At 48.6% G+C, this 70,732-nt stretch overlaps 1 protein-coding gene across 3 annotated transcripts; it reads left to right on the top strand.

Annotated features, from left to right (window-relative positions):
* Window positions 1-23,894: 23,894 nt before the first annotated feature.
* On the top strand, window positions 23,895-56,668 carry RGS8 (regulator of G protein signaling 8). 3 transcript variants are annotated; one of them, XM_037145655.2, is made up of 7 exons: window positions 23,895-23,996; window positions 35,330-35,443; window positions 36,544-36,617; window positions 40,934-41,035; window positions 41,867-41,931; window positions 54,885-55,051; window positions 56,271-56,668. In XM_037145655.2, the coding sequence occupies exons 2-7, from the start codon at window positions 35,438-35,440 to the stop codon at window positions 56,451-56,453; spliced, it is 597 nt and encodes a 198-aa protein (XP_037001550.1). In that variant the 5' UTR covers window positions 23,895-23,996; window positions 35,330-35,437; the 3' UTR covers window positions 56,454-56,668. The 3 variants fall into 3 exon arrangements, with proteins under 3 accessions (XP_037001550.1, XP_037001549.1, XP_037001551.1); XM_037145654.2 differs by lacking the exon at window positions 23,895-23,996 and adding an exon at window positions 33,337-33,523; XM_037145656.2 differs by lacking the exons at window positions 23,895-23,996; window positions 35,330-35,443 and adding an exon at window positions 38,441-38,569 and having other exon boundaries at window positions 36,127-36,617.
* The last annotated feature ends 14,064 nt before the right edge of the window (window positions 56,669-70,732 follow it).

Below are 70,732 nucleotides of genomic sequence, written 5' to 3'. Positions count from 1 at the left end.
CTTAAACAAAAGCTGAAAATAGTATTAAATCTATATAAAAAATTTAAGCTGCAAAAATTACTAACCGGTATGTTAATGCAGCTTTATTGGGGTTTGACTTATGGGGTAAGGAAGGACATTATATCCTTTTATAATGCTTGGCTTTCGGAAGGCATTTACATTTACATTGCACATTTTCACAGAATAAAGAGTCATTATGTGATGGAAGAAGTTACGAAATGTAAATCAGAAGCAGTTGTGCTCTGCTGTCTTTGGAGAAAGGTTGCGAGTTTTAAATAAAAATGGAAGTCTTCCCCCTTTTGCCATAATCATGGTTAGCGACGCAAGTAGAAGGGGGCAGGCTGGATGGAAGTGTCCAGAAGTGTTGTGCCCCGATGGGGGAGAAATCAGCCGGGACCTCGCTAGCCCAGCCTGTGGCTGTTCATTTCAAGGGACTCTCAGGTGAAGAGACAGGAAGTCACACACCAGCTAACATCTCTACCACCCAAGCGGACAAAAACATCCTAGGGGGAAAACCATTTCTCATACAATCAGCCATTTTATTTGACGTTTACTGTTCAGGTATTACATGAAACTTGAATTTAAAAGATCAGCCAGAAAGCCTTATAAAAGAAGCAATAGTGGCTGTATTACCCCATTTCCTCTGGCCAGAGACCACCACGTCTGACTCTCAGCCTGGTGTTCTGGGTCATTACTATCTATTCCTAAATAGGACACTTGTCCTGCTAATTTTTGATTATTTGAGGACATATCTAGTGAGTACTGCCTATGAAAAAAGCAGTATTGCACTATTCCCGTCTTTTTCTCCTTCTTATTTTTCATGTAGTTACTGTTCGTTTTTCTGTTGGTTTCTGTTGTTGAATCTTGAAAGAATATCCTTAAATCTTTTCTGGTTTCATCAACTTTAGACATTGCCTCCCGATTCCCTGCCATGTCAAGTGATGATTTTAATACACTTGCCCTTATTGTGCTTTTGCTTCCTCTTTTTTAGCTCTATTAAGTTTTGCCTCTTGAATTTCATTGATATTTTCATATTGCTCAGTGTTTATCCCAAAGCCAGACTTCTTTTACCTGTGCAAGCTAAAGAGGGTCTCCATTCTTCAGTGTCTAAAGAGTTCATATGGAAATAATTTGGATCATATTATTTATATAATTAAATATCCTGTTTCATTATGTTCTCTGAGGCTGTGATAAGCATTTTCCCATATCTTTATTATTTAAACTATGACCAATCATGCCTATAGATTATTCTAAGATATTAGAGACACATCAAACCTTGGCCTTGGTATTTCGCCAGAAGATCCTACTCAGATTGGCTTAGTCTTTGAAGCCCTGATCAGTGAATGCCTCAATGTAATTTCTGACACCTCTGAACTCTAGAACAGTGATTGTGTAAGAATTTATTTGCCATCATAAAATATCAGCGTAACAGTATCGGTACAATGAACCCATATCCTTTGAAATTGTTGTTAACATGGGGGTATTGGGTTACTGGAATATTCAAATGTAGGTGAGTTTTATTCTAGATGTAACTTGAAGTAAAAAAATCTCTTTATGTGCTTTAGTCATTTAAATCTCACAGTCAAGTGAAGTATAAACACATATTTATTTCTGCCAGAGTAAAATTCTGCAATATAATTAATATGATTGTGAGAGCTATCACTTCATATATAAAAATAATTACTATGAACTTTCAGACAATTAGGGAAAGAATGTTGATTAATACATATAATAAGAGAATACATTAGCAATATTATGTTAGGAAAAAGCTATGCTTTTCTGAACCTACAAATTCTTATAACATTAAATTAGTTATTATCAAGGCAGAGAAATACAGATGGTAGCTGTAATCCTTGTTGAATTTTTCAGTGTTTTAAAATTCGTAACATTAAACAAAATAGCCTACAAGAACTGTATTTAGTTTTTAGTTATTAAATTCCACTTAGGTCATGAATCTTTCAAGAAAAGGTTCTATTTGAAAATTCTTCACATTTTATGTGAATGAATAAAAAGCGGAATGCCAGCTCTTCTCCCTTGAGATGTCGTGAAGAGAAAAACTCCACATCAGGAAAACCAAAACTGATCATGAACTGTCTTCAATCCAGACATACTATTAATAGCTAATACTCAAATTGCACTGTTCTTTATGCCCCCTCTGTATGAGCTCGTTTCATTCTCCCAATAATCCCATAAGATATGGTTATAATTAGCTCATTCTACAGATGGAGAAGCTAAGTAAAGCACAGAGAGATTCAGTCATTGGCCCAAGGTTACACAGCTAGGCAGTGGTACATCAGGATTTGAACTCAGGCAATCTGACTGGAAGCCATGCTCTAAGCAAGGTATCATCTCTTAAATGAGATATACCTGGAAAATGATCCCTCATGGTATTATCTCTCAAATGAGATAACCCATGCTTAGATGGGTTCCTGGAATGTGATCATTAATGTCTAATAAAAGTTAACTCTTATCATCCATTGCCGAAATGGGATGAGGAATGCTGGAATGAGAGAGGGAGGAGCTAATGGGTTCTCCCCTTCTTGCTGAACAAGCCCCTGGAGTGAGGTACATGGACCCAAGAAGCCAAGAAGCCAGCTTCAGCCAGGAAGGTCCATGATAGCGAGAGCCCCTATCCAAAGTCTGGTGCCTGGCTATAGGGCTGCTCGGGGGCCATGGACCTGCTGCAATGCCCTATGGCTGGGTTCCACCACCAATTTCCTTCTTACTTTGTGAAAGCGACTGTGAGGACAGTGGCAACATTCCAGTTTCTTTAACGTGAGGGCGCATTACTTTTCCTGGGGAGGACTGTGGTAGAATGGAAATTCCGTGGAGTAACGTTCGTTAAAACACTGGGCTGGGGTGGGGTGCAGCCTAGATCCAGCTCTACCCCTAGGGTTACCTAGCATTGCTTTGAGGGTGCCTGTGAGCATTTTACAGAGAAAGCTTAGTGAAACCCAAAGCCTTTTCATTGAAAACAAAGGTTCGGAAACCTAAGGGTTTTTCTGGGATTATTAGCATTACATAGGCACCCATGAAATTCCTTCCTAGGGGCAATCAGTACCTGTTTACTGCAATTAATTAAGAGCTGCAAACTGCAAGCTTCCGACAAGCCACTGAGGAGGAGCTCTGGGCCCAGATATTAAAGATCCAGAGCAAAGTCGAGCCTTGCTAACGGCAGTGGTGGAGGCTGAGACAGCTGTGTTACCTGTGCCTAAACGTTCATAATTTATTAACTGTCTTCTCTGCAGGACAACCTTTAAAATGGTGCAAATGCTAGTTACTCATGAATTGTTAAGGTCAATGTTTGTTACTCTCATGGGGTTATACTTTATCGATTTGTAAAGTTCAGCTAATGTGTCTTTTGTTCGCCTGTGACTAGGGAAATCCTGGCTGATTGATTACCTTAACCTCAGGCACCATGGTGTGGCTGAGCCTGCTGGAATTCTAGACGTAGAATCTAGTAGAAAATATAATATTCCTAGAATACCAAGAATACCAGCCTTAGAAAGTTAACCCTATAAAATGGTGGCACATATCACCAAGTTTTGGTTTTCGGCTCTTCCTCCCATTCCTTGGGTTCTAGGGGTCCTATGGATACCCAGAACTTCTTACTGCACCTCCTGTAATAAGGTGGCCCTTGGATCTCAGTCCTGTTACTCATCCTGATCCCATCATTGTATCACCCTCTTGTGTGTTCTTTCTCAGGGCCCTGCTGGGTGACCAGCTGGTGCAGCTCCTTCTGAAACCATGGAAAGGTTCAAACGCTCTGCTTGGTCTAAGAGGTGCCTTTGCAAGTGTGATCGGTTAAGGTGAGGTCATACTAGAATAAAATGAGTCCTAAATCTGGTGACTGGTGTCCTTATAAGTGGAAGAGAAGATACACAGAGGCAGGCTGGAAGCCATGTGACGCTGGAGTCGGAGATGGGAGAGATGCAGCTGTAATCTCAGAAACACTTGGATCGTTGGGAGGCACCAGAAATTAGGAAGATGGAGCGTGGCCCTGCCAGCACCTTGATTTTGGGCTTCTAACCCCCAGCACCCCGAGAGAATACCTTTCAGTGGTTTTAGCCTACCTAGTTTGTGATAATTCGTCACAGTAGCCCTAGGAAACTAATACAGGGCAATTAGGGAGCTAGAAAATAGATGGCAGATATAGTTATGTAATCAAGTTACTCGTATACTATATTCATTGACTTTTCAATGAATGCATTGACTTTTTCAAGGGCAGAAAACAACACGTTCCTTGGGGCCATTTTTGGTTTTTGCAATGTTGCAAAATTTTATCTGGAACTACCTTCTTCATCAGAACAAGAGGGATCAAATATATTAAGACACGACCCACTGAGGGGCATAAAGCGTGCAACTCTGTACTCGGAACCTGTGGTGCTGTGGTAGGTTCGTGCCCTGCAACATGGCAGTTCTGAAATGTTTGCTTTTGCCTGTTGCCATCGAGGACAGGAAGAGTGTTTCATAATTATGGGGACTGTGTTAGGGAGTGTACATATGGACTCGATTAACGAAACAAAATTCTACGCTAAGAACTTGCATGCATGTGTTTGGAAGAGCTTTCCACCCACTAGCTTCCAACCCTGTCAACGTCGAACCTCCCTCCTCTACTACCCATGTGCTCCAGGGTCGCTCACTTTAGGTCGGAATTTGAAGTCCGGTCCTGTGCCTTTGTGTTGTGAAGCTCAGCGGCCAGCCCAGTGGGTGACAGGAGCGCTCCTGCAGCCCATTCCTACACCCAGATGGCTAGAAACAACTTTGTACGTGTGAGATGACTAAGAGACACTCAGAAAAGCTCAGGCTAAGTGTGTACCTGGCTTGATGTCCCATTTAGCTGATCCTTAGAATGCCCTTTCCCTGGGAAAGAATCACTCTATTTTCTTTGGCATTTTTTTGCCTCTAGAATGTTATAAGCATAGGGCTGCCAGGTGGCCATTTCTATCTCTCTATGAAGAAATCCTGCCAGAGAATGAAGCATATCCAAGAAAAGTAGAATTACACTAAGTGTTTCATGACAGAGAGAGATGCATTTCTGATGACGTCCCTAAATTCACTTGTGACTGTAACCAAATTTAGTTGTTCTGTGACATGAGCCAAGACATTCTCCCTTCCCTGTTTTGGCTTCACTAAACTTGGATCATGTGTCTTTTTCTGCCTTTTTCACTGCTGCGCCCTTAACTCCTAGACCTTGGCACGTGGTGGGCACTAAATAAATACTTCTTGAATGAATGAATGAGTTGGGCTTCTGTCACTTTAAGCCAAAGAAAGCCTTGCTAAATCGAAAGAATTAAAAAAATTAATTATAATCCAGGTAGAATTTAAGTGCTGCCGACTCAGTGTTAGAGGCAGGTTATCGATGAGCATAAAGTTTCAAATGCAGAGGGTGGGTGGTCTGGATACATTAGAAGCAAAGGCTAGAGGAAGGCATGCACTGGGCATGCTCAGAACACATGAGTGCAGTGGTCCTCTTGGGTAGTGAGTTCCTGATGTGGGGGTTGGGGAGGATGCTGAGAAGGCAGGGTTAGCCCATGTCAGGGTATGATCAGATGAAGAACTTGGAAGTTATTTTGTAGCTAGTGGGGAATCAAAGGGTGACTTCTGAGCAGAGAAGTGAGATATCATCCCTTCCACGGATAGTTTCATTAACAGAAAACCCAAAGCTTTCGCCTAAAAGGATATACTTTCACATAAAAAGAATTTGAGATCATCAAGCAGGTTAGTAAAACTTTTTCGTGAAAGAACTTGCAGCAGTTCTTTCAAATCACGCCATGCAGACTGCTCTTTTACGGCTAAGTCATTTTCCTATGATAATTTAGGGTTAAATTCAGTCATTCCTCAAAAAGCTATTTGCAACTTTTGGTACTCCGAAACTAGAAAATATGAAGGCCCATGGGGAGATAAAGGAAACAAAAACAAAAAAAGCAAAGCAAAAGCTTGTTTTATCATGTGGAAAAAATTTTAAATGACGACAAAAGTATTTCAGCTTTCGGCAATGATAAAAATGATCAGATGATTTAAAAGAGAAACATCTGAAGAAGCAGAAATTACATAAACAGCTCAAAAACCAATTGTGCTTAGTTTGATTAGAGCTGATCTAAAGCAGTGGTGCTAATCTTGTCCCCCTTTCCAATAACTGGGGTAAAGACAAGCGTTTGGTCAGTCTTCCCATGCAGTGTGATGGGGAAGAGGTGATAAAGTTTTCTTTGCTGACTTAAATAGGTGCATGGGAATAACTGTCTTCTTTGCAGATGCTGTTTGTTATGTATGTGACACCTGGGGCTCTTACTGCCCCTTTGAAACTAGGAGGGATATGTCTTCTAAGGAGGGCAGCGCAGAAAGGTAGAAACTACTAGCGTCTTTGCTGACGCTACTGAGCAGCTGAATTAACCCATCTCCAGACTTCCTCTAATGTGCTCTGTGGAAATGATCGATACTTAAGCCACTTTCAGTAGGGTTTTCTTATTTGCAGTTAAAAGCAGACTCACTGATATTCCCACCCAAGAGTTTTCTCTTGTGTCAATCAATGCTCTTGGGAATGTAGAAAGGTTACGGTGCACTGAAAAATGTGGGTTTCACCCCAGTAATTACTTATTTTCATTTTCTCTAAATTATTTATATTGACTTTGTTTTGCTGGTGATGGAGAAGCAAAGCATCACTTCTTCTTCCCTTTAGACTCTGAGTGAGCCGAGATGTCAAACACCTGGATGATGAGATGCTCACTCATATGTGTCCAATGATCTGGATGTTTGGTTTTGAAAATGAGACATTTGAGACACAGAGCAACGCTTCCCCTTTCCAGCTGTATATTGGCATTATAGAGACACCACTATTACGCAAAACCAGGAAGAAAGGATTTACATAAGAAATAGGATCTCCCAACAGCATCCCTGGCCAGCTGTCCTGCCTATATATAGCAAGTAACTCATTTTTTTCAATCACTTGAAAAATAGGATATCTGCCATGTGCAATCATGGTGTTCTGGGGTTGCCATTATGATCTCATATACATTAAATATTACTTGATAGACTTAAAGACAGCTTTGCCTTCTGGGAGCACACAGTGTAGTGGCAAGCAGGAGCTGACGGACGTGGTAGAGATTGGAAAGATGTTAGTGGGGGAGTGAGAAAGGGAGCTTCTTGCCATTCACTCATCCAACACACATTCGCAGTAGGGACCAGTTGTGGTCCCTATTCTTGCGGAGCTTAGAGTCTAAAGAGAAAGGCGTGAATGTATGAATGCACAAATAAGCACCCAGTTATAAAAGCCGATTCTGTGATGAAAAGGGAGTACCGTGACACAGGAAGAGTAACTGGGGCGACGTGGTTTACTTCGGTGGGGGAGGGTCAGGTAAGGTCTGTCTGGGGATGTGACATTTCAACTGAGACCTGAAGGGTGAGCATGATTAGGTTTGGGGATGAGGCGAAGGGACGCTTAGAAAAGCCCTCTTACAGGCTGCAGCACTAGAGTCAAATTTCAGGAGTCAGAGGGGTGTGGTGAAAATGTCACTATGTGCACGCAGAGAAGACAGACTGCGAGGAATGCAGGGGACCCCTGGCAACGTGGGTTCGAACTGCGTGGGTCCACTGGCATGGAAACTGTTTCAGTAAATATTATAAATGTCTTCTCTTCCTTATGATTTTCTTAATCACGCTTTCTTTTCTCTAGCTTACCAGAATGCCGTGTATAACACATATGATGTACTAAATATGTGTTAATGGTCTATTTGAATTCTTGGTAAGGCTTCCTGTCAACAATAGGCTATCAGTTAAGTTTGGGGAGGAGTCAAAAGTTATACCTGGGTTTTCAACTGGATGGGGGGTCGGTGCCCCTAACCCCTATGTCGTTCAAGGGTCAATTGTACAGCAAAACGAGAACAGGATAGGATCTCTGAGTAATGGGATTATGGATACTTTTTCTCGTTTCTGTTTTTCTTTCTTTACTGTGTTTTCTCTACACCTTTGTAATAAAATAGTTTACTTTAAAAGGTATTCATAAAAGGAAAGAGCATTTTCGAACAGGCAATGATGAGGTCGAGTTGGGGCGGGGGTGTGGTCAGGAGAGGTGGGGCGACCTGGAATATTTAAATGACTGCTAGTTACTCACAGCTGGTCACAGCTGCAGTGCATGCAGTGGGGCGGGGAGAGCGGGCCACAGCGGGCCACAGCGGGCCACAGCGGGGAGACAGAGAGGTGGGCAGGAGGCCAGGTCGGGTGGGACCACCAGGTCAGGAAGAGTTTCAAGTCCATCCTGCAGTCAGAGGAGCAGGGCGGTCAGATCTGTTTTTAGACAGGCCCCCTGGGTGACGGTGGGGGATATTTGGGGCACCGCAGTTATCAAGATGAGCAGTGGGGGCGGGGGCGGGGCAAGGAACCTTTTATTTTTTAAAGCAACACGTTCAGTGGAGTGACCTCAGGTTTATTCTCTGCTGTTCTCCATGACTTGTGAATTTGCCGATTCTCCTTCTTTCTTTCTTTTGAGATTTAATTTTTTTATTTTTAGAGAAAGGGTATGGGGGAGAAGAAAGAGAGGGAGAGAAATGTCAATGTGTTTGCATGTCCCCCCTTCTGGAGACCTGGCCTGCAACCCAGGCTTGTGCCCTGACTGGGAACCGGTGACCCTTTGGTTCGCAGGACTGCACCCAATCCACTGAGCCACACCAGCCAGGGCTGAATTTGGCAGTGCTTGTCTGGATAGACCAATGTGGCTGAGTTGACTGATTCAAGAATTAGCTTCAAGTGATTAATCTGACTGGCCTAATATTAAATAACTGGGTGGGTGAAATTCTTTGTATCTCAGCGTACTACACCCCAGTCTGTTTTAACCATGGTCTTCACCATGCGTCCTGCATGGATCCTAAGAGGACAAGACCACCTGTCCTCTTTCGACCTCAGTGAGAGATCAGAGGGGCTGTCTGTGGAATGATTGATCGATTTCCTCAGACACGAGCACGGCTGAAATATAAACTATCATTATTGTTTGCTCTGACACCAACTTTCTGTGCAGGTTTTAATTTTGTCTGTGCTTTTCAAACCACATTTGAGGTCTCCATGGCTACAAAAGAAGAACAGAAGGAAAAAATGCTTCTGTGTTGGAATATGCTAAATGGTGTTGTTTATTATAAAATGTGGATATTTTAAAGGATGGCCACATTTTAAAAAGGTATAAAAGCTGTTCAGATGGTGTTCCAAGCCAAGGACATTTTTCTGTTCTAGCCATGGGTGACATGGGAACATACTGAAAAGATGTATCAATAAGGACTCTAGAGGCAGGCCAAAAAGGTAGCCGGATCTCCTGGTAGAATTCAGATACAACTTGGTAATCGTTTACTAGGGCAGAGTCTGGGCTCTCTGCAGCCTGAGTCATGAGGTCAAGTGTTGACCATGGCTTAACATCCAAGTAGCTGTATAAGTTTACATTCTGCACTCCTGAGTGAAACCTTCAAGAAAAGCTATAGCATATTCATGGGTCCTTCATGGGTGTATGAATTCGTGATTGGAACATAGTGACAAGTAAGCACCTTTTACTAGAGGCAATAAGTGTATTTGAGGCTTTGCACTTGGATTTATTTCCAGCTGTACCACTTACTATCTGTATGACCTTGGACAAGCCCCTCAATACCCCAGACTTAAATTTCCTCGTCTGTTAAAGGGGAGTAACAAAGCCCACCCAGCAGGCTTGTTGTAGGGGAATAAATAAGATAACATGTATAAGGTGGCTGGCATTTAATAAGCTCTTTAATTTAGCTGTTACCTTTACTGGTGTTATGATATGTAGTCTTCGACTGCAGGGAGCTACGTGCGCAGCTACACGAGAATTTCGATTACTGAACGTCACACAGATGGTGGTGGAAACGAAGGAGGAAAAGGAGGATTGACCTGTGGGAAGCTCGAGTTAGGGTTTCCTGGTGCTCAAGCAGCTGGGTCCCCAGGCCCTGGGCAGTGCTGGAGGTTTTGGGAACTTAACCAACACGGGGCCACCACCTTCCTGGTGTCTGTGCAGGGGCCAAGTGCTGTGCAGACGGAGGTTAGGGCGATGCCAGGCTGCGGGCACGTCACTTAGTGAGATGATCCCACAGCTCAAGGCGGGGCCAGTGCTGGCAGACCCCTGTCCACCAAGTAGCTGTGTTGATATCTGTCACTGGTGTATGTCCCCAGCCACTTCCCAGTCCTCCTTTCCTCCCTCCTGGGTCTTGTCCTAGTCAGGTGTTCTGCTTCCAGTCAGGTACCCAGACAGTGTCCTATTTTGGTCCTCAGTCTAAGGAGAGCAAACCTCTGCAAAGGTAAAGTACTTGCTGACAAGGTGGGACCCGTGTCACTTCAAAGAGGACTCTCAGAAACTGGAAGAATGACATTTTTTTAATGGCAGAATAATAAGCAATAGGTGTATGTATAGGGTCGGACAAAGGGTCTCTGCCTGGCATTTGTGATCGAAATATATATATTATGATGCAGTGATCACGCTTTCTGCTCAGAAGAAGGCTTTGCCAAAAACGGTGTATGAGTGGAGCTGATTCACCCCCATGGGGCGCCCCGAAGGCCTTGTCCACATCGGTACCCCAAGTCTCTGGGTTTCTCTGGACCCCGCGTTTCCTGGCACCTGAGCGTGCAGTTTTTTGTCTTGAGTCCGGGAGCTGTCTTGATGGCTGGGTTGTCCAGAATTGAATTCTTTTATTTGCAACCAAGCAAGAGCTGTCGGTGTTTCACATTTATGTGACCAAAGACCCTAAGGGACAGGTGATTTTTATTATCCCTATTCTAAAGATGAGGCTCTGAAGCAAAAAAAAAAAAGTTGAGTTTGCCTGACTTCACCAACTAAGTCAGGGGCAGTGGTGAGATTTGAAAAAAACTGTTTGACAATAGTTTGTAACTAGGTGTCTTTCTCTTAAAGACCTGGCACAGGCAGCTTGTCAGAACTTTACGTCCCAGCGAGATGGGGGCGTGCCTCTGAGATGCAGCGCTGTCCAGTGGCATTGTCCCAGGGCGTCACCTGGTCTGTGCTCGTCAGCCTTTGGCCCTCTGGGGTCACTTGCAGTTCACAGTGAGCTCAGGAAACTCAGTTCCTGGGTTCTGAAGACAATTAGGTGTGAGGGGCCACATTGATGTGCAGACCACACTTAGAGAGAGAAAGGTCACCGTCTTCAGCGGGCTCTGGGGGGTTTGAGCCCAAGTCGGAAGAGTGTGTGTGTGTGTGTGTGTGTGTGTGTGTGTGTGAGTGTGAGTGTGAGTATACTTCACAGATCAGATTCTTGAGTCTTTTTCCTCCTAAGTACTTATGCCTGTCCTTTGGTGAATGAACTAGGTGATGGTCGAAATGATGAAACCCTAAGTTTTCCCACCAAGGAATAAAACTGGGAAAGAAAGAGAAAGGTAGACAATGTCCTGGAAAGGATAAAAATCCTTATATACACATAGAAGTGCGTCTGCAGAAGTAAGGGGAAAATCAGAACAAAGAAGAGCTAGTAAAACCAAAGAAAGGAAGAGAAGGTGTGTGAAAAGCGAGCACAGGCACTCCAGGTAGGCCACTCTTTCTAGTCAAAGATAGCTATCCTGCGTGGCGACTCTTCCCCTCCCGCCTCTTTGCCTGCCCGGGGCTGCTGTGCGTCAGTGAGCAGATGTTGGGAGTAGCGGTGCCTCCTTGGATGTTCAGAGGTCACCACCTCAGGCCTGTGGTCAGAGAGAAAGTAGTTTCCTGCTGACACCGGCTCTGGAACAGAGGGTGAGAACTGGTGGTAGCTCACAGACCTGTTCCCCACTGAGGTTCAAACTTTCCCCCCAGACTTCACAGCCTGTGGTTCTTAGCAAGGTCCGAGGGCCTCAGTGCAGAATAACACGATCAGCCCCTGCCTGGAGCCGGCCGGGTGGCTGGAGCAATGGAGTCGGGCTAAGACACACAGAGCTAAAATTATCCTGCCCTTATTTCTGCAGCTGAAAGACACATACTGTGAGAGCCATGGGTATTATGCTGTCAGGCCACTGATGGCTTCAAACCCCTGTCTGAGCCATAATTTCCTCTCAGGGTGGGAGCGCAGGGTGGACAGTCGCCCTAAGCCAGGTGTGTCTGTCTCCCCTTCACGCCTCCCCTTGAAGGACACCATAGAGCCCAGGCCAGGGTCTCCTTTCCACTACAACCTGGGGGCCAGAATGGGCATGAATTCTTTTGTCCGGTCCCATTGTTCAGGAAAAGGCCGGAGGGGAACACACAGAGAGGCAAGCGGACCATTCATGGCCGTTTCCGCCCCAGCCAGCTCTCCTGCCCCAGGGTGGCTGCTGCTGAGCCTATTGGCGAAGCATTTGGAATCAGACTGCCTTGGCTGAATTCCAGCTGCACTGCCTATAAGCCATGTGTCCTGGGTTAACCTCGCTAAGCCTCGGTTTTATCATCAGACAGAGATAAATTCACCTCGCGGGTGGTTGGGATGGTCAAAAGCTTAGCGTCACACTGGCATATAGAAGGCATTTAATACATGTTATTTATTGATAATGATGAAGACTAGATAGTTGTCTTAGGTGCTTCTGCCCTTGGGATTTTCTTTGCCACAGCATGGAAATCATCTGATCCTATAATAGGGGTTATTAGGATGATACTTTTGGTGAGGCGGGGGTGGGAGGGAGGGGAGGATAGGAAAAGGGGGAAGGATGACTTGACAAGTATTAAAATAAAATTCTTTTTAAAAATATATATTTATTTATTTTTAGAGAGAGGAAGGGAGGGAGAAACACATGGATCGGATACCTTTCATATGAGCCCTGAGCGGGGACTGAACCTGCAATCCAGGTACATGCCCTGACTGGGAATAGAACTAGTGACCTTTTGCTTTGCAGGATGACACCCAACCAACTGATCCACCCTGGTCAGGGATAAAAATCAAATTCTTGACGCTCTGGGCACACCCTGTCTGGCTTCAGACTTGGGTTTAGACTCATAAGTTCAAAGCCAAGCTCAAAAGACCAGCGTTCTTAGAAAGTTGGCTGAACCCACAGTTGATTTGGTGTTCTGAGTGGGCAGGAGGCCACGGACGAGCTCTGAGCTAAGCAGAACAGAAAAGGTTCCTTTGCCTCTTCGGCCTCCTCTGTTCCAGCCCCTTTTACAGTAGTTGCATCTCTATGGTGTGTGGGGTCTTCATGATCTCTTTGTGTTCGGATCAATACCTGGTTTTAGAAAAAGATCTGAATGAACCACATTCACACAGAGAGGTAAATCACTGACAGCTCTCCAGGGGAATTTGGACTTTGATATAAATTACACATTTCTACATTCCTTTTAAGAGTGCAGAGGCGTTCTGGGGGCACCTGGTCTCCCTGCGTAGGAGGTTAGTTCTCTCCTCCGCAGCTCAGCTCATGCAGGTGGTCTCACAAGCACCAGCTGGATCACTAGCATCAGAGCCAAGTCGTGGCCCTGATCTACAAGGTATATTTCTGAGAAGTTTCTCAGCGATAGTGGGGAACCGACCGAATCCCATTTCCTTCCTCCCCGACTTTCTCCTAATGTACTTCAGTTACAGGAGAAGCTGTTCAAGGATGTAGCTACTTTTCCCTTGCTGAGTCAAGGGAACGAGAGGCATTATTTGCTTGTACACAATGCAGATTTTTACTCTTTCGTGAGTATTGATTCAGTGAATGTTGTGGGGTCATTTTTTTTTCAGGCTTTCTGCTTCATGCTAACCCACATCATTGCTTTTTGTTCTGGATGGAATAGCATTTTTTTTTAAACTGTGATACCGGGTAAGAGTATATATAACGTATGTGTCCTTTCACCTAAGAATACCCATCCTTACAATGTGTAAAAAACGTCGTTTGACCCCTGAAACCGAGCCCATCGATTTCAGAGGTCACTGGCAGTTTAGGAGGCCAGAACTCTGGTCTGTACCCGGCTCACACATGCACAAACTAGTACACGTGTTGGGAGAGCCTCTGACCATGGTGCAGAGAATGGCCGTGCTGGCCCATGGGGAGCCTGGCCAGAGATGCCTGTGAGAACTCCTCATTCATCCCTAACACGGAGCAACCCTCTGTCCCAGCAATATATCAAGGACGTCTCGGGTTCGAGATAGTCTCCCAGGAGTGGGGTGCTGACGGTGAGTCTGGGAGTCACACCCAGCAAGGGACACACACACAATTACCAGTTCTTCTGGTCATAATGGAAATGGCAGGGAGAGAGTGAGCAGGGACTGGTTTTGTGGGGGAACCTGCCCTGTGAGGGATAGTGGAACACAGATGCCAGACACAGGGGTAGGAACAGAAAGGCAGGCTGGGACAGGCTTGCCTGGGAATGATTTAACCGAGGACAATGTGCGACACTCTCCATGTGCTTCCTCAGTGATTAAGTCATCAGTACATTCAGACGTGTAGTCCCAAGAGGGAACCTGTCCAATCCATTATCTTGAACGCTCGTGCACCCTGGGAGATGATTCTCCTGCTACCATATACAGGGCGAGAATGTTGTATTTTATAGAAGCAGAGAAACACAGAACATTGTGCTATGGTTACTGGGTGAATCACTATGTATCTGAGTCCTATAAGATCAAAGGCCTCCCAGGCCCAGTGGATGTTTGGGTTAAAAACAATGCTATTTAGGCTCATATTAAAAGCGATCCCGAAATCTCAACTGTGTATAGATGAAGCCTTTGTATTTTCTTCCTAAAAAGGTGGCAAATTTCTCCAGGGCAGACACTGTACCTCATTCACGCTTCCCATTTCCTGAAAACTCAGTGCTGTTTTCTACCATTTCTAGCTGTTCAGTGGCTGGTTTGCCTCCTACAAACTGTTGTCTCAAGCCAGCTTCTGTCGACACTCAGCCCACTCCATGAGCTCCTCCCTGACTTCCCGGGCAAGGGGTGCCGAGAAACTGCAAACAAAATATAATTAGGAAGGTAAATCTACTTTGAAAAAATGCCCACATATAAACAAAGAATCATGCAGAATCATCGGTGGTTATTATCCACAGCCCCGTGCTGGCCCAATTTTTATAGATAATCAGGTTATAGTTGATACTGGTTCTCTCTTTCTACTTTATCTTTTAAAATTAAAAATTTTTAAATCTATTTATTTTCAGAGAGAGAGGAAAGGAAGGAGGACGAGAGGGAGAGAAACATCGATGTGAGAGATGTTTCTTGCATGCCTCTTGCATGTGCCCCAACCGGGGACCAAACCTGCAACCCAGACATGTGCCCTGATTGAGTACCAATCTGGTGACCCTTCGCTTTGTGGAACCGCCAACCAACTGAGCCACACCAGCCACGGCATTTTCTCTCAATTAAAAAAATTTTTCAATTACAGTTTACATTCAAAATTATTTTGTGTTAGTTTCGGGTGTGCAGTGTACAGGTTAGAGAATTATACATTCTACAAAGCATCCTTCCCTGCAGTATTTCCAGCACTCACTTTGCACCGTGCATAGTCATTACGATGTTATTGACCATATTCCCTATGCTGTACTTTACATCCCTGTGATGATTTTGTAACTACCAATCTGTACTTCTCAACCAGTTCCCCAACCCCAGGTTGGAAAGGAGGGAAGAGGTGGGAGGGTGCTGTGAGCATGAATTAGGAGAAATAAGGAGGAGAATCAGGAGAAATAAAACCCCGGGAGTTGTGGTGAGCTGAAGACAAAAAAGGGTAAGGGGGATAGCGTTTTTCTTAGCTGAAGTCCATGCGAATTTACCTGTAGGCCACTCCTCCACAAGCTCTAATCCTATTTGCTTTCTCCTCGGGGTTTAGGGGTGGGGTGTGAGTCATAGGACCCGAGAGAGACTAGAGCACCTACTCACCTTCTCCTCTGGAGAGGACCCCAATTTCCCTGCCCCTGGGGAACAGTTCTGGTTTACAGCTTTCTCTACCGCATGCAAGAGCACCTCGCATGGAAATTTGGGTTGCAGGAGAAGGTGCCCCTCCCCCTTCGGAGGGCAGCAGCGAGGAGCTTGTAGAGGTCGAAGCCTGGAGGGTAGGCTATGGAATCTGCCAAATGTAGGTCAGGGCTCTGATCTGAAACTGTATACTCAGCCTGGACCATGTGGAATCTGTCTGTCTTGCCCAGCATTGCAGAGTGCACTGGACGTAAAAGGTACTCAAACGAATGGGTGAGGGCATGAATGAATTCAATGGGAACAAAGTTCTCCTGCCCTTTTGTTGTGGGGTGCACATTCCAGTGGCCCCTTGCACTTTCCTTTCGAGGAGGTGACTTACTGGCCCTTGTACTTGCAGTGAGGGCACTGTGACCTAAGTATGACAGGCAGGTACCCATTTGGTGTAAATCAAGGGACAAAATTTTTACCCTCATAATACCAGGTCATTGTCTGGTGAGCCATGCCCTGGAGCTGGTCTGAAATTCCCCTCATTAGTATCATTAAAGGGTTAAACAACCAAGTCGAAGAACTGGATTTCTTTAGTAAGTCCCAGGCAATGTAAATATTTCACTAAGGTTTGGACCTTTAAGCCTCTCCCAGGGTAGCTGTGTGATCCTTTCCTGGCCCTTATATGAGATATAAGGCAAATGCTTTAAGGGACGCAGACTCTCCCGCAGTGACGGAGCAAAGGTCCGAGGATGGTAGGCAGCTCCGGATTTCAGCCCTGGGCAAGGTGCCTCTGCCTATTTGGATAGAGGGCGCTGCTTCCCAATGTCACCCAAGCCCTGCCCCGCCCCAGCTGGAAGTCAAGGTCCTTTGTAAGTAGCGTACAAGTGCTCCAGGCTGCTGGATAAGACCTATGCTTCTCAAGAGTAACCTTAAGGACAGCTCTGTGACCTTAGCCCCTCCCAGGAGCAGCTGCTCTCCCTGATGCCAGCACTGTGGGTACCTCCTTTCGGGTCCATTTTGAGGAGCAAAAGGTCACATTTGTTTCAGAGGAAGATTGGACATGAACACGGCCCAGGAGCAGTGGCAACTCTGATCTGCTTTTTTCTCTGAGTCTGACATCTTGCTGCCAGGCGACAGGTCCTAGAATGTTGCTGTTACGACGTCACAATTCCCCCCAAAGAAATCCAATGGTTGTCTATTGTTCATCAGCTGAAACTACTAAAACTCCCACTGTTCCACTCTGTGTCCCTAATTTCACATATTTGCCTCACTGGGACAGAGGGAAAGAGGAGGCCCAAATGTCACCTTGGACACATCCAACAGGTTTGCAAGAAAACATGGGAAACACGTTGGGGAAATTTACGTGACAATTTTAAAATAATGAGTCACAATACATGTAATTATTTAATCAAATTGAGAAGCTTGGAAAGAATACTTGACTGGGCTTGGAAACACTGGAATATGGAAACACTGGAATATGGAATAAACACTGGAATATTGTGAGAGTTCTGCCGTATCCCTCACAATAAATTATTAACTAATTTACTTTCCTCTGAGTACCTTTCAGTTTCCTCAAAGGCACTCAGCCCTCTGGATGGGTGAAGCGATCAAATTAGAGGATTACGGAAGAGTCCTTTCAGATATTAATATTTAAATTCAGAGCACTTTCAAATACAAAATTTCACCAGTTAACAAAAATTTGAGATTGCATTAATTTTGAAGCAAAGTGCTATTTCAGGGGTTTTTTTTTTGGTACTTAATAAAACGAGAAATCTAATTAAAACTGTTCAGTCTTCCTGAGATGCCTATGACCTCCAGCAATGCTGTTTCACGCAGGCTGTGGAAATTACACGTGGGAGACCCAGCCTGCATGTTCTGCAGCCTAAAGGGAGCCTGGGGTCTCCGCTGCACCATCACGGAGGACTGGTACTTCCTGCCTCTTGAAAGAGAAGCCAAGAAGAGTGATGCTCTGGTTACATTTTCGTGGAGGGAGGCGAAGGGGTCAGAGACCTGTGCACTCATTAAAGTCCACAGGGACGAAGTAACCCAATCAGCTGTAGAGTGTATGTGGGAGCTGTTTGGGGGGGTCAGGTTGGGGTGAATGGTTACACTTGCTTTCTCCCATTTTTCAGGGCAAATGGCTTCAGCTGCTGCCCAGAAACAGCCAGGTCATCAAAGCCTTTGAGAATAGCTTTGAAAATATGTCAGCCAATCACTGGGCAGAACCAGCCTCACAGCCGAGGGGACTGCCCCCTCCCCTCGCTGGAGCAGAGCATCGGGAAGCACAGATGGAGGCCTTTCTCCCCTTGACTGGCTCCCTGGGCACAATGTGCGCTCAGGACTCAGACGCTGAGACCGAGGCAGACACTTCCTGTGTTTTTGCCCTTGGCCCAAAGCCCCAGAAGCAGTCTTGCCAGCCCTACTGCGGTCTCCTCTGTGGTGTGTGAGGGGCCAGATCTCTCCCAGGGCAGGCACCCCCTCGGGGGTTTGCTCCCCCGTTAAATTTGCCTCTGGGTCTTCTCCTGTGTCATTAATCAAGCCGCTGAACCGCGACGGCACTGCTGGAGCACGTTCCTTTCCGTCCCCAGGGATCCCTCCCTGCAGCTCCCAGACCTTTTGGCCCCTGGAATAGAGACATCCGGCCTTCCCGGACTAGGAAGGCCCTGACGCTGCAGTGCTTTGCAGGCCACTTGAGAGACTTTCGCTGCGTCCCCGTTGCAGTCCCCAGGGTTCTGTGAGTCCCCTCGGATTTCTAAGGTGCCTGCAGCAACAAAGCTGACTTTGAGGAGCCTCCCACAGGGATCTGTATGGGGGTTTCCCAGGCCACAGCCATCTGACATGTGTCTCTCCTGTTTCGTAAAATATTTTCCACTTTCCCTGCAATGTGCGCCTATTCCCAGAGGCTGAGAGTTGGGGAAAGTCTCAGGCCTGCTTTTCCTGGCCCCCTGTCCGGGAAACCTGGGTCTCCACGCTAACCTTGGCTCTTTGGGTCCTGGGAGGGGAAGTGGTGTGCAGAAGTCCACCACTTCCCTGAACTCCACCCCCTGCCACACTCGCTGCAAAAGCCCCTGCTTCGAAATTCGGACCTTGCCGAGAAACACCCTTTCAGCCCTAGATATCTGCAGTCCCTGATGGAATGAATAAAGGGAAGGAGGGCTGGTCTCTATCCTGCCGAGAAAGCCCTCTGGCCTGGGGACAGAGGAGCAGCAGGAGGAGAGGCTGCTTTTAATATAAAAATTGAATAAGAATGTGCAAATGATAACTCCTTCTATGCAATAACCTGTCTTCTGCCTTAAGCTCTTCAGAATCATAAAAAAATAGTCTGTTCGTGGAAATAAATAGTACTCTGTCTCTCGGGGCTCTTAGGCGTTCTGGATATATGGAACTCCATGTTCATTACGGAGATGTGTGCACGGCCGTTCTGAGCCCTCTTGTTCTCGTTTCTGCAGGAAGTTCTGTGCTTCTGAAGCCGGCATTATGTCCGAGTTAAACAAAATAACGATAAGCATCTGACTCCAGCTGGGACGACTCTGCCCTTTTCCTATTCAGGACCAGTGAAATTTTGAACACTGAGAAATGAGTTTGCTCAGTAGCAAGTCTACCCTCACCTATATAATGCTGCTGCGTTTTTTTGCCCACAAAAAAAAAAAAAAAAAAAAAAAGGAAAGTCTTGGGGAAAGGTATGCATGACTTTAATCTTGGGAGAAAAATAATTATGCATCAGGGAGGGATGTAGGTTTATTCCAAGACTTTACGGGGATTATTTTGGGGCTTTTCAGAGAGAAGGAATTACTGTAAGTGGACAAGTGTCAGATTATTTATTTTACAAATATGAGAACTAAGTCATAGCAGGCTTAAGTCACTTGCCTAACATCACACAGTTTTTAATGGTGGAGCTGGGATCCAAACCAGCAGTTCTGGTTCCAAGCCTGTCCTCTTGAGTCTTATGATGGACACAAGAAAACAACCACCACAACAAAAATAAAAAAGACGAATGAACAAATGACCGAACCACACCAGCTCCTCACAGAAGGGCTGTCGAACCGACCAGTTTGTAGATTTTGCATGACTTCTCGTTTCTTCCTTCGCTCATTTTATTTTTTCTCCATCGTCTGGTCCAGAGGGCAGCAGGAGAAGGAGGAGAAAGGCAGCTCAACTCCCTTCACTTTCCATCACCATCCTTCAAGCACAGAAAACCGTTTTCCTGTGCCATCCTCCACAGGGATCACCTCTAATTCCTTGAATCGGTCATTATCACATGAAAGGCTTTGGAAACCCTACCAGTTCTCATGACCCCACTTTTCAGATTGAACCACTTTAGAAAGTACTCAGCTGGCATTTTGGCGAGGAAGAGTATGGCCCATGACAGCGTTTTCTTAGTTCTGAGAATCCATCAGTTGTGCGATTGTATTAAAAACAGCTTTGTTTTTTGAGGGGCACTGAAGGATGGGGGCCGATCACCTTACTGCATTACAGGTACATGCTGATTGGAAGACATCTTGGCTGCAGACATGCTAAAATGTGAGAAAAAAATGTGCTGTAAAATTAAAAATATAGCATTTTATTTGTCTTTCAACAAGGAATGAGCCTTGTTAAGGTAGCATTCTGTAAGGGTTTATCTTTCATGGTCTGCGCTCTCTGGGTATCAGAATTTTGATTACAGTTGTCAGCTGGAGTTCAGCCTGGTTCGGATATCTATTTTTAACAATAGCTGAAGGGTTGCCTTTTTTTTTCCCAAGACAAGAGAAGGATTACTTAAGAATAAGGGAACTGACTCAGGGAAGGAGTCTGAGCTTTTGTTGTCCGGAAAAGGCTGGCTTTAGGTGTGGCCTTGAATGGAGATCCTCACCCCGAACAGAAGGGTTGGAACCGTCACAAGGCCAAGCCAGGGTTGACAGGGTTGACACCACCGGGGCATGTGGAGAGATTCAAACTAGAAATACATCTAGACTTAAGGGCTTAAAATACAATAGGTTGCTTCTAGGTCTGGAGCAACAGCAGTCAAAAACCAAAACCTTAGAGGGTCCTTGTTGAGAGAGACTGGGATATTTACAGGTTCCCTTCATAAGTAACTGGTGAATTCTTAAATTGGATGAGTTTTGACAGGAAGACAGAGACAGAGGAGGAAGAATGAAAACTAAAGAAACGCAAATTGTTTTGTTTCTAGCAATGGTATCCTTAGTACTGTGCCTGGCTCCTCGGAGGTGCTAAATAAATATAAGTTGATTAGAGTCCTAAATTGTCTCATTTATTCTTTCAACAAATTTACACCGAACACTATACATGGGTGTAGATGCTATTAAGGAGGTAAACATGGGTGCCCAGTTCTGTGGAATTCCATGTCTGCTGGACATAGAGTGTGTATAAACAAACTGCTGGGTAAACCTTCATCTAAGCAGTTGAATGTATACATCCCCCCGTGGCGTGTTCCGCTCTACCTCCCATCCCTGCATCTAAATACTGGGTGTGGACTAGGTAATGCTCTTCTGTTCAGGCAGGAACTTCCTCATTCTTTCATTTGCTTCTGAATTGATCGTTTCTGGACCACTTTAGTCGGAAGTTGGAAGTCTGCCAAGGTCATTGCAGTCATCACCCACTTCAGCTTCTCTGAGGCGCTTGACTCTTCCTTTTCAAAAGCTCATCTCCCTGGCTGCCGTGGCAGCTCGTTCTTCTGGCTTTCCTGCTCTCACTCTGCTCCTCTTTCTCGGCTCTTCCTTTACAAGTAGTCACTTCTCGGGGTTCTGCCCTCAGCCCCTCTCTTCCTGCAATCTTTGGGTACTTCCTCTCCTCTGGTCTCTTACCCAAGCAGAGAGCTTCCAGCTTCCCACCCCTTGGGTAAGATCGAATGCTATCTCTTCATCTTTTGCCCCGGGATATCAACAGTGCTCAATTAATCCCAAACCAGACACACCTTAGTGTTTCTTTCATCCGCTCATACCTGCTACACCTCCTAGGTCCCCTAGCCTTTGAAGCCAGTTGCCAAAGGTGAGATTACAGAGTCATTCTCAACTTCTTCCCATCTTTCCTTGTTCTGAGCTCCTCCCCACCCATCCCTCACATCGAATCAAGCCCAGCTGACTGGGCCTTCCTTAGTCTCCATCCTTTGTTCTTCCTTCTCAAGTTTGTTGCCTCACTTTGGCCCTCACCCTCTCTCACCTAGGGACTTACAATAACCTTGATTGCCTTTACTTTTCTCCAATACTTGTCTTCTCTTCTCAAAACACAGATCTGATCACAGAAATAACTTGACCGACACTCCTTCATTTAAAGTTTCTCACCACCTGGTCACAAGGTACCCCTATGTTATCTCCTCCACTATGACCCTGGGCTTTCTGCTCCGGTCTCCCTGGAAAAGCACTCACTGTTTCAGACTCTGTGCCTCTGCTGGGGCTGTTTCGCAGCCTTGAATCTGCTTTCCTCTAACTCCACTTGTCAAAACCCACAGGTAACCTGCAACGGGCAGGTCAGCAGGGGCCGCCTCAGAAAGGACGTCCCTGAGTACTTAGGTGGACTGACTCTCCACTCTCCCCAGCATTTCTAGGACATTCTTTGAGTCCTTAGGTCATGTATGCATTCATTAGAGTCACTTGTGTAAGCTGCTTCTTTTCTGGATCCCCCGAGACATGACAAAGGCGTCTCAGGCATCCTTGTGCCTGAGATGCTTCCCACAGCACACGGTGGGCTCCAAAGACTGTTTGCTGAATGGATCTGATGTTGTTGAACTGGTGCAGTGTTTCTGCACAGCCGCGGCATGGTGATCGCAAACCTCTCCAGAGTCAGCATCCCAAGCGGAGCAGCAAGTCCCCAAGGGGTCACCTGGGTCAGCACTGGCAACGCCTCAGGAGACAGGCCTGAAGGCAGAGCACCAGCTTGTTGTGGGAAAGGACAATTCCCTAGAAATCTGTCGCAATCTGCTTCCCTGTCCCTCTGCATCCTGTCCCCTCCCTCCCTCCCAAGAAGGCCCTTGTTTGAGATCTCTTTTCCCTTCATTAGCTGTGCTTGTTGAGTGTTCCCCAGCTGTGGCTTCCTTTGGTCTTTGCCAGCTTCCACTGTTTGTTTATTTATTTCTCTTGTCAGCCTCTTTCCCTGGCTGTGGTTGTAAACAGAGCCCATGACAGTCGGCTCCGAGGCCCGTGCAGTGAACCTGCCCTGCCGCATGTGGCTGGCAGGTCGCGGAGACTCTGGACTCCAATGTCAAGTTTACCCCTCACACCCGAAAGCTGCCCCAAACACGGGCCCAAGCTCCTGACCACCCAAATGGAAATTTACAGAGAGAAGACACACTCTCTTCATCCCCTCCCGGCCCCCTCTTCCTCCCACGACCCCCCGGCCCCTGATCTCAGGTGGGCAGATGGCAGAGGGGGTACTCAGGCTTGCCCACAGTAGACTGACAAGTAACACTAAACATTTTGTGCCTTATACTTTTTCACACCTAATTTTTTCTCCTGTTTGAGAAAGTTGGAACTGTGCTTGATCTAAATTACCTACCCATTCCAAATTTCTGAGTCTGAGGGGCCTTGCTTGTTGGTTATAGAAGGAGAGAGACAGCTTGGAAGGCAGGCCAGAAGGATGTGACTTTGTCCCTTCCCTTCCCTACACCACCTCATAAAGCAGGTGCTTCCAGCCAGGCCTGTGTTTGAGCCAAAGCATCATTCTCTCCCTGCTGCCCCTCACCCCCCCCCCCCCCCCGTGCCAATGACCTGCTTCATCTCCTTCCCCACTGTGCTGGGGGGGGGGAGATCTCCTCTCTCCCCCACCTCCACCCTCTGTCACCCTTCTCCACCCTGCCACTCTCGGAATTCTCCAGAGTGGCTGTCCCTTCATCCCCTCAGTAAGGGACCTGTCAGCAGAAGAGCCACACAGGCAGTGCCATCCTGCTGGAGTCCAGGGTCTTCCCCGGACTCTGCCTGGCAGTGCGCATCATCTGTCACAGGGCCCCCTCCCCTCCCGCCGCCTCCCCTCCTCCTTCCCTGCTGCTCACTCTTTTCCCGTTCATGAGATGCAAAGCCTGAGAGAGCCAGCGGAGCTGAGCAGTGGGTTGCAGCCGCTCTGCTAGAGGCGCCAGGCGGCGTGGCCGTCCCTCCACCAGCCTCTCCCTCCAGGAGGTGGCTGACTGTCACTCCTGGCTTCACCGAGCCATGCCCAGCTGGGGCCCGCACCAGCCACACCTTCCCAGCTGTACTGCCTACCGCCAGACAGGTAAGCTCCTTCCAATGAGGCCTGAGTGGAGTGGCCTGAACTGGCTGTTCTGAGCCAGAGTCCTGCTGGGAGGTACAGCACACCTCAGGGCAGGAGAGGCACTGTCCTTCTGTCCTGGCTTTCATTTATTCTCTAACAGAGCTCTTCGGAGCGGGGCAGGCAGCACTCTTGCCAGGAGCAGGGGTGCGGAAATATGTTCATTCTTCCCTCTTCCTGGGGGCTGACTGCCCATGTCCCTTTCGGTTCTCCCTCCTCCATGACCCCAATGCTCCCGGTCCCCTGACCCATGCTTTCTGGTCCAAAGGGATGCTGTTTCTCCCCTCAGGGCATCTCCAGGGGCTCTGCAGATAGCTCGGGCTGATGGCTGGACCGTGACGCTGTCTCTGAGTTTCTTTCACATCTTGTTCTTTCTGCTGTTTTAAGCAGGTCGCCTGCATGGCTGTCTGACCACACATCTTCATGGTTTCCAGTCAGCGTGCAGGTCTCCGGTGTGGCCAGTGACTAACATTGGTGACACTTTTCGATGCAGAAGGACTCACGACCACAGTGGCATTAAAACACACTGGAGGTCACTAATTTCTTTTCCCCCCAGCTTTATTGAGGTATAATTAGGAAAACTGTAATATGCTTAAAACGTGCAATGTGGTGACTCAATATATGCATACAGGGTGAGAAGACTCCCACCATGCCATTAACTAAGGCTTCCATTGGCAGGCCACTAAATCTTTTAAACAATTTTTTCCCAAATTTTTATCATAACAAACAATGCCGATATAACATCATAGTGAAAATTTTACTCCCATTCTGGATGGATTCCTTAGACATATTTTTAGACCTGGACTTGCTGGGACCGGGATTTTTTAAATCGATGTCATTGACATATAACATTATATTAGTTTCAGGTGTTTAGCATAAAAACGTGATATAGGACTATATTGCAAAAATGGTCAGCGTGATAAGTGTAGTTAGCACTCATCATCACGCATAGCTGTACATTTTGGCGGGGAGGTCACCCCTTCCTAAGCAGTGATTTGAGGGCCCCATTGTCACCTACAGGAGGTAAGGAGTCTCCAGCATGAGCTGTGAAGACAGAGGCTTCTGGGGGTCGAGGGGGAGGGCAGCCCTACTCTGCATCAGGGCCTCTTGGCCTCAGTCCATTGTTCCACCGCAGTCCAGAAAGCCGGCTTTCAGGGCCTCGGAGGTCCTGATCTTGGGGTGCTTTCGGTCTAATGAAATGAGAAAGAGAGCCTCCCCAGTCTGCATCTTGGGTTATTTTTGGATTATTTGTTTCTGTGGATTAGGAAAACTGGAGGGTCTCCTTGGAAGACGGAGGAGGTGCTGCAAGGCAGGGGAGTGAGGTAACCGTTATCACGAGATCAGACGCGTGCTTGGGCAAAGTTCAGAGCTCTAAACGTGCGACCGCTACTGGGCCAAGTGACAGCCCCACGGGCCCTCAGTCAGTCTGGCAAACTCGTGCCCATTAGCCATTTGCTGTCTGCCCATCCTGAGAGCAGGTTTGCTGGGAGAGGGTCAGTGGGTGGGGTGAGTGGGGTTAAAGTGTGCAGTGTGGTCCGCAGCCCACTGTGGCCAGGCAAGCGTAAACTGCTCCGGGGCCCAGGTCCTTTTGGCATCAAAAGAAAACAAAACAAAACAGTTTCACACAGCGCCTAACACAATGAGGAATCTGAAAGCTTCCTGCTAATGAAGCCACAGTCTCTCTCCCGTGAGTCAGTGAACTCTGACCCGAACAATAGGGTGCTCCGCCACAATGCCAAGGTGCAAAGGCCAGGGACTCCCAGCGGACTGGTGAGAGCGTGGATGTGGGTCTCAGTGATGAGTCAGCAGCAGCAACTGAATACGCTGAGTTAGATGGTGTTGGAAAAGTCCTGGTGGTTCTGGGTTCCAGTCTCCCCAGGGTCACTAATTGAATAACCCTGGGCCCTCCACTCAGGACTAATGAACAATGTCGGTTTTGTAATCCGTGAAATGGGCGCGCTACAAGTGGCCAGCTTACCTCCAGTGGTTTTTGTGAGGATCGGTTGAAAGGAATGCCGATAGCTCCCAGGTACCAAGATGTGCCGGGCCCTTGCCAGGTACATTTCTTATATTATGCTGGTTAATCCTCCCAACTTCCTGGAACCAACTGAGGCCCAAGGAGGTAAAGAAACTTGGTCAAGTTCAGCACTTTATAGGTAGTGACTGCGCCATACACATGTCAGTCTTGTGTAAAATGACTGCATGGCTTAGAATTTTCCTTTTGTCCCCCAGACTCTCTGTTTTGTGCTTTCTTAGGTTCTCTTTGTCCACACACCTGCATCTGCAGTGGTACAGGAAATGCTGCTTGCTTCCCCCTCTTTGCTTTGGGGACTAGGATATTCCTCATTGTCCAAGAAGCACTAGCTCTCTCAGGAGCATGCTGTTTGGAATTTCCACGGAAGCTTTTGAATTTTTCAATAAAAGGTTCCAGAATGAAGAGGGTCTCCGAAAAGCTGAATGGCTTAAGGCAGATTCCTAGCAGGGCTTTGTCTCCTAAGGAAAAGTGTCAGAATTTGCTCAGCATCTTTGTGCATGAGAGTGCACCCACACAGCCCGGGGCCCTCCTCCCGCCCCCACCCTAGGCATTCATGTGCACCCAGCGGAGCCCGACAGCAAGGTGTCTCTCCTTTCCCAGAGGGCTGGGTGAGGGGAGGAGCAGATCGCGGTGGGAGAGCTGCCCCTTGGAGGCCAGGTCTTCACTCCACTATTTCCTGCCTCTGTTGCCATAGCCTGGCTCATCGCTGGGTCCCAGGGCTGTAGACTTTCCCTTTTTGCATGACTCTAGGTGGCTGGTTAGAATGGAGCAGGAAGGGAGGACATAAAAGCCATGGCTGAAGTGATTAAAAATGGAAGGTTAGAAAGAGCTTATTGTATATTAGGGTGGGGGGCTGGTGTGCAGAAGCTGCCCCCTGCCCACAGCTGTAGACCCTGGTGGTTAATGGGAAAGCCTTTGTTCCCGCCTGCGAAGGGGAAGATGTTGATAAGCAGCGCCCTGGCTCTGTGAGATAGGAGGACAGAGCCCACTGTGGCAGGCTTGCCCTTGTATCGCAGCCCCAGTGCTTCCAAAACCAGGTCTCACTGCCTCTCTGTCTCTGACCCCGCTGTCCCTTCCTCCGCAGCCTCCCCCATTTGTTGTTGGGCCTCTGCCTTCTATGGCTCTGTTGCAAAAATGTGACTTCATGTTTTTATAAGGCCGAATAATTCAATACAGTCCATGTTGGCTTATACCTCTCAGTGAGTTCCTACAGTAATACAAGAAGTTGGCCTTGCCTTAGTAATTCGGATTTCAGAGATAAGAAAGCCAGGTCTCATGCCAAGGTGGACCAGCCATAAAGGGCAGCTTGAACCCTGGTCACCTGACCGTGGAGCCTGGGCTGCGTCTATGGCTCCATGCTGCCTCTCTGGTCAGCATCCTGCACCAAACCTGGTCTCACTCACCTACCTGCTGACTAATTCAGTTAAGTTCAACAAGCTATTGTTGAGCATCTTCTTGGTGCTAGGTACTGTGCTAAATGTTGGAAATGGGGAAATGAAAATGATGTCTTTTATTTATGTGTGTACATAGGTAATATAATATACCTATGCCAGGTACATTGTTTGGCACATTGGAGATACTTAAATGCTGGTTGAATGAATGAATGAATGAATGAATATACTTTCTTACCCTTGATGAACTTCAAGCCTGGTTAGGGGAAGAGAGCTGCAGGCGCCTTATCATGCCAGGCAGAGGGGTAGAGAAGTATGTCAGGGAGCACTGGGCACTTATAGAACCCGGGTGTGCAGGGGTGCTGAAGTGCAGCTTGAAGGATGACTGGGCACAAGGAATGGCAGAAATGAGCTGCAGAAGCATGGAGCCCTTGATGTGTGTTAGGGATTGCCAACAACATGGCATTATAGGAGCATGAAACACAAACCAGGGGAGTGGCGGATAACGCGCAAGGTGGGCAGGACCCAGGTATTGGGGAATTTATGTCCCAGGATTTTTGCTAAAGCTCAGACTTTATCCATAGGCCAAGGGGGCTGATAGCTTGGGACAGAAGGGAACATAGTCACATTTGTGATTTAAGCAGGTGATTATGGCTGCAAAATGGAGCTGAATTTAAGGAGATAGGCTGGATCACATTGACTAAAGATCACAAAGATATGAGCCAGGGACCATGAACAAGGGCATGAATGAGAACAGTGGTAATGAGAATGGAGAGAAGACAGATGTGAAAACTCCGAAGGACACTTAATCAATAGGACCTGGTAATTGGTTGACTATAGAAGAGTAGAGAAAAGGAGTCATCTTTAATTACTCCCCTACTTCTTCTGGCTTGAGTTACTCAGTGAATGGTGGTACCAGAAACCGAGACCAGGAATTCTAGAGGAAGCTGAGATTTGTATTTGTGTGTGTGTGTGTGTGTGGGGGGGGGCAGTCAATATAATAGGTCAGGACAAGGAGGGGATATGATGTGGTCAATTTTCAGGTATATTGCATTTGTCACACCTGTGGGGTATCTGAGGGGTATCCTCAGCCACCATGGGCTATAAGAATCTATGGGGTTGGGAGAGGGGTCAGAATTAGAGGAAAATATTTAGAAATGGTTAGTATACTCGGGTACTTAGGACTATTGCCCAAGGAGCATTAAGGAGAGAAGAGCAGGAAACCAAGGCTAGAGAGAGGCAGAATACCAGCATCTATGGGGCGGACAGAGGAGGAGGGGCCAGTGGAAGAAGCTGAAGGGGAGGGCAATTGGGACCATATAAGGCCAAGGGGGTCAAGGGTGTAGAGATGCCAGAAAGGAATGGTCATCCCGGCAAATGCTGTGAAGAGGTCCATGAGGACAAGGACCATTCAGCCATTGGACCTCACAATATGGAGGTCACTGTTTCAAGTGTGGGAGAGGGATGGAAGCCAAACTGTGAAGGAATGAGGAGGGGCTAGGAAGTGGGAACATGAATTCTTCTAGGTGGCTTTGCTGACAAAGGGAGGATACCCAAAGGACATGTTTGTAATGAGTTGTTTTTGTTTGTAGGTATCAAACCACATGGGAGAAGAGAATAAAGACAGAGGAAAGAGTACCTGGGCATGTTGCTTAGTTGGTTAGAGCGTTATCCCAATATGCCAAGGTTGTAGGTACAGTCCTCGGTCAAGGCACATACAATGATCGACCAATGAATGCATAAAAAAGCGGAACAACAAATCAGTGTTTCTCTCTTTCTCCCTCTCTCCCCCCTCCTTTTCTCTCTCTCTCTCTCTCTTCCAAATCAATAGTAAAAAAATTTTTTTAAAGAGGGGAAATTTGATAAAGCAGAGGAAGTAGGAAAGGATGGGTTCAGGGACACAGGAGAAAGGATTCACTTGGAGGCGACATATCTGAGAAGGAAGGAAGGACGTGTGCACACGTGGATGGGTTTGTATGGGGCTAAGACAAGGAAACAGGGAGCAGTATTTCATACCCGAGACCTCAGTTATCTTGGTGAACCAGGAGATCGGGCTGTGGGTGTGGGAAGGATGGTGTGTGCTCCACCAGCCCTGTCTTGCTCTACAACCTGGCTTCTTGCCCATGAGGTGCCTTCAGAGAAGCCAGCTGGCCATTTGGGAGCTGATTTGTAGAACCGAGTTCACTGTTTAAGGCTAAGGTCACAATAGGAATGAAGAGGGTTCTGCAGGTAAGCAGACAGGTCACCAGCTGTATCATCATCCCAGGCTGACTTACTGCCCTGGGTTCTGGGTGTGTAGATGGGCAGCTCACCTGTGGGGAAAAAAGGATGTCTCTGGCTTCTGCTCTGCAAGCTCTGGGCGTGAGTCCTGGCTGTGGCTTTATGAAATGTGACCTTGGGCAAAGTCCTTAAAGTTTAGTTTCTCCAGGTGATATCTAAGAGTCATACCCGCTCTAAACTTCTGTGAATGTTAGCACCTGCTCCCTCAGAGTCAAATAAGAGGTTATTCATGGGGAAGGCAACTTAACCATGGAAAATACATAGAAAATTGATTCTCATTCAGGGTGCCCCCTTCTCCTACATGTCAGTACCCTTGTGCTAATATTTTACACTTTGTCTGCTCATCTTACTGAAGCACGTAATGTTACACTATTTAAACATTTTTATACACAATTTTAAATATACGCAAGAGACTAGAACAGTGATCTCCTCCGTATTACCACCCACCCTCAACACCCCACACTCACAAATCGCATGTCATTTTGACTTCAATGTTTTCTGAGTGCACCTTTAAATAATAAAGTTGCTTAAGAAAAAAATAACCTCAGTATTGATATCACGCTAATATTGATGTCTAATCAGTGCTGGAACTTCCTCAATCGCCTCCTAGTGTTTTTATGATTTTAAATCTGAATCAGGATCCAAAATCAATTTTCATGAGCTGCATTTGATTGATGTGTGTTTAAGGTATATCTATAAAAACACTGGTGACCACGGTCCGAGAGACAGTCCTTTAATCCTAAACTATCCACCCATTCACGTCATTTCTCCTGTTGCCGATGTACCGTTTAATTTTAGGAGACCTAAGGAACAGTTGCAGTTTAGACAAGAAAGCCTCCTAAATTTAATTTTAAAAATTCCTCTAGACGCACTTAGAAGAAGTACAAAGACAGTGAACAAAAGAAAGAGGTCAGAAAGAAGGAAAGGTCGCAGCCAGTGGCAAGGAGACAAACGAGGGCTCGAGAAAAGGAAAAAGGTAACAGAGGCCACGAAACTTTCCTCGCCACCCAGGAGTTCGAAAATCCTTACAAATGTGCTTCACACAGTTTTGTATCACCTCAGCGAGCAGGCGGTAAAGCTGAACCTTGAAATAATAACATTCAAGTTATTTAGTGTGTCCCCCAGAAGACCTTATCAAATAGCTGAACAGACAGCTTCCAAGTAATCCTCTAGGTAAAATGAGGAAGAAGTGGGAATTCTGAATCCCATTTTACAGGTGATGTAACAGTCACTAAGGCTAACAGCCGTGGCTCACGCTGCACAGTCATTTGCCATTCGTCACACATCGTTGTCAGCACTCGATTGCATGATCTTGTTTAATCCTGCTAACAAGCCAGTGACATTGGTGTTGTGATACCCATTTTGCTCACGATGAAAAGGACACTCAGAGAGGGAGAGAGTAACTTGCCCACATTGACAGCTCGGGAAACTCAGGACTGTCAAATCCAAGGCCTTCCTCCCATCTCCCCCCACCCCACCCATCAGTATACACTCCACAAAATCAGCCTTTTTTTTTTTGCATATTCTTAGTCACTGGCAAACTTTCATTTAAAGGGAAGCTCTGAGTATCACCAAATATAATACAAGTGTACAGTGGACTAGAATTTGCAAGGTGCTTTTTCTTCTCACAACCTTTCTTGTTACTTTCTCATAACCACCTTGAAAAATAAGGGGGGCAGGGGTGTGATATTATGTTTTACAAAAAAGGCAATTTAAATGCAAAGCTCTTGGTTATGTTAGTTAGCGAGCACATAGCTAGTAAGGGTAGTCAGGGTCATGGAGCTAATGAACAGCAAGAGTTAGGCCCAGAGACGCTTGCTTCTGATTCCAAATCCTGTGCTTCTTGGGTTCTCTCTGCAAACCTCACGGGCCCACACCTTCTGCTGCTGACTTCTTTCTCGGCCCCTCTGATGTTCCTGCGAGAAGTCGAACAGGCTCATTACCAATTAAATATCCGGATGCTTGAACTGATGAACAGGAAATGAGGCTGCTAATGCTCAGAGGAATGGAATAGAGATACTTTTTTTTTTTTAGCAGAATTTTGGGCCAAGTGGCCTCTTTCTGTCCTTCCCTTCCCTATGTCCTTCCCGTCTCCATGGAAACCCCAAATCAATGCGGCATATGTTGTTTCATGTCTCTACTGTTACTAGGAAGCTACAAAGTAGAAATCGCTTTTAAAAGATTTGCGGAGAGCTTTAGCATGCTGACCGGAATTGAAGTCTAATATCCAAATGACTGTTTTATTAAAAGCTTGTAATGTGGTCGTATTCTAGGTGGTGTGCTGATCCAATACACACACATGGCATTTGGCAATAAACCTCCTCCGCCACTACCATGGCTTTTAAAAATATTATATCGCAGGCTTTAATTCCCTTTATCTTCCACTTAAGTACATTTGGGGGCCTGCAATGATGCCAGGTGCTCCTTTTGCTCTGGGGTGATTCCACCCCGCCTTGACTGGGATGTTGGGAATAATAGTTTGCAAATGCCGTGGGTACCCACGCTGCTGCCTTGGAGTATCATTAGCACTCGGCTAATTTCAGTCTTGACCTGGAGACTGCGGAAGTCTAATGTGTTTCTGACATAAGGAACCCTTGGTAACGTTTCAGATTTTTTTAATGAATGCAAAGCCCAGTTCAGACGGTGGTTATTAAATACCTGCTCGGTACAAGGCAAATGGGGGTCGGTAGCAGGGGAAGCAGTGCTCCAGTCAGTCTTTGCGGAGCACACAGTCATTTGGGAGGATCGGGAAACAAATCACAAGGCTGAACTTCGGACTGCGGTGGGGGCTGTCAGAGGACCACACAGCTGTGTGGTGGTGTGACGTTGGGGGAGCTCCTTCTGATGGAGGAAGTTCCAAATTAGCTTTGGAAGGAGAATTTTTAGCTTGGAGGTATTGGGTTTCCAGGAGGAGCTGGGAGTTACAAGGCAGATCCAGGGTGGGAGCAGTCTGGACACCGGGAACAGCCGAGGGCTCAGGCGTGTGCATGCATGCGTGCATGCGTGTGTGTGTGCAGATGCATGCACGAGGGGACATAAGATTGGGGAAGTAAATGGGATCGCGTGATTGGACTGTCAAGAAGGACAAGCAGCTGCTGCTGTGGAGCCCATCGAAGATTATATGGATGACCCACTTCGTGGTGTCTGTTCAGGGGGTAACTCTCGTGGTTGTAAATGTGCCACAAGGGTGTGGGGGAATCAAGATTGATGAAATGGGGGCGGGAAAATCAGTTATTTAGGAGGGATGGAAGCCGTGCACTGGGCTGAGAGCCAAATAACCTCTGGCAGGGCAGTGTCAACGGATGGGCGGGGATGGCATAAAGGCAATGGCGAGGTTTAAAAACCAATTCAGCACAGGGAACGAGAGGAAGAGGAGCCAAATACCTGTACTTGGTACCCTGAGGGGCTAGGATGGAGCGATGACATGAGCACACGCAGGGGGCCCAGCAGAAATGGGGGGCTTTGGGGGAAAGGCGGTTGTTCCCGAGGCAGCAGTGCCTGCGGGGCCTGAGAGGGAGGGGCTGTTTGGAAAACTGGCCCGGAGCTCCGGAGAGGCAAGACCGAAACTCTGATCCTGGAGAGGAGCGGTGGCCTGCACGGTTTCCTGGGAGGGCAAATGTAGACTGGGAAGAGCGGTGAGAACCAGGGCGGCCCGAGAAGCCAGGGCAGGGCTGGTGATGACTGTTTTCCTGGGAAAAACTTTGCGGATCAGTAACCGGGAAAGAATCCAGAGCTCTGTATCCCTGCGTCAGGGCTCCAAGCCCACAGGAGCCAAGTCCAACTAGGTGAGTGCCTTTCTCATCAGCGCTCCAACCTGCTTGCCTTTACTATTTCTCTCCTTCAGGACAGGAGACCATGCTGGAAGGCTGACCCCTCGGTTCAGCTTAATCCCGCCACCCCCCCCCCCCCCGGAATTTCCTATGCACCGGTCTCTGCAGGCGGGAGGGTCAGGTGAGAGTCCTCCCCAGCAAGGGGGCCTGAGCCTGTTCTGTGCTTCCCAAACCAGGTGGCCTGTTACTCCTTGGTGTTTAGGAGTGTTTTGGTAAAATAAAAAAAAAACTTTGGACTGGTTTTAGTTTTCTGTTTTTACTCACGGCTGATGCATGTCCACCTACTTCTGAACCTCTGCTCTTAATATTCTTGTTCTCTTTTTAAAAATTGATTAGTTGGCTTTATTAATTATGATGTCTTTCTTTAAACATTTGGGTTGGCTTATTGACTTCCTGTGACCGTTATCGCTCTGAAGGCTAATTGAAGATTCTGGTACCTGGTTATGGTTGGTCAGCCTCCGCTTGAGACGTGGGCCCATCTGCAGCCCTGACCTGTCTCCTCGATGCCTTTCAATCCTGGATGCCAGTCCGGGCATCCTGAGACTGGAAGGAAGCCTCTATCCCATTAGCTCAGCATGTGATGCCCAGTCCTGTGATGTCACCACCTTTGTGTTAAAGCGAGGGCCAGGGCTGAAAGCATGAAGTTTGGCATAAGACACCAGCTCTGCCACTTATAAATGGCTTGTGTTTGTTTTCCCACCTGTAAAGTGGGGACGATAAATATGTCATCAGCCTTTTGAGTTTGTTGCGAGAGTCAAATAAGATAACCCAAGTGCAATGCTTGGCACAGGGCCTGGCACATACTAAGTGCTCATTAAACATTAGCTACGTACATGGAATCCAGGGATGGGTCCACCCTATGCTATGAACTTATCTCGTATCAGGGAAATGCTGACCAGTGGGCTTTTGTGCACGAGTTTATCTGTCCTGGTTTCTTATGGGACAGGGTACCACCAACGAGTCCTGAAGTATTCTTTTTACACTTAAATTCTAAATCTCAGCTGGCAATAGAGTTCAAGGCAGAGGTTACAAGGGATAGAAAATGTTTCTTTCACATCTCACTCATCAACACCAGACTCCCTATACCCAACAGGGAGGCACCGTGGACGTTTTCAGAGAGAGACAATGAGTCACTGCAGAGGCAGCGTCAGAATTTTGATGCCATCCTTTCACTGTGAAAAGACAGGCTATGCATCAGTACATCTGCCAGTAAAGACTGGGCCCCAGCGTAACGCGTAGAAAAAGCTCTGATGTAAGAGTCACAGAGAACAACTTCTGGTCCTTCCTTGAGCTCTCTCAGGTGTCGTGACACCTTGAAAAGGGCATGACACCCGACTAGCCCCAGTTTTCTCGTCTGTAACTCTGGGACAATAACGCTCTGTGTGACTATAGCATGGGGCTGATGACACATGACAATGCTTTGTACGTTGTAAAAGGTTAGACAAATGGAATCTAATGTCTTTATTAAAAAGTCATCATTCTCCATAGAGATTGGTGCTGCCTCTGACGAATGTTGCCTTCTGGGTGTCAGAAATGACTTGCAGCAAAGTCCGGGTGCATATGGAGCTAGTTCTTGAGTGGGAGCAGGCTGGAGACCTAGAGAGGAACGAGGAGAAGCTCAGCCTTATCCCCAGGCAGAGGTTTGCAAACTTGAGCATGCCTTCAAGGACCCCCTGGAAGGCTGGGCCCCATCCCCAGAGTTTCTGAGTCTGAGGGGGTGGGGGTGGGGCCTGAGCATTTGCATTTTTAACACACACCCAGGTGATGCTGGCGCTGCTGGTCCAGGGACCACATGCAGAGAACCACAGCACCGGGACAGGAAGGAAGAGGGAGCCCTCCTCCTGAACTGAACAGGCAGTGTGAAGATCCATGTGGGTAAGGCAGTTGGGGAAAGAAAACGTAAAAGACAGGAAAATTGGAATAATGTGCAGATTGGGCAGAACAAAGGGAAAAGTCTCGCTCCATAACAAATGCAAGTAAGGGGGAGTTGCTAGGTGATGGATGAGGGAGAGAGGTGAATTTCCACTGTAGGAAAAATCAGGTGAGAGGCAGGAACACAGAGTTGGATATATGTTTGGGGAGGTGGAAATTTCTCAAGGAGTGAGGAGTGGTGTGCTGGGGGCTGGGGGGTGGGAGCGGAGAGATGCCTCTCTAGAGTAAGGGGACAGCTGAGGTGTGGCCGGGGTGGGGGGTTGTGGTAATTAATTTCAGGGCTGGGCGGTTTGGCTCTGTACTGCAGCACAATAGAAATTGGGAGAAAGAGGGTGGAATTTAGATGTGTGACCTGCCCTGTAGCTTTCTTGCTCTCTGCATTTATCACATCACATCACACCCAGCAAGACAGCCCCCTCCTCCTGGCTCATTAGGAGATTTGATTCGGCTTGGCTCCTGCTGCCAGCAGCTGTCTGGGGCACGATTTTTATGCTCCCGGCTTCCTGAGCAGCAACCAGTCTCCAGCCAGCGGCAGAGCGTATTAGTAGAGGGCCCCCTGGACACTTGATTTCGTTGGGGGCCGGAAAGAGTTAATACCTACGGCTTCGCTGCCCCCCGCACAGCCTCTGGGTGCAGAGGGAGGCAGCTCTGGGCTGTGGGGACTTCTCCCTGAGCTTCAGCCAAAGCAGCCTGGAGCAGCTGAGTGAAGCAGAGGAGGAAGGTGCGGGAGGAGTGCCAGGCAAGCTCTGCTCGGGGCACCTCCAGCATCCTGCCAATGAGGATGGGCGCGCAGGCTGTGCCCTGGAGCTGAGCCGCCGCCCGCCGGGTGGAGGCTGCTTCAGTATTTACTGCATGTGACAAACCGGGAGAGGAGATTTCAGCAGGGCTGCTCGCTGCCCGGCTCAAGTGGTGGGAGGTGTATTGTGCATGCCTGCGTGTGTGGATGTGTGTGCATGCCCGCATGTGTCGACGAGTGGCATGCACACATGCCCTTCGCCCACCAAGGATCTGACTGCTAAAAGAAAGATCTGCTCTCTCCCCAGAGCTCCTTAACTTGCAGACTCTCTGACCATCCCGTTGGCAAAGACCCGGAGGCCATGAGGACTGGTCAAAGACAGTGAGTATGGCTTTTGCTTTTTCCTTTCCTCTCCGGTGCTCGTGTGGGCTGATTGCATTATCCATATTTAATTAACCTGCCTCTCCATATTGATGGCTTTCTCCCTGCCGAGGCTTAGTCTCTCTTCCCCTCTTTGTACATCTTGGCTCTTTGCTTTGATTTTTCCCATTGAGCATCTTCTGTTCCTGTTAAGACCCATCCTGTAGAGTCACCTGCAACTTGATGTGACTAGGAGGGCATGTGAACTGTGGCTGTAATCACACCCTTGGTTTTTCTGGGCTACAGGTAACCCCAAACTCTGCCCCCCAAAAGTCAAGGCCCAAATGGGATGAGAGCCCTGAATTGCTGGGATGAATGAAGAAGCTGGGGTCAGAGATCCCTGCAGATCCTTATTCAATGGGCTCCGAGGCCAAGCTCATTGAAGGGCCAGTGGAGGGTCTGAGGGGCACTGGTGGGCAGTGCTGGGTTTGGAAGAGAGGGAGGCAGGCAACTGAGCCACCCCAGCAAGCCTGTGTGGGCTAGCAGTGGGAATGGGAAGGGTGGCCAGGCGGTGACAGGAGGTCTAGCGATACCCGCCCCAAATGACCTTGCCTGCTGTGTATGTAGGTGGTGGTTCCGGGTTCTGATTGATTCCAAGGCCATGAAGACCCCCTACCTCCTCCTCTGTGGCTATATTTCACAAGCCAGAGAAAAGGAGGCTTAGGTGCCCAAAATAATGATTTTCAGAGGTCCTTACAGCTATAAAAGGCTTTGATCTCCTGGCTTCTGAGGAAGCAGGTATACACCTGCATGGTTAGGAACAAGGTTAAGGACACGTCCCTAATGTCAGGGGACACAACCCATGTCAGTATCCTTGGCGAGGAGCCTTATACAAAGCCTAACTACTTTTTGGTGGTTTTTTTTTTTTAGTTTTAACGGAGCAATCTCGTTATTTTATTAATTAGGGTATTATTAGAAGAGGTATTTTTAAAAGTCTTTGTGAAATGTCCCAGGTAGTATCAAAAGAACGTAGCCGGATCTCGTAGGGGCCTTATCTATCTAAATCAGGTTTCTTTCCAAATGGATTTGATGGTTGGCATCAGGGTCCCCCAGGGGATCCCTTTGTGGACAGGCTGCTATCTTCCCATTTCTTCCCATCAGTTCTCCTCGGTGGGAAGAACGGGTTTGAAGCCCGGAGAGCGAGACCCTCGGGAGAGCGAGATTATCAGTCCTCCACCTCAATGGCCCCTTTCCTGATGTCCTCCTGCCTCCGGTCAGGGATGGGCTGGTTGGGGCTGAGGAAGGTCAGGCAGCTTCCAATGGGCCAGGAAGAGTGACTCGCATATTCATTTCTTCTGTCTGTGCCTGTGAGCTCTGCAGAGGAGCGAGCCTGTGCAGTGACTGTACCTGTCGGGGCTGTCTCGGAGTTACCCAGCCTTCCTCCCACACACGCCCTCCCAGGGCTCCCACACTGCCACCTCCGAGACGGGTCCCAACCTGGGAGGGAGGCAGCAGTCAGAAGAGCCGCCAATCAAATAAATGTTTCTGGAGCAAGTTCCGTGCCATGTCCTCCCCCCCAACTCCCACCCCTGGCTGGCTGGTCGCTGGGGCATGAGTCCCAATTTACTGTGGATGGCCAGCAGCTGGGGAAATAGAAACTCCTGACCAACCGGCAGGTCTTGTCCATCCTTGGTTGGTTGCCCTGGCCGGGGACGGGCAGAGATTTGTGAGGCACGGGGTGTGTGGGGGGCGGTACTCAGTTGACAGAAAGCCGTCAGAGAGGATTTGTAGCACATCGGATAAGAGAGGGTGGCCCCCTCTTACAGCAGATTCTTTGATTTTAGGTGAGAGGACGTGAAAGGGTCAATCCCTGTGGCCCGCCGTCCAATCTCCCGCCCCGACGTCCTTGCACAGCAGCCAGAGGGTTAGCCGTAAGCGGGTGCCTGTATGGCCGCCTTACTGATGCCACGAAGGTAACTGCTGCCCACCTGTCTTTTTGCCCCTGCCCCTCCGCTCTTTCTCCACCTTCCCCCGACCCCACTGTTGCAGCCTCCCAGGGCTGGGCCACTTGCGTCTGTCCCCCAGGCCTCTGTGTGGACAGTGCTGTCCTTCCAGGGGTACTTTTTGCAGTCATGGCCTTGCAAGCAGGGCCTGCCTCAGCGCCAAGTCCTCCCAGGGACCGATGCAACTCAATGTGCATGAACTTGACTGAACCATCATGGGACTTCTATGAGTTACTGGGACAGGGAATGAAGATGAAGGCTAGCCTAGATTTTTTTTTAAGTAAACTTAACCTTTGGCTCTTGCTTCTGCTCCCATTGTTTTAGACCTAACTAAAAGGTTAGAACTGAGGTCTCAGCTAGACAAGATGGAAAATCCAAACCATTTTGTTCCAAACCATTTTTGCAAACTATCTGGGAAAAACTTTGTTGTCTTGGCCACACCTAGCACTCTTTACCCTGTTCCCCGCTAAACCTTGTCTGATGGCTTGCATGGATCTGCCATTTTGGGGGAAATCCTCTACCTTGCGTTTTGGGAGCACCGACCTGACTGACTGATGGCCTCGAGGCACCAAGGAACGAACCGACTCACTGAAAGTTGGTTTTGGCCTGTGCTGCAGCCTGAGCAAGGGTTTCCCTTGAATTTGTGGAATGTGCTGACTCAAGGGCCCTGGTCAGTTGTTCGTGTGGCCTGGCATCACAGGGCCCTGTGATTTGTCAGCGTGAGTGGACATGAGATGCTTGCTATAGCAGATGTTTTGAAATGCCACGAATTCATGGCTTCACGGCGTGCCTGGCTGGGAGGAGGGGCGGGAGCCCAGGGTGTGCAGCAGGCCCAATGTTCTGCAGGGCAGGGGACATTTCTGGGAACTTGGACGCCTCAGCCTTAAACAACTTTTCCTGGGAGCTGGGCTGTGGATTGCACATGCTGTCCAGCCTCGCCAAATGTAATGCCTTCTCAGGGGACATTGGTTAGATTTCCGTGAACCCTTATCCCTGGGATAAAAACCCATGTGAAGTAAAAGGAAGAGATGGAAGTAGACCACCTCGAATGTCCCTGCCTGGGCCCAAGATCTGTGAAAAGAGGTAACGAAAGCCAGGCAGTAAGGACGTCCTTCCAACATGGAACATGGCATCTCCTCGGCCCATTTCCAGGATGAATTGTTACACATGGATACCTGGCAGTCCCCTTTTATAAGTCATTCATAAGTCCTGATCTGATTGTACCAAACCCTTCTTACTTACCTTTGCCCTCCATGTTGGGGGTTGCCAAGGTGAAAGGTCAGACATCAGTACACTTATTTTGTCCAGGGCCAGAGAGTAAATATTTTTAGCTTTTGGGCCACATAGTCTATGTTGCAACCACCCAACTCTGGGCTCAAAAGCAGCTTTCAGTTCTGTGTAAACAGATGGGGGTTGTCATGTTCTAATAAAACGTTATGGACAAAAACATCTTCCAGGGCTGTAGTTTGCCAATATCTGGTTAAAGGTAAAAAGGGCCCAAAGTTGGGGATCAGAAAGAGACGTTAACATGATTCCTCATTGGATCCTCCAAAATAGATAACTATTCAGTGTCCGGACCTCAGGAAAATAAAATATATGAGAATCGTAAACATGTATGTTAACGTTTCAAGCCCACTGATTGAGATAAGCCGAAATATAAATAACAGTGGCAGAGCTTAGTTAAATAGATGAAAGGGTTGGCACTGGTTCTTCCCCGCAGAGTGTTCTAAGCCCTCTTCCTCTCACCTGCAGGCATGGACCTTGCTGGTCTGTGGCCATTCGGGTATATCCCCAGGTTGGTGGGATACGTGGGGAGAATCTGTGTCACGGCTGACCTGCTTTGAAGCTCCCAGCTTTGTGCCCCAAGACTCTGATACACACCCCACATCCCTCAAGTGAGCAACCCTCACGCTCCTTTGCAATTAGGAGCTGTGGTTGCTGCTATTTCGCCCTCCTGGTGGGAGAGTAAAATATGGATTGCTGTTTTGTCATCACTGTGTTTCCTTTCCCTACAGAGAATCCTAATTTAGCAATCTTCCCAGCTAATGACCTTCTTTGACTTCCATCAACTTGCATGTCAGCTCTAAAAAGCATCAGGCCTCTAGGGGCAGGGTACCTATTACTATTCCTGTAGTCAAGTTAGGGAATGAGTATATCCCTTGATCTTCTAGGTGTTTCTCCTCCTGATCATGAAATCTGCAGGGGCCACCTGGGGCAGAAGGCGGGTGGGGGAGGCAGTGCTGGCTTCTGCAGCGACAGCTCCTGGGACTGTGTATGGAGCTAACAGCTCTCATCTTGACAGTCCCCGCCCTTCTGCCCCTGTGCTTGCTGCAGGAACAAAGGGATGAGGACCCGCCTGGGATGCCTGTCTCACAAGTCAGACTCCTGTAGTGACTTCACCGCGATTCTTCCTGACAAGCCCAACCGTGCTCTGAAGTGAGTAGCACGGCCACTGGGTACCCCCTGGGCGCCCGGTGCGTGGCTCCCACCTTGGGGAGGCAGAGTCTGTTCTTCTCCAGTGAGCTGTTAACCAGATGAACCAAGGGACTATAATTTCTGCCTCTTGGCAGTGACTTTTATATCCTTGAACTTGAGTGACAGGATGGTTATTTTCCTTTTTTCCCCAGTGTGTATGACTTAACTCAGTCTACTTTTTCACTCCTTTGACTTTCGAGAAAAATGTTATCTTCTATCAGCTTGCTGAAGCTGTCATGAAGGATATTTCTTGGTCCTAGTTAGTGGTCAACCTGAGCTGTCGATTTGGACACCAATGCTCCTTTCTGCTCTAGAAATCTGCTTACATTGAGATCATTGGACTCAGTGCCTCTATGGTGCAGCCATGTGTTCAGTGATGTCACCTCATTTGACCCTCACAGGGTTCCATGATGCACGTCACTGTCCCCATTATAGAGGCAAAAGAATTAAGGTGACAGCAACAGCGTCAGAGGCCCAGCCCAACTTTTCTGCCTCCAAGACCCATTTCTTTCCATTGTTATCTTGACATCTTTAAATCATGCACTTGCTTGGCTTCGTGTTTTAGACTGAACATCAGTATACCAATTCTCTGAATTTCAATCCTGAGATTTGTCTTTCCATCAGTTATTTAAGAATGTAATGCATGACTGTGACCCAATCTCAGGAATCCCGGGGTGGTCTTCATCCACCCTGCATGGCTGTGGTTTGTTTTCCTGGGCACATCATGGGGACGCCCAAAGGAGAGGGGGTTACTTCAGAAATAGTCAAGAGAGATGTTTTCTTCTCTTCTAGGAGACTTTCCACAGAAGAAGCCACCAGGTGGGCCGATTCCTTTGACGTGCTTCTCTCCCATAAGTGTGAGTAGAATTCAGGTTTCATCCTGTCGCGGCAAGTCATTCATTTATTAAGAGATGCGCCGAATCCCACCACGACCCAGGCCAGTGCCGTACTGGGTGCTTCTGACCGCTCACCCTCCCTCCCTGCCCTCAGAGCCTCCTGCCTGGAGGGGCGTCTGCAAAACAAATCTCACTCGACATGCAGTGGAAAGAGGGTTTTCTTCTCTGTTCCTGAGCTCAAAGTGTGGTCCCAAGAAGCCTTTATGTTCTCAGCAGTTTTAGTACAAAAAAAATGTAGCTTAGGGGGTTGGAAGGATAGGTGCTAGGGGAACGAGAGAGTGTAGCTCCCGCCCTGATCTTCACTGATGAGACGAGAGGACTGTGCACAGGGCACTGGAGTCCCTTCGGAATTACTCTCAGCCAAATGAATGTTCTGTGCATTTCGTTGCTCACTTAAGTTGGCAGTTATTTCTTGTCACTTTTTATTTGGGGGATTTACGACCCCAGCCGTATCAGGCCCCTCAGTTTCTGACCTGGTGCCCGTCTTACTGGGACACACTTCTGCCACCCTCCTCTTCATTTCCCCCTCTCTTCCTCTTTTGCTTCTTCTATTTCCCACAGAGGCAGGAAGGGCTGCGGGCAGGGAACCTTAAAAATGGCCACGCTCTTCCACCCTGGCTCTCTTATCATGTAAACAAGTCCAAGTTCACTAGGCTTTAAAAATCCCAGTGGCATTAAATACCCTGGGGTGGGAGAGAGAAGGGTGTTTTGAGGAGAAAAGGTCTCCCACAGACATTTGGTTCTCTTAAATCCGTCATGTCAACGTTAGAAATCTTGGTTGATCTGGGAGCGGAAGGGCTGCTTTTAGTCGAGAGACTGGTTTCCAGTGGATCAGGGAGCGGGGTTTTACACCCTGAAGGGCATTCGTTGGTAGTCAAACCCGAGCTCTCGATTTCCACCCAGCTCAGCTACTAGATCGTTGAGGGGCCCTGACAGCGTCATTCAGTCTTCAGAAGACCTCTTTGGAAGTGACTCGGCTTTCCGCTAGGTGAGCAGTTGCCCCTAATCCTAAGGTTCATTAACAAATGCTTGTGAATAGATTTTACACTGAAATTCAGGATGTAAAGAGAAGCACATATTGCAGCAAGTAATTTTGTGAGATTGTCATTTTAGCGTCTATGGATTATACTCAGGAAGGAAAATAAAGCAGCATACTACAGTATATAACATATGGCCATACCCCCAACAGAAGCTTATGTGCTGAATTCGCCAAGGTAATGGCATAAGCATGATAATGCTCAGGATTGGACGGGAATGCTTGTTTTTTTTATGAGGCTTACTCTCAGCAGTTACGTTAGGCTAAATGAGCGTCACTATCGGTTTATACCTTTTCCGGCTGGATTTGATTCAAGGTCATCTTGCAGTCTCCTTTCTATTCCAGATTCATGACTGACTCACTTATTTCAAATCCCTGAGGCTGTTTCCTCATTCTAAAACGGGGATAGACTACCTGTGTGCCGTCTGTCACCCAGATAGGAGACTTCATAGGAGGACACTTTGGGGTAAAGTTGGAGTTCTCTACTCAGAGGTGTTTTGTAAGGACGGGGTGGTGTTGTTTTTTAGAAACAATGCTCTTAATTATCAAATGCAAAATAAATGTGTCTTGAGAAAAGGCTGTCAGTTTGCTGCCAATTACTAACATCAAGTTGTTAGAGACAGAGTGTTGGTGGGAAAATGAGGATGGAAGCTTTGGGTGTGTTTGGGTTGCTGCCGTGGAGAGACTTGGAGATGTAAGAGGTTCGGTTTTATTTGATTCGATGACTTTTAGACCTGAAGACATTTGATTCTGCTGTTGTTGGGTTGCATTTTATTTCCAGGAACTCAATAACATTCTTCTGAGATGAGGACTCCCCTAGGGCTTAGAGGCTGGCGCCAGATTCCTTGTTTGAAAAACAACTGCAGAAATACCCTTCCTGGACTTTGCAGTTCTGTGATCCTTCTTGGAGTCTGATGTTTGTTTTTTATTTCTGTTTACTACAGAAATTAAAAAAAAACAACAAAATGAATGTCTTTGAGTAGAAAAGGGTCTTTGTGCAAGGTCACTGGCAGAATGTCAAGGTTTTGGGACTTGAACGCTCACTGCCCGGGAAGGTGGCGGAGGAGCTGGAGCCCAAATTTCCTTGATGAGCGCTGACAACTTTCTAAAAGTCTGATTAATTTGGGTTAGTGTTGTGACTCAATTAGGGATGATTGAGCTTTTCCGAAAGGATGGTGTGTGTGCTGGTCCCTCGGGAGGGACAGCGGTTGATCAAAGGTGCACAGGGCTTTCAATTAAGACAACAAAAATGTCCTAAAAAGTAAAGAAGGGAGAATCGCTGGATGACTGGGCTCCAGAGAAAAGTGTGTTGGTCTAGATTAGAACCTACTTTCTGGTAATTCTCCACACCTAGGCAGCTGTCCTCCCTAAGTTTTCAATTTCAGAAACATTCAACTTATTCTTATTATTTCCATTCTCCATCTACAGAGCTTCTCTGCCTTCCCTACTCTGATGGGTATTTTGGTCACTCGTTTGTCTTACAAAAGGTGTAGCTGGGTGTCCACTCTACAAAATCCTTGCCAAATAGCTGGTTGGCTGAAGAGTAGAACAGTCCCTCCCTGGTGGCGTCTGCAGCTTTCTGAGAAAACAGGCATGTGTATAATGAACACAAGAAATAATACAGTGTGCTGATTGCAAATAAGCGATTGCAGCTAGAACCCCAACATCCAGTGCCCCTCTTAAATCCCATCATGTCGACATTAGAAGCCCTCACTGCTGGGAGCAGAAGAGCTGCTTTTAGTGCAGAGCGTTGTCTCCATGTAGTCGGGGAACAGACTTCAGTACAATTAAGAACCTCGGCTGGTAGTCCGATTGTGATCTGGGTCTGCTGCTCAACAGCTAGGCAGCCTCGATGGAATGCCCGAGTATTGGAAAATCTGTCTTCTCTGCTCTACAGTGAAGGACCTGGAGTGAGAATGTCTCAGAGGCTGGATCCACTTCTGCCCCCTTGTTCTAGAATGCTGTGTGCACTAACCGTCGGGGCGTGGCAATATCAAGTCCCCGAGGGCAGGTGGTTGGAGCCGGCACAGCTGACAGGGTTACGTAAAACTGCTTCGAAGCTGAAATGGCTCGAGCAACCAGAGGAGGGGTGAAGGCATCTGTGTTGTAAAGCCTTCTCCTATTTTGGGTAGGGTCCCATTGTTCAAATCACAGCAGAGGGGTGGGTTGCGGGAGAGAAGGCAGCTTTGCTAGGTTTTAAACCTGAGAATGAAGAAAGTATCTATGGAGGCAAATAGTTGAAGCAGTGCTATTTCCAGTCACATTTGGTGACGAGTACAGTGTAAAGTTGAAGAAGCACCCATGGAGGTCCGGGAGATAATTATTTGCTAAGTGTTCTCTCTCTCTTGCTTTTTTAACTAACAAATGAAAAATGAAATTAAAATTGCTGATGGCTTCATTAGATAGAGAGGGATTTCTAACGTGCATTAATATGGCGTCATTTTCCTGTTCACCCAGGGACAGTGGGCTGGGTATCTGAGGTGTGCATGTAGCCTGCCTCGCAGCGTGTGCGTGTATGTGTGTACATAGCTGTGTGTGTGTGTGCACAAGCCTTCCTGCCTCTGCAGCTCGTACCCTGGAGTGTGAAGGTTCCAGCTCTCAGGTGGGGGGTGGTCTTTTCTGATTGGCTGCTGGAGAGCAGGCCCCAAACAGTGTGTCTTCTGCTTTCATTCCTCATGAGGTTCAGACACGGGATTGTTGTTTGTGTAGCTTTTAGTGGGATATTCGGTCCTTAACACTTAATCAAGTCTTCCTTCCTTCCCTCCCTCCCTCCCTCCCTCCCTCCCTCCCTCCTTCCTTCCTTCCTTCCTTCCTTCCTTCCTTCCTTCCTTCCTTCCTTCCTTCCTTCCTTCTTTCCCTCCTTCCTTCCTTTCTCTCTTTTCTTCCTTCCTCCTTTGCTCTCTGCTTCCTTTGTTTTTTGGATGTAAAAGTGGGATCACTCCACTTTTAAGGTGAAGGTGCAGAAGACAGGGCTTCTTCCCCCTTTTTCTCGCCTCTCTCAGCCTGATCCCACACCTGGATGACAGAGCCCCTCACCCTGGGCATCCGCTTGGTCCTTATTTTTGTTTCATTGTCTGCACGGAGCATGGAGGGTCTGTGCTGACCTGTCCCCACCAGGCCCCTGGAAGGTTTGGGGACAGGTCAGGTTAGTGGACCAGCATAGCTAAAGCTCTTTTGCATTTGCAGAGTTAGTGTCCATCTCGGAGAAAAGGGACCAATGACAAAAGGCATTTGTTTTTGTTTTTTTTTTAATTAGCTTATTTTGGGATAATGATTGAGATATGGAAAGATATAATGACTCGACCTGGTCCCACAGCAACTAACAGAAAACCCAAAACAAAACAAACAAACTAACTAACAAACAAACACCAATATGACCAGCTCATGAAATCCCTTTATTGTTTGTCCATATGGTCTTTAGCTCTAGAATCTAGAGTTTGACAATCGCGTTTCCATTTCCTGCACAGCCCTCCCCCATCCCTCTCCACGTCAAGGATTCTAGAATAAATGGTGTAACCCAGAGTGCGATCCAAGGAAGGCAGCACCAGCAGCTGCAGCGAGCTGGTGAGAAACGGAAGCTGCAGGGTTCTATCTCAGACCTACCGACTCAGAACTCTGGCAGTGGGGCCGGCAATCTGTCATTTCTCAGGCCCCCAGGGAGGTCTGTACCCACCAAAGCTCGAGAAGCACTGTTCGGAAACACACGCACGGACAACCGTGAATCTGGTGCCTCTCGGTGAGGCAGGCGGTCTGTGCTTTCCAAGAAACAGCTAATCACTACACGGTAGCTTTGCAAAGTGCTCCGGCAGCACCTCCCTTTGCTGGTGAGTCCTCTGTGTGTTGCAGGTCCCACACAGGTAGCAGGTACGGCGCAGGCGCTTCACAGTAACTAAACAGGTATGGCCGGTGTGCTTCCTGGGTAAAACTGATGATAAGGGTTAGAGATACGTACGGTGGAGACAGGTGAAAAAGACACTTCTCTTTCTCCTTGCCATCCTCTCATTGTTGTGATTTTTGCTTGCACCCGGGAATGTGGCCACATTAACCTTTAGGGGAGGGCCTGGATTATATAAGGCAGCTGTTCAAAGCTTGTTGAAAAGGTTTGAATGAAAGCAATTAGACAGGCCCCCAACACCCATCTGGCACTGACCAGCTGCGTGACCTTTGGCAAATTATGTCGCCTCTGTAAACCTCACTTCCCTCATCCGTAAAAAAAGGGAATAATGAGACTTAGTTTGTAGATTTGTTGTGAGAATTAAATGTGATTATGGCCATGAAGTGCTAAACACAATGACTTTTACATAGAGGGGATCGACGGGGATAAGTATTTTTTATTTATTTTTTGTTACAACACATTTATTTGTTGAGGAAACAGGCATGTCATGATTTCTAGATGCTAGACGACAGTGTCAGCTCTTGTCCCTATAGGCAGTGAGAGGTCAAACGGAGCAGGTAGGGTGGGGCTGTATGAGCATCACAGGTGGACTTATTCAGAGTCTGTAATACCCACCCTCCTTTGCCTCGTGAAGTTCTGGGTCCCCTTCCTCATGCTCTCAATGTATGTAAGAGCCCAGTATGTGAGTCTGATATAGTCGCTCTCTGAGAATCCCCACTGTTTTCCTGTATCAAGCCAATGAGGCAAATATTCTTTGACATTTAATTTTTGAAATCTCTCAGGCTGTGGACTGGTATACATGGGGTTTTATATAACTCCTCTGGAATAAAAAGAGTCACTTGTCAATGCTAAACTTTCCACGTATTAGGGGCATTTCTCTCTCCTCTAATAGAAAACTCCTGGCTTATTTCTTGTAAGAGTTGGAGATACAGGCTCTAGCCTGTGTTTTTGTTCCTTGACTCAGATACACTAGGGAAGAACTTTGGAATAGCAGTTGTAAGACCCAGGCTGTTCTTACTTGTCTGCTACTTCGTCTGGGGATAAGAACCCACGTGACCTCTGAGCTTCAGCAATTCCTTGCGTCTGGTGGAAGGCGGCCATGGAATCACTCCTGTCCTTTCTGGCTCAGAGGCTCTCACAACCCATTACTGTTATAATATATCACCTTGCTATAAATACCCTAACAAAGTAGAGGTCAGTGAAGAAAATGATGTTTCTCGCAGGACTGAAGTATAATTAGCATACCAATCACTTGCTAATATATTCCAGAAACTGGAAAGAGTGTGCCCTCGAAATAATGTCCCTACCTAAATCTTACTTAGCTCTAGTTGTTTGTTTAAAAACCAACATTTACTTTGTTTATTCTGTGGCTCACACAAAAGAAAGGCTTTGTTCCGGATGCTGTTCACATCACAAATTTCAAATTAGTGAACTTGGTTCTGAATGAAAGTGGTTTTGCGTCCATCGTTATTAGTGCGTGTATCCTGGGTTTTATAAATAAATGTATTTTTCTCTCCTATTCTCTGTCCGACCTTGGAACCCATTCACTGGTTTATTTTTTTCCAATTGATCAGGGATGCGAGAGGACTTTGGTCTTTGAGATTGCACTTGGTAATAGAGAGCTCAACAACAACAGCAAAAATTGTCCTTGTGTCTTGTAATTTTCCAAGCCTGGGCACTGAGCGAGGCTCAAGCCCACCCCCGATGCCAGCTCAGTCAGGGCTCCTGGACTTTGAACTGTTACCTAAGCCCCCCTCCCTGCCACACCAGCTGCGCTGTCCGTTCATAGTGACCCAGTTTCTCTCCTTATGTAAGCACCCTGCATCAAAGAACTAGAGAGAGGACCCAGCAGCAAGAAGCATGTGCACGGCCACGGGACGTGTTCTTGGAGATTCTGTGCATGCTCAGGAGAACGCCAACATTCTGCTCGGCGTTCCAGGAATTCTGGATATGAGCCTTTTCCTTCTGTGGCTAGATAGACAGACGCTGATTTAAAAAATGTGTAATGGTCATAGAGCCTGGACTTCTTAGAGGGTCCTACAAAGAAAACTGAAGGGAAATGAAAAACAAGGCAGGTCCTCCTGTTTCTCTGTGTTCCGTGAGCTGCTCACCACCCATCAGCCTGACATGATCAGGACTGGTTTTTGCTGTTAGGCATGTTATGTCTTGTGTGATGATTTCTTAAACTGTGACTGTCACAAACACGGAGGGGGCACTCGTGATTGGAGTGTCAGGCCCTGCGTGCTGTTCGCGTGTATTACGTGACCTTGATCAATCCCATAGCCCTGTGGGGCAGCATCGTTAGGGTCTGCATTTCACTGATGAAGGAAGGAGGCACAGAGAGGCTGGTGTCTTGTTCAAGGTCAGAATAGCCAGTGTGTGTCAGGACACAATCTCAGGCAGAATGGCTTTAGGAACAAGAGAGAAGTCACTCTGTCCAGCTGCCTGGCATCTGTGGGGACAGTGGACAAGGAACTTTGTTCCCTGGGTATAGGGGAGGGAGCAGCGTCCAGAGTGCACAGAGTAGGGTGCAGGGGGCCCTTGCAGAGGAAGCACAGCTAACACAATGCAGGTCACCCCAGGAGCTGCCAGTAGATGCCCATGAGCCATTCAGAGCCTTAAAACTGACTACAGCCTCTGGCAAGCAGATGGGGAGGGTCTTGGTGGAGAGAAAGGGAAAGATGCAGAAAGGGCTGAAAAGGACAAAGGACAGAAGAAAAGGGAATGGGACAGGGAAAGGTGCTGAGAGTCAGGGAGAGGCTCCAGTGAAAACCTGGCTGAGAAGAGATGGGAGGTGATAGAGGGGGGAAAGGACGGAGATGGGGGGAAGAATCGCTGTGGCTCTGGTCCCCTTTCCTTTGGTAGGTGACATAAGCAGGAAAGGTGGGCCAGGTGGGGGGGACAACTGGTCTGTTCACAGAAGGCCTCCGAGGCCCCCTGCTCAGGGGAAGGGGCGGGGCCGGCAGCCCCAGGGGGTGTTCCACACCCCCCTTTACACTTCCACTGTTCCCGGTGAAGTTTCTCTTTGACCCTCAGGCCTGCCTGTCAGCCTGGTCCTGGGGATATGAAAGGCAGGGGTGGGTTGGGGCTGAGAGTGGTGGGCGGGCCGAGGAGGTGGGGTGCAGGCAGGCCAATCTGGGCAGGGCCTTGTGAGCTTTTCAGGAAGTCTGTTACACCCGGTGGGCGCTGCTGTTTCTCAGGGGCAACCCTGCCAGGCCGTTCACCCCTCCTTCCTCATCTCTCCTCGAGCTCTCTCCTTGAAATCGATGGCACATTTCACACATCCTATTTGTTTTGGTCCCCCTCTCGCCTCCTCCAAAATCTACCCTGGAAGTGCAGGCACGTTTTGGGTGGAGGCTGCGGGAAGCAGCAGACACTTGGACAAGGTCATTCAGCCATGCTTTCTCACAATGTCCCCAGACCTTGGCTGCTCTCCTCCAAAAGACTTCGCCTTTTCCAGATACAAGTCTTTGCCCTCTTTCATCTCTCTTGCCTTGCTCTTTCTCTTCTGCCTGCAAACATCTCTGGAAAGACCTTGTAATAGAGTCGTGGGAACTTGGCTCTTGGTGGCAGCTGGGTAGCCGGGAACTTTGACTTCTGTAAGCTTCAGTTTCTTCCTATGGAAAAATGAGAGTGATACTATGGATTGATCAGCATGGTGGAAATAAGTTGCGCTGGTGTTTGTAAAACCCCCAGCAAAAAGCATGGCAGCTAGTAAATAAATAAAACTCCCTGCCCCCCATCCTCAATAAATACATCAAAATAAAACCCTACCATCGCTAGGTTCTGCCACGTTCTCCAGCTGAAATCCAAGAGGGACTCCCAGCTGGAGACCTCCCTGCAGTCACACTCGGCCTTTCCTTTCTCCCCAGCACCACTCTGTTCTTCCACCTGCAACATCTGATCAAGCAGACCCTCTTTTTTAATTTCAGCTCCTCCTGCTCCGCAAGTCTTTTCGGACTAGATCAATGCTTAAACACACTCAAGACTATCTCACCAAAAAGTAAAAAATAAAAACACCCCAAAGAACAAAACCCCTCCTTCTTTCCTGACCTATTTCCAGATGGCTATGCTGTCTGATCTTTCTCTTCTCTTCTTGCGAGAGACATCTGCATAACTGTTTTTACTTCCTTCATTTACCACTACACTTACCACAGAGTGGCTGGGGGCCCCCCACCCCCTAACACTGTCCCTGCCACTGGCTGCTGAGTCTTGTCACTGACTGCAGCGACCACTCTCAGACGGTATCCAGCTTGACCTCTGGGTGGCACTGGGCACAGCGGCCACTTCCTTTCGTAGCACTGTGTTGGTCCTTCATCTCTTGGGCTCTATCTTACCAGTAGGCTCAGTGGTCTTTAGTGTTATCATTGCTATTTGACACTAGTCTTACTGAACCATTTCTGGTTACCGAAAGGAACTTTCTCAGTCCTAGGCCTTTGCACATGTGGCTCACCCTGTCCCCCCACAATTCTCTTCTCTGTCTGCCCCTTTCTTCTCTCACTGAGCTTAGAAGCTTCTCCCTCCTGCAAGTCTTCCCTTTCTCCCTCAGGTCTGGCTCTGGCGCCCCTCCTGGGCACTTTCACAATAGCATCCTACTTTCTATCCTATGACTTAACATCTACCCCATGATTACCATGATTATCTTTGCTTGGCTCAAATCACCCTTTCACTGTATGTTTTTGGAGAGCTTACTTGTGCCTGTTTTTAGCATCTAGCAGAATGCCTGGGTCACCTAGTGAATGAATGAATCCATGAATCAATGAATGAACAGAGATGGCATTATTGCTGCATTGGATTAGGACTTAGCATGCCTTATATATTTTTAATGCTACCTATAATTCCTTGCATAAGTTCGGCCAAGCCAATTCTCTCAGCATCGGTTTCCTCATCTATAAAATGAGAGGAAGTCAAGCAACATCCCTGAGAGCACTCTCGCAGGTGTTATCTCTTTGGTTCGCACACAGACCCAGCAAAGCCGAGTCTGAGATGAAAAGAAAGAGTGTCTGCACCTTGCACGGTGGCAGGCCAGTTTCCTTAGCTGGGTTATCTTCCCAATACCATGGAGAGATGCAGACAGGTAATTTTCTTTCTTTATCTGTAACTAGATTCAGCTTGCTCACAAACCCCTGTTTTGGCTTGATGAAAAGCAAAACAGAATCGAACACAAACAATGAACTTGAGCTTTCCCATTCAAGGACTTTAATCTCTGCTGGTTCAAGAACAACAGGCTCTTCCATGTTACACCTCTATGTCACTTTGCGTTCACTCTGTTACGTAAATGCATGGTGTTTGGGGGTCCTCCCCCCAACATTTCATTCCCTCTCTCTGAATGAGGTGGAAAGACAGCAGGGGCAGGTCCCTGGCCCGTGGTCCTCAGGTCCTCCCTGTCCATGGCTCTTGTCCTGTTGTCACGTGTGGACTGCTCACCACTCAGAGGCCACCTCGGCTGTCCGGGCACTGTCTCCCCAGAGGCTTTCACAGGTCCAGATGTTTTTCTATCCAGCTGCTGCCTGCAGTCTCTGCTGTGGCTGTGGTCTCCTGGCAGGTGGGCTAGCTCTCGAATCCGAGTGTTTTGGAGCCTGTGGAAACTTCTGGGCCTCCTCTGTGAGAACTTGGAAGAGGCAAGGGCGGCAAAAAAGAGCATCTCAAGGGATTTTATGAGCAGAGATTTTTTAATTTGTTTTGTGACGTATCCTGAGACTTTGAACAGGACGTTGTACATTAGCAGTTTTAACTGAATCGTTGCATTGAATGAATGATTCGCAGGCCATCTCTCTGCATGACTGTCACCACCTCACTGTTTCACGCTCCCTCTGATTATCGTTGTATCGGGGTTTCTACTGCCTCCTCTCTTCCGAGTTCCATGTACCAACGCAGCTTGGTGAGGAGGTCCCTGAGCAAAGCTGTCATTTCAGTCTAGACTCTTACTCTCCTCCTGCTTCTCCAGCGTAGGAAGAAGTTTACTTCCATCCTGCCCAGTGGGGAGCAAGCTTACATCCTTTTTTGCTTTCCCCATTTTCCATGTCTTACAGATGAAGTGACCACATGTCCTGTTTTTCGCCTGTGGTGGCCATGGTTTATGCCCACTGTTCCCATGGGGTTAACAGAAGTGCCCCCCTCACTCTTAGAAATGTCCTGGCTTGGGCAATGAATTCATGGCCACCCCCTACTTTTGTTTGACACGTTCAGCTCATACCTCCGAATTTAGATTTCTTTGTGATTTGGAATTTAGCTTTGAGAGTCCCATCAAAACCCCTTTTCTCTCTCAAGTTTCGGGCTCCTGCGTTTAAAAGTCTGGGTTTTATGGCTATTGTTTTAGCATTGGCAGTAAAATGTCTCCATTGAAAGACAGGTAAACAATGACTTTTTAATCAGGAGAAATAAAAATGTTTCAGAAGAGTGAAAGCAAGCGCTGAAATTCAGCAGCAGCATGGCGCCACCAATCCGACAAATCGTCGCAGGCAGAGTGCTGTTCTGCTACTTCCTGGTGCATCTCGGATGCTGGAGCAGGTCATGCCACCATCCAGCATTAAGAACTCTTAACATGCTGTCCTCATAATGAATTTTAGGAAGGAAGTAAAACATCATAGTGGGAGTCACTTTTAATCAGTGCACTGACTTTACTCTAAGTTGTATCTGGCCTTCCTCTGAGGGAAGGTCTTTGGGCTCCTGGTGGCCAGGATGTTATAGCACAGCTCATAGAAGGCTACCAGCCCTGGCTGGTGTGGCTCAGTGAATTGAGTGCTGGCCCGCAAACCAAAGGGTCACTGGTTGGATTCCCAGTCGGGGCACATGCCTGGGTTGCAGGCCAGGTCCCCCGATGGGGGTGCATGAGAGGCAACCATACATTGTTTCTCTCCTTTCTCTCTCCCTCCCTTCCCCTCAGTCTAAAAATAAATAAAATATTTTTAAGGCTACTAATGTTATTCATACAGAGGAGAGTGGTAAGGGTTAAAATAATTCATAAAAATATTTTAAAGGAAAAACATCAACTGAACGCACAGGCTATCAATGAATACTGTTTCCTTCTCCAAATCTACAGCTAATTCTGCTCCTCTTATTCCAACTGGAGGCTTTGTTTGAATACAAGTGAAAGGGTGTATTCTTTGCCATTCAGAACAAAAATGACAATTAATGTTCATTAAAACACATGATTTGAAGGCAAGATCTTTGAAAATAAGTGATCGGTGTTATCTAGGGGTGTCCAACCTTTTGGGGTCTCTGGGCTACCTCAGAAGAAGAGTTGTCTTTGGCCACACATTGAATACATTGTGACATGTAATCACACACAAACACACACAAAAACTCATAACGTTTTAAGTAAATTTATAGTTTTGTGTTGGGCCACATTTATAGCCATCCTGAGTCTCATATGGCCTGTAGGCTGCAGGTTGGACACCTAAAAATACAGTGCCTCCAAGATGTTCCAAAAGAGGCTGGGAGTTGCCTCCCTGTAGTAAAATGAATGGCATTCCCAGCTGAACTTCGGTGTTCACTTTCAGACATGACTCTGGTAGAAGTGAAGGGTTTGCCCTGAGGAATTCACACCCTGCCCTAGTTTATTTCATAATAGATTGTTCATGCAGGGTGGTTGATTTGGATTAGGGTAAGGAGTGGGTTATATGTCTTAATTTGGCCTAATTAGAAACACAGGCTCACCAGTAGACCCAGGGGGCAGCCAAGTCCTAATAGGGGACAGGCAGTGACCTCTGAGGGCTGATTGGAAGTGACCAGGCCTTCCCATAGCCGTTATTACTGTGTTTTCCTACCTATTTCTCCTTAACATCACTGTGATCCTTGACTGAGAAGGAGGCTCGCTTCCGAGTACCTGCGTGTCTAAGATCATAAAGGGGATACAGAGGAGCAGAGGGGGCTTAGACAGGGCCACTCTGACATTATTACTACCTTTCTCTCTTTCTTCTGCAGTTCTTGAGCTTAAGCTTCTTCCTATCTCTTCCTTTCCATCTCCCTCCACATCCACAGATGGGGTGGCCGCGTTCCGCGCCTTCCTGAAGACGGAGTTCAGCGAGGAGAACCTGGAGTTCTGGTTGGCCTGTGAGGAGTTCAAGAAGACCAGGTCCACTGCAAAACTAGTCTCCAAGGCCCACAGGATCTTTGAGGAGTTTGTGGATGTGCAGGCTCCGAGGGAGGTGTGTTGGCAGAGGCCAGCGTCTTCTCAGACCTCTGTCCGTGGCTCCTGGCTCACACCTCCCTCTCTGTGGGGGTTTGAGCTGGGCATGATGGGCACTTCCTTTTGAACTGAGCCTCAAGGCTCGGATGGCTAGTGGTGGAAAGGGGATCGTTTTGGGGGCAGAGCCCAGGGTTTTTAGAAAAGGGGCTCTATTATGAGTGCTTTAGCTGTCTCTCAGTTAACCATTGCCCTCAGGAACTGTGTCTATAGAAGGACTCTGCAAGTTTGGACGCCATGGAGTCCATGTGAGTTTTCCTAGTGGGAGGCAGCGTGGCTTAACGGAATGAGCCTCCCTTTGGAATCTTGTTCCAATCTCAGCTCCACCACTTACTAGCTACGTGATCTTGGTCAGATTACCTAGCCTCTCTGAATCACATTTTCCCCGATGTAGAACGATATAACATCACCTTCCTTTCAAGGCTACTCTAAGTATGAGGGATAACGCACCTATTGAATATTTGTCACTGCTCATTAATGAGTAATTACAGTCATTTATATAATTTTATGATCACTTATTATAATTACTTATAATAAGAAAATGAAATCAATGTGCTGTTGGTCTGAAACATTAAAGAGGCATTTACTTGGGAGGGTTTTACAGAAGAAAAATATTTGCTGCCAATGAGCTCAGGTGCATTACATGCCTAGGACTCTTCAATTAGGCTTTGGTGTGGGCTGCGGGAGGTCTTTGGCCAGTGGCCAGCATGCTGTAGGCTTCTTATGATGCTGCTTGGAGCGGAGGTGTGCATTCCGAGCACAGTCTCTGTCTCCTGGAGCATTTGTTTTCTTAGGATTAAGAAAGGGCAAGAGGGCAAGCTTACTGTAGGGAATGAGCATTCCTACTGTCTCAAGTCTAACTCTGCCTGATATTATAAAGCTTCTGGATTAAGAATTAATCGAACTGGGGTTTTGCCCTGGCTCTGTTGCTAACTTTCCATATTACTTTAGACCAGCTTTTTAGTATCTCTTTTCTTTGGTGTCTTTATCTGTAAATTGGAATGAGGACTAGCTGGTCTTCAGACATCAGAGGATTCTTTCTGGAATCAATAGGGATGACCCCATGAGAATGGTTTGGAAAGCATGACTAACCTTACCTCTGTAAGATGCAACCATTGATTATTACATAGTTAGGACGGCCATGGAGAGCCTGTGACCATGCTCTCTCTTTGTGTCTCCAGGTAAACATAGACTTCCAGACCCGAGAAGCCACGAGGAAGAACATGCAAGAGCCATCCCTGACTTGCTTTGACCAAGCCCAGGGAAAAGTACACAGCCTCATGGAGAAAGACTCTTACCCCAGGTTCCTGAGATCCAAAATGTACTTAGATTTGCTGTCCCAAAGCCAGAGGAGGCTCAGCTAGACCTCAGATGGGGACTCTTGGACATCACCGGCTTTCCCCGCCCCCTTGCTGCCAAGACCATATTCTAATGTGAAATGTCATAGATGTTCAAAAGCAGAGGCATTTAGATTGGGAGGCTAGGGGTGGGGAGGGGATGCAGGGCCATTCTGAAGTGTGATGCAGTCACCAGAACTGGGGCTCTATTTCACTTACCCTCGGCTGTGGTTCGGTCAGCGGTCGCACCTTGCTGTAGTCACCGTTCTCTGGGACCGTTCTCTGGGTCAGCAGCTTGCTCTCCATGCCTGGGGTTATCTCCACTGAGAAGGCGGATTCGCTAGGCCGGGATAACCTGTACATAACACAAACGCACTCCCCACCCCTTCCACACCCTCCTCAGGTAGGATTCCTGACTCTCTCGTGTGCCCTATACCCCTCGGAGGAATGGTGAGAAGACAGGCTCACTTCTGAGCTTTGCTGTCGCAGTGTCCCAGCCAGTCCCAGGTGCTGGGACCTCACAGCTTAGCGAGGTCTCCGTGGAATCCCAGGTTTCTAGCACTCTCATGGACAGGTGGCCTCTGGAAGAGGGGCAAACTCCACGGAGTCAGCTGTTTCTTCCATTTCCATAGGACCAGGGTGAAAATCTGTGCTCGCTGCCCATCTTAGTCTAGGAAATTCACGAGACCCCCCCCCCCAGCCCACCCCTTCAAGACCATTCCAGAAAAGGTCTTGGGAGATGTCCTTCATGACTTGTGATGTGGAGCTACTCTTAAGAAAGATACAGCTTGCACATCTTCCTAAATCGTACCAAGAAGTTTCCCAGAAGCGGAGCGACCAGGAAGTGTAGCAGCAGTACGCCCTGTGCAATGGGGCGCCACATAACCTTTCTGCTGCTTAGTGTACCCTCCGCCCTCGCCTCCTGTGCCATCACACCCCCCTCCCCCGATCTGTTAGAATGACAGACAGCTTGGTGAAGAATCCCCATAGCATGGACAGCTCTCATGGTGCCTAGTACTCTCCCTGCCTCTCTCTGTCCCTCCTTCCATGCAGGTCATGTAATTACGATGGGGGAGAATGGGGACTTAGGCCATAACTCTTTTCCAGCTTGCTTCCTGGGAGCGTGCTTCCTTAGAAAGGTCCTTCTCATGAGGGCCACCTTGCCTGTTCAGCAGCTTCCTTCTTGAACTCTGACCTTTCGGGATTGAACATGAGGCTAAGAAGATCACTGTGAACATTTGGTCGTGGAGAACCTTCCTAAAATGCTTTCATGGAACCCCGGGGCTGCTCTTGGAAATATGTCAGGACACTCTTGGAGGATGAGTGAGACACATGGAACCTACCCTAGCTGCCCAGGAAAAAGCTGACTTTGGCACAGGGCTGAAGTGCCAAGGAAATGAATCCGCAGTAAAGAGACCAGCAAGTGGAAGAGGATCCTGCAAGAGGCTAGTTTCTGGGTGAACTGAGTCACGGAGACCATGGCAAAGGAGCTTTCGGGACGATTCAAAGGCGATGGATTGGGAGGCGTGGCAGACCTCTCAACCTTCCAACCTGACTCAGTGGAACAGCATCCGGAGCGCAGGTGGCGGAGAATTGGGCTGAAGTACTCTCCTCTCGTGGGGTGACGGGCCCTTTCAGACCTGCAGGGTAGGAAGGCGGTTCCAGTGTTTGTCTTCCTGTCTAGAACTTAGTGAATCTCTTCCTTCCTTGGCTACAGCCAGACAAGGCCCGGAGAGCTCTCGAGTCCCACTGGTATGGGGTATACTTCCCTGAGCCGTGAGTGAGGTTGTGCGTGTCTGTATGAACCACCAAGGAGAAAGAGGGCACTTGCCTCCTAGCTCTCACCCTGAAGGATTCCTGCACGTGTGGAACTTCATGGTTAGGAACTCCGAAGACTCAAATGGGTACTCCTGACTATTCCGACTTAGATCAGGTAGTATTCCTCTGGCCCCACTGGTGAAAAAAAAAAATCATCCTTAGCTAGCTAAAGCTGCCAGAATTAATGTAATGATAAAATTCTTGAACAGGGTATTTTAAACATTGTTTACATATGAATAGTGCATCCGCTGCCAACTCTGCTTTCGGATGGGGGGTGCAAAGAAACTGGAACAGCACGGAGTTATGGAAATCCGAATCGTTCTGAGAGGGGCCTTTTTACCACTTCCACAATGCCCAGGAGAGGAGTCTGAACAGGAGTGTCGTGCGGTGGCCTCACTGGGGCCCTAAAGTTCTTGCCACCTCTCAGCGGAGTGAAGGCTACAGATGGCGGTTTTGCGGTGCCTGGCGACTGCCTCCCACGATAGGGAGGCATGAAGGACTGAGGTTGGGTATCCTGAGTCTTGTGCCGCTGAGCGAGGGTACGTGGGCGTGTGTAGAGGAACAAGACAGCTATATTTACAGTACTCCCATGGAGTGTGTGCAGGCACGTGTGTGCGTGTGAGACAACTGTGAGCATTAGACGAGTAATCACGGAGATGACCTGCCCGGGGGGTGGGGGTGGAGCCCCCCTCACACCTTTCTGTCCCGCTTCCCACAGAAGGCACTGAGCTCCGCGCTCTGGTGCCCACTTTCAGGCACTTTGGTCATGCCAACCCAGACTTTGGTCTGTGATGAAACAAAGAGAAATGTTTACAACATTTAGAGCAATATCCAAGCATACCTCATCCCCGACCTTCTGCCTCCCCGGTCCTGCCTGCTGTCCCATTTCCTCTTCCACAGCCCTCATTGCCGACCTGGGTGGGCAGCCTCAGGGGCCGCTTCTTCCATGTAACGTCTTCCTGTGCTGCTCCGGCCGGCTTATGCTTCAGGCTGCCTTCTGGGCTCGAGGCTCGCTCTGTGCCTGGGATCTTTGAGGACCCGAGGCAAGTCAGGGCCGTGGGCCGGGTAAATCTGTGACTTGAGGACTGTTCTCCATTTTGGGTGGCCTTTCAGCCCCCTTGAGTTAAACTGTGTGGAATTTCCTGTTGCCCTTGGCAAACCAAATAGAACGTGATTAGTGACAGCCATTCGTAGTCCGGGCACCGCTGAAGTGAGGCAGGGCCCTCTGAGCAGTATTTATTATTAAATTTGAGCATTGAGGAATACCCCGCCCCACTCCGGAAAGTCTGTAGCTAGTGCTGATTCCCAGGTCCCACACTCAGCGATGCTAATCCAACAGACCTGGGGTGGGACCCAGAAGTCTGCATTTTTAATAAGCTCCTAGGTGCAGAGTAGGCCAGACTTTGAAAACAGATGGTGTAAGACAGAGGCTCTCATTCTTGGCTGCTCCTTGGGATTACCTGTGGAACTTTTAAAAACCCAAATGTCCAACCTGGTCTTACCCCAGAACGGCTCGGCCTTGGGACCCAAGGCATTCGTCACTGTTAAAGCTTCACCAGTGATTCCAAAGTACAGGTGAGGGTAGGAAGGGCGGACCTGAGGAGTGAGGAGGAGCGCAGCTGAGTGGATGGCACCAGCGTGCAGGCCTGGAGCACACCCAGACGCAGATAAGCACGGTGACCTGGAACGTGCCCACCCGGACTCTGATTGGTGAGGTGGCAGCTTCTGTGCCCTTTCAGTCTTGCCCCTTGGAGAGACAAGCATCATGTTTCTGCCCCGGGTACATGCATTGCTGGGCAGCAGCTATGCCGAACGTGGGGCTAAGGAGGACTTAGTTAAGAGAGGTTTTTGTCACGCCTCCGGGTCTTATTAATAGTGCTTCCTCCCAGCTGGCCTCCTGGGCTGTTTCCCCTGTTTGTTTGTTTTGGTGTGTTCTTATATTTGGCCATTTCATGTTAGACTGTGCCTCTGTCCCCAAGGCCATGCAAGGTGGTAGCTGGAACTCAGGTGGTGGGTGAAGAAGGCATGCAGTCGTTGAACAGCAGTAGCATAACTTCCAGATTCCTCAGAGGAGGGTGTCGCGTCCTGGGAATATTGAGCTTTTCTAGGCTTTCTTTTCCAAGGCCACGGTGGGGTTCCGATTCCTGCTCTAAGCCCTCATCATTACCCCTTTGGTCTCACATGGGACGGACAGCTGGAAAGATGATTTTACTCTCTGGTGCTCTCCCCAGAACTTGCTGCTCCGAATCAACCGAAGCTGTGAGGTGGTGTCCTGCCCAGGTGGCAGGCCTGGCCTCTGGGTGCAGGCCCTGGGCACCTCTCTCAGCGGGGCAGGGCTGGGGTGTCCGGGTACTCCAGGCTCTGGGCTGTGAGGGGAAGGTGCGAACCCTTTGTGCTGAGAGCTTGGCGAGGGTGGGGCTGGGAAGAAAAGAGGGAGGGGGTGGGGGAGACAAGCAGCCACTGTGATGTCCCTTCCAGAAGGAAGAGGTGACAAGAGGCACATTTGGAAGCAGAATGGCCCCCCATCCACAAGCTTAGCCCAGCTCTCTCCTGACCCTCTCTGGGTCCATGTCCAAGCAAGGCAGAGGAACTGACTTTCCATCTGATGCTGTCCTTCCATCGGCCCAAGTCAGTCCTCTTTAAGTCTGTGTCCCTCTGGATTAGAAGCAAGAGAGGTGGCATCGAGAGCCCTTGCCACTAGGCGTGAGACCGTGGAGGAAGAACCCAAAAGCAGCGATGTCTTCCTGGCCCCGTGGCCTCTCAGGACTCCAGTTTGATTCCGAGGACCAGATGGGAGACGAGGAGAGGGCCACTGGCCTTCCCAGGTCCGGGGGCCGGGGCCTCTCAATAAACTGTCCTCTTCTGGATTCTTATGCCCTTGCCCCTCTGCTCCCTGCCCTCTGCCAGGTGCAGAAAAGGTGGCTGGTCTCCGCGTGCTCTCCGACCACGGTAGCATTAGCTGAGTCACGCGGCGTGCACGACACATTTGTAGCAGCTCATCTGCCACATACACCGCTTGGCTGATGGAGTCCTCATTGAGTTGTTTTATTACCGTGCAAAGTGGAATAATGTCATTCACCTTGACTATAACCAAGGCTGTGAGACATAATAAACAGAACCTAAACACGCTGCCCTTCGCTCTCTGCCCACGTTTCTGGCCTGCTGACTCTTTGTGCAGAAATGCTTCACATAACACATGGACTCCTCAGGGGAGCACAGGGCCTTGCCCAGCGGAGGCTGGCACGGGGCCAGCCACCAGGAGAGTGATGGCAGAGTGGGCGGAGTTGGGCTCGGGGTGTTTTGGGATGAGCGTGGGGGTGGAGAGTGACTTTGGGTTAGGAGAATGCCTTTGAAACTGTAATAAGCCACACAAACATGAGGTGGTATTTGTATTAGTACCACCTACTGCTTGAAAACGCAGGGAGAGAAAAGGGGTGGTCGGTGTGTTTGTGCAGCTGGGGCAACTTGAAATGGAACGGCTGGTCTTGTTTATGACGGTGCTCTCTTTACACAGCCGGTGCGTCCCTGAAAAGCGTGCATTCGTCATCAAGTCCTTGAGTGTCTCTGTTGATTGGGCTCTGAGGTGGGGACCCGGGGAGAAAGAGGGGTAGTATCTGCCTGTGAAAGCTCATCTTTCAGGTACAGTGATGATGAAATATGTAAAATCTTAACAATCCACAGAATTTAAATGCACCGGAGTAAGTTTGTCTTTAAAGGAAGGCTGACATTTCTTTTAAGGTGGACTGCTTTGGGGTAAATGAAAAGACCTTATGGAATGCAAATGATCACCCCTACATTCTAGTTTTGTGGACCAGGCAAGGCATGGGGCAGCCTGGGTCCTGGCAGACAGGTGACCTGCCCACGGGGGACAGGTTCTGTTGGACCCTCTCTTCCAGCTTTGCTTTCTACTCCTTCTTACCCCAGTTGCTCCAGTGGGTTTCCGACTCCTTCAGGACCAAAAAGAGCAGGGAAGGAGGAGAGGAGAGGGAGCAAGGGGGACGTCCCACAAGTACATGCCTTCTGGGACCAGCCTTGGGCTCTCTCGGCCCGGAAGAAGAGCTTGTCTCATTGAAGACCACGTCTCAGGGGGACCCCTTCCTCCCGCCAGCTCTCCCAATAAGGCCGGGAGCTTTCCCGCCCTGGCTGGAGGCTTGCTCCTCCCTGGGCTGTGCCTCCGCTTCTCTCTCTAGCAGTCCATTCACGCTCCAGGACGCCCCCTTGGACGGCTCCTTGGATGACCCCACGCCAGTTCTTTGTCTCAAGAGACCCACAGTTGGTCCATGGAAGCATCCGGGCCTTCCTTGCCCCTGGAAGCACAGGGCAGCAGCTGCTCCGCCTTCACTCTGCAGTCGGAGCCCCATGCCAGGCACTGCTGATGATGCTGGTTTTCCAGGCTGGAATCAGACACCATTCTATTGGGTTCCCAAGCATCAGGGGACACTTGTCAGGCTTTCCAAGGGGCCCACTGCATTCCTTCTCTTCTAGGGGGTAAGACACTAAAAACTCCTTAACAAAGCTGTACCTCCCTCCCCTCCCCTCTGTTTCCCCTGGGGGACAGGTTTTGAGCGCCCTCTCACGGGGTCCTCATTGTCCCTGCAGTATCTGCTTGGTCTGGGGGCCCCTGGCATCTGAGATCGATCTCCTGGGCCTTGTCAGAGAAACCTCTTACCAGTGGAAAACAGCATTATGCGGGCATCTCATTAACCCAGTAAATGTGGGGAAAAGCAAGCAAAGTTCCTTCTGGTCTTATTATCTGCATCAACCCAGTGAAAGCCAAGGCCAAGGGGAGGCAAAAAAGAGGTCGCTGAGATAACTCCCTCTGGCGGGTGCACTTCTTAGCTGGGGTCTGTCCTGCTTCCCGGTCCAGGAGGTGTGGGACACAGCCCTCCTGAAAGCTGCACGGAAAGGGCGGGGCTATGTCACAGGTGCTGCCCCGCCCCCACGCCGCCCCCATTCATGGCTGCCAGTGCTGCCATGGGGATGGAAAGTCCCAGGCCTGAGGGCACTGCCTTTGGCCAGGGCTCCATCAGCACTCTTCTTCACAATTTGGGCTCTGACGTTAGACTGAGCCTGAATCCCAGCTCTGACATCTCCCTGCACCTCCATTTTCTCATCTGTAAAACTAAAATAACAACAGAGCTCAGTGCTTGGGGCTGTCGTGAACACTGAGTGAGTTAACATAGGAGCCACTTAGCACGGTGCCCGGGACACGGTGGGCAGCGGTGTGTGGTAACTGGGTATCTGTGGCCACATCCGGAGCCCCCGGACTCCAGCCAGCATCTCTCTGCAGCGCTGCTTGGCTTAAACGATGTCTCCCCCTTTCCTGCTGAACCATACACTCCCTGAGGGCAGAGACTGTGTCTGTCTCATTCCCTGCTCTAGTCCCTAAATGTTTATTGAGAGAATACTGTGCCTGCAAATGTTTTTCAAGCACCTCTTCCAGATGAGGCGCTTGGGTTGAATGGAGGTACAGGCAAGGACGCACCAGCTTGGGCCCTCAGAGAACTTCCTTGCCTCTTACAGGAACTTAACCCTTCGACACCCTTCACACGGCCTGGGAGATGGATCTCAGATCCCCAAGGACTTACCAAATCAGTGGTAAGGAAAGGAAGAGGCTGCCTATCAGAAGTGGCAACACTCAAGGGAACACTGGGGAGCTGAGCACTTTGCAGAGCAATTTAGATGCTTCTTCGAGGCGACTCCACCCGCACCTCTGTGAGGAGGTGTATTGGTTTGCAGAGGCAGCCTGGGTGGCGCACACAACAGAAATGTATTTTGTCATAGTTCTGGAGGCCGGAAGTTCCAGATTCAGGGAGAGTCAGGGTTAGTGTCTTTGGAGGCCTCTCTCCTTGGCTGGTAGGTGGCCACCTCTACCCTGCGTCCTCCTGTGGCCTTTCCTCTGTGGCCACGCCCCTCCTGTCCCTTTTCTTCCTATGAGGACACAGGTCGGGTTGGATGAGGGCCCACCCTGTCCGCCTCCTTTTAACCCGATCGCCTCTCTGCAGGCCTGTCTCCAAGTGCAGTCACGTCCTGAGGTCCTGGGGCTTAGGGTTTCCACACAGGAATTTCAGGGGAGGAGGGCACAGTTCAAGCCATTTCAGCAGGTAGATGCTGTTGTCTATTATTACCCCGTTTACACAGGAGGAAACTGAAGCACACATAGCTTAAGTAACCACCCAAGGTCATGCAAGCTGCTGACAACTGAACTGTGCACCCAGCTGCACCGAAGACTAGAAAGGAACTCAGGCTGTGGTGGGGAGAATGCAGGTGGGGTGGGGGGCACCTGGGAGCAGGGGAGGGGAGGGAGTGCTGGTGCTAAACTGCTCGCAGGATGGGCAGGTTCCAGTTATGTATATACACCATTGCAGGGGAGGTGGGGGGAGGGTAGGGGTGGAAATGGGAGTCAGTTCCTGGCCTTTAGCTCACTCAGAAATCTGGGCTCCAGGAGAAGCTGACGGCCTGGTGAAAAATGACGGTGGCTGGAGTTCGCTGGAAATTGGATTAGCCGATTATCTGCCCACGCTGTTCCCGGGCCTTGCAGTCAGGCGAGGTCGGAGGGCTTGTTTTGTTTTTGCCCTGCCCAGCTCTTCGTAGTCTGTCTCTATTAGGACCATCAGTGCGATCAGTCCTGTGCTCTCTCTCCCAGCACAGTGCGGACGGCCGTCATTTTTTCCAGGGAGGCTGAGTCACCTCCCCCACCATCAACCCAGGACAAGTGTTGGCTCCATCACCTATTGCCACCACTGGGTGGGCAAGTGTGCCTACGTGGTTGGTGCCGGCTCCAGGCGGCGCTTCCCAAGGTGGGAGAAACGGCCCCATCTCCCCAGGCACTAAGGCCAGCCTTGCAGGCACCGACAGGGGCGGGGGCTCTCCTCCAGCCACACAGTGGAAAAGAACCAGGGATTTGGACACACCAGCCTGAGACTGAATCCTAACACTGTTGCTAACCCTGGGGAGGGACTGAGCCTCTGCGAGCCTGTGTTTTCTTATCAGCAGAAGGAGGACAATCAAACCTCTGTTTCCAGGCAGGGATGCTGCCAGCATTAGGGAGGTGGCATGTGCAAAGGGCCTGGGGCAGGACCTGGGATGTGTAGGTGCTTGAAAAAGGAAGTATTAGAGATGGGGGTCCTGGTTTGCAGACACTCCCGGGCTCTGTCTCTAAACCTTCTCTGGGGGTCAGAACCAGTTCTGGAACTGTTGGCAGTAGAAAATCTATCAGGCTAGGTGACTGTAAGCTGTGCTTGCAGAAAACCAGGACCCCTGTCAGCTGGAAGCAGAGCCGGGTGTCTTTCGCTCAGGAGGGTGCTCTGCCCTGGCAGGAGGAATCACTCCTCAGTGCTCAATGAGCTGCATTTAACAGGGTCACTCACTTGTCACTCGGGCTTTTCCCTTGAGCCCTTCAAAATGCACACAAATTAACTTTTTGATTTCGATTTTGAATTGGCAATTTAAAAAAAAATTCGTCTTTCAAAACCAAATCCACTCATCAGGCACCTGCAGCGTACTCTTTTGTAATTGATCCCGAGGTCAGAATTACACTTTTGACTTGAAGCCTTTGGAGAAACCTGGGAAACAGAACTGATGCGGAGGTTGCCATTCAAGGTGCAGAGTGTGTGAGTGGCTCTGAAACAGATTAACATAGAGTCCCCACCCCTTGCTGCAGAACAGCTGTATGTAGGCTTCCTGGGACATTCCAGACAATTATTTTAATCATATATTTAAAAATGAAATCATCAGGGTTTTCCAGTAACGCTTTATCAGATCTGTTATAACCAATAAGCAAGACTGATCTCCATCAGCAACTCCGCGTGGACCCAGAATGGCAGCATGCCTGGGCCATGGCAAAGAAGGGAGGAGTGGGCAGCTGGGAAGGTGGCTTCTAGGACCTTATGTGTCTTCATCACATTCAAACCACCAGAAGCCCTGAAGACAGCAGCCTGCTGGGTCAGGGAAAGCTTCCCTGCCTCACAGGGAGAAGGGGGGCTGACTCCTGGGGACCTGAGTCCACACTGGGGCAATGAGAGGGGAGGGCAAACAGGTTTCCTTTCCTGACCCGGGGTCAGGCAATTGCTAAGACAAAGGGACTCCTAGAAGAGGGGATAGTGCCTGCCAGCAGCTCAAGGATCTGTGGCCCTTTGTTGGCAGCTCTGCAGAGGGACTGGTCTCAGCGGTGGGGGTAAGGTGGGAGGGGACATGCTCGGGCACAAGACCGGCATCTGGGTCTGCTCTGCAGCCTCGGAGACAATCCCGCCTGTTGAGGAAGCAGCTGTCTGCCACCTGCTCACCAGCCTGGGATAAGCCTTCTTTTGAGCAGAAGCAGAGAAAGCCTGGCCTCTTAGAATAAAAGGCCTTCAGTGCAGCCTACCCAGACCATGTGCTTCTGGAAGTGAGCCCTGAGCGGGGTGGGGTTGCCCAGAGGCCTGTCGGATTCCCACCCCGCCCTGCCTAAAGGGCCCCCTGCCCTGCTGCACAGGGCCCCCTCAGCAGCTGGCAGCTGTCCATCTTTTTGTCTCAGGAGCACCTGCCCCTACTCCCACTTCCCTGTCCCAAAGAAAGTGTCGTCTGTCCCAGAGCCAGACAGAGTGGCAGCAGGCTGGGCAGAGGCTGGCCTTGCCAGGCTGCTGTTGAGAGACTGGGGCTTCAGCCTAATACCCTTGCCCTTGAACTAGGACGTGAGCAGTGTAGCGTAGGCCCCACCTAGAATAGAATCAATGACCTTGGGGTGGCTGTGCTTATGTGTGTGGGGTTGGTGGGGATAGAGGAGCAGGGAGGTGTACCCTCTAAAGCTGGAGGAGAAACACCCTGTGTACACATCCACCCACTGAGGACAGAGAGGAAAGAAACAGCTGAGGGGTGAGGCAGGGGCACACCCTATAATCACTGCATCTGCGCAGGGAGCGCAGGCGGGCACTCAGTTCCGGCTGTACCGAGCGCTGCGGTGAGATAAGCACTTACCACGTGTGTGCGCCATCGTACTCTCCCGGCACTTTCTCGTTTCGCCCTCACCGCGGGCCTGTAAAGCAGCATCGCTCCCACTTTACAGCGTCTCTCTGTGGGGGGCCGGGTGAGTGCGTTTCCCGGAGTGAACGGCAGGTTGGAATCGCAGCCCCCAGCACTGTGCCCTTCGTGTGGCCTTCCCCGACCCCCCACCCCTTCCACCCAGGGTCTGCACTTTGCCTTCCTAAAGAAAAAGGCCTCTGTAAACCGCCTCTTTTATGAGAAAGCTAAGCTGTTTATTTAACTTTTCCCGTTGTTCATTTTCTCTTTTTACCCAGACTATAAGCTCTCGAAGGCAAGCGCCAGGCTTGATACTTCTTGGCAGGCAGCTCTGCAGCCCAGGGCACGGATATGCTTCACAAAAAAGCACCTGAGTGATCCAGGATGGTCCCAGGGGGCACTGGGGCCACCCTGCCTGTGCAAGGTAGCATCCCCGACCCTCTATTTGCAGGGCTATTGCATTAGTTTTCCCAGTTGGGACCCACACTCTTTCCTCCAATGTCCCTTAAAACCTTCAACAAATTCCATTAGAAGGAGAAGGCCTGGATAGGCCAGGGCTGGGGCCTTGGGGACGAGTGAGGCCTCTGTCCCGAGGAACAAAGTCTGCACCCAGGGCCCCTCTGGGAGGGGTTCCATAGGCTTTGCCATTCCTTAAATATACATAATTCTGTGAATCCTGCAAGCTGGAGGCCAGCGAACAGCTGGTCTGCCCAGGGCATATTTGCTTGGTAATTCTAATTTTTATTTGAACGCCCATCTGCCCGTCACTGACATCAGAGCGCAGCTGCTCGGCTTGTTTTCCCTTCCTGGTGCCTGCACTTGTGGCTGGCCTTGCACTGGGGATGATTAAATGGCTCTGTGGGTGGCCTCACCCACTGGAGTGTGTGCCTGAAGTGAGGGGGCAGGTGGGACCAGGAACAACAGGGGGGGCTCTGGCATGGTGTTGGGGGGGATGGTGGGGCCAGGCAGGGACAGAGTCTGGGAACATCTCAGCTGGTGGAGGGAGGGGGTACCCCAGGAACAGGCTGCTCCTTAAGCCTGGAAAGGTTTGTCAGTTCCGTAACAAAGAGATCAGTCCTAGAAATTAAAGGGCCAAGTGACTCTGCATGCAGAACCGGGGCCTGAGTTTCCCCCAACTCTGGAGCTTCCTAGGCCCAGCACAGGCCAAACAACATGGCCACAGGTATAGAGAGTGCTCAGCACCTTCAGCAGATGGAAGTTTTCGTGTCAAAATTAAATGGTAAAATATAAAGTTTCCCCATCACTGACTCCTCATGCCCCCATCCCCCACTTTCCCCCCACTGGTTCTTTGTGCCAGTCCGGATTCAAATCCCGGCTCTGGTTATTTTACTAGTTGTGCCATCTTGAGTAATTTTTTTAACCACCCTGAGCCTCAGTTTTCTCATCTGTAAAATGGGCCCCGGCATTTGCACTCCTAGATAGGTAAACCTCTGAAACGCTCTTATACACGGACACCAGAAGAAATGCCCAAGACTGTTCTTGGTAGCACTGGTAGCAAAACACAGCCGGGACCCCACACAAAAGGTCCTCAGAATAAGCACAGACAAACTGTGGCATGTTCCCACAATGGAATTTCCTTTAGCTGTGGAAACAAGTGGACTCTGGAGACATTGCCGTAACCATACAGGTGAATCTTAGCAAAACAATGCTGAGCTTTAAAAAGAAACCAAGCCCTCCTATTAAAATTGAAGTGTAATCAAAATAGACAATATATTTTGAGATTTCTGTGTATGTATAACCACACTAGAAAAGAGCAAGGAAATACTAGAGAAAGGAGTTGCCCAGGGGAAGAGGAGGTAGGGGGAGGCGTTTGAGTAGAAGTAGGTTATCCTTAATGTTCCAGTTCTTGGGTTGAATTTAGGTTCAAAGGTGTTCATCCTCCCACTAGAATAAATGATTGAAAAATAAATAAGGCTGAAGCACGGACCAAGAAAGATACTATGAAGCAAATCAAGGATTATAAAGATTAATTCAATTATGGGCACTGAGGTCCATTAAAAAACGAGGTCACAGAGATTACAAGATTGCACTAAATGAGATAATGTTCAGCACAACCTACTAATACAGTCTGGCTTTCAGTAGGTCTATAAGAAATAAGGTTAAGCTCTCTGTCTCTCAGCCAGCCTTGGACCTTATCTAGCTTTCAGGAATCTTAGTGCTTTGATTCTTTAGGGCTAAATTCTAAATCCTTCACTGATTTTTCTTTCACTTTCTCCCTCCCTAGAACAAATAGAGCTTATGTATCCTGTGTCACAGAGCTTTGGGGACAGTAAATATGAGAGGGCTTTGAGACTATGTAGTGCCCCCAGTAAATGGTCGCTTTCCTATCTCCCCTTCATGCGATCCGTGGATGAAAAGAATAATAAGCCCGGCAGCTTCTCAGGTGAAGTGGGCACCTGGCCACCCGGTCAGTGTCCAGAGCAGAGAGAGACTGCTGGGATCTGTGATATTCTAGGAGGATGCTACAGGAGGTGGCCTGGGGTGGCACCCAGAATGGCATCTGTGGTCTAATGGAAAGAACTTGGATTTGGAGCTGGGAAACCTGGAGCAGAATTCTGGCCTTCCCCCCATGGCCTGTAGGTGGGCCAGTCACTCAGCCTCACTGAGCCCTGATTTCCTCACCCATACCCTACCTCTCGGAACGTAAATTAAATACGTGTACTCCAACACCATGCCTGCCTGACACATGGTGGACTTTTTAAAACTGCTGAATCTGAATCCCATAACTTTTCCAGACTCTGCGTCTCCCATGGGGGGCGGGGGGTTGGTACACTCATCCCAGCTACAGTGACAATGTCTTAATTCCGATTTGACGAGAAAGTGTCGTTTTGAGTCTCAGCACTGACGGATTGGTTGGCTAGCTGAGTGGCACTTGTCACGGGGTTGGGAGCAGTTCCCTGGTCCCCGTTTTTGCTTCCTGAGCCTTGTGTCCACAGGAGCAGGTTGCCCGGGAAGGACATGACAAGTACATGCCCTTCCCAGTACATGACAAGAATGTGGGGGCACTGGCCCCCTTTTTTCTCCACGTTTGTGTCCGATAGAACCAATGCAAGGAGACCACCAGAGCAGTCCTGGGAGGGAGAAGAAGCACTGGAAAGTAGTTCAGAGGAACCCTGATTAATGGCGTTGGAGGTTGGAAGGGTTGGGGTTACTGGTGGTTGTGTAACCTGTAGGCCTTTTAAAACCGTTACGCTTGGCCTGAGAAAGTTACCCCCTTTCATCCTCAGAAATACTGTGACTTAGCCCAGCGGCCTGGGGTAAAAACTCTGTTACTTATTTTCACAACAGACTTAGTTCACACTCATAGCTGGTGGCACGGTGCTAAGCTTTCTGTATACTTAGAAAAAAAATCTTCATGGTGTCTAACCATTGCAAAGTCTCCGCACTTCTGGGTGTGAAATCGGCCTAGGACAATTTCTTAGATCAGATGGGGTTACCCAGAAACAAAGAGTAAAAATGTGGGGCAGACG

This window comes from Artibeus jamaicensis, unplaced genomic scaffold, assembly GCF_021234435.1.
Source record: "Artibeus jamaicensis isolate MK-2021 breed Jamaican fruit bat unplaced genomic scaffold, CSHL_Jam_final contig_327, whole genome shotgun sequence".
Lineage (NCBI taxonomy): Eukaryota > Metazoa > Chordata > Mammalia > Chiroptera > Phyllostomidae > Artibeus > Artibeus jamaicensis.
Note: the sequence above shows the minus strand (reverse complement) of the source record. Positions and strands in the feature narration are given on the sequence as shown.

Bases quoted from the DNA above. Each gene is read 5' to 3' on its own strand.
- RGS8 (XM_037145655.2), top strand. The intron at 36,618-40,933 runs GTGAGTATGGCT...TGCTTGCTGCAG, and splicing joins ATGAGGACTGGTCAAAGACA to GAACAAAGGGATGAGGACCC. The intron at 41,932-54,884 runs GTGAGTAGAATT...CCACATCCACAG, and splicing joins CGTGCTTCTCTCCCATAAGT to ATGGGGTGGCCGCGTTCCGC.